Source organism: Ranitomeya variabilis, chromosome 6 (assembly GCF_051348905.1).
Source record: "Ranitomeya variabilis isolate aRanVar5 chromosome 6, aRanVar5.hap1, whole genome shotgun sequence".
NCBI lineage: Eukaryota > Metazoa > Chordata > Amphibia > Anura > Dendrobatidae > Ranitomeya > Ranitomeya variabilis.
Genome location: NC_135237.1, coordinates 383,435,722 through 383,507,810, shown reverse-complemented (window position 1 = coordinate 383,507,810; position 72,089 = coordinate 383,435,722). Strand labels below are relative to the sequence as shown.

The 72,089-nt window shown below is 45.3% G+C and overlaps 1 protein-coding gene across 1 annotated transcript; it reads left to right on the top strand.

The window, feature by feature from the left end:
• The first annotated feature begins 39,988 nt into the window (after positions 1 to 39,988).
• LOC143782550 (cytosolic non-specific dipeptidase-like) lies at positions 39,989 to 57,431 on the top strand. The gene is made up of 11 exons (XM_077270089.1): positions 39,989 to 40,306; positions 41,342 to 41,485; positions 43,692 to 43,854; positions 47,767 to 47,855; positions 49,716 to 49,916; positions 51,325 to 51,409; positions 52,126 to 52,286; positions 52,738 to 52,902; positions 55,658 to 55,799; positions 55,904 to 56,051; positions 57,234 to 57,431. Exons 1-11 carry the CDS (start codon positions 40,247 to 40,249, stop codon positions 57,298 to 57,300), a joined length of 1,425 nt encoding a protein of 474 aa, XP_077126204.1. The 5' UTR covers positions 39,989 to 40,246; the 3' UTR covers positions 57,301 to 57,431.
• The last annotated feature ends 14,658 nt before the right edge of the window (positions 57,432 to 72,089 follow it).

The window sequence follows — 72,089 nt, the reverse complement described above, 5'->3', positions numbered from 1 at the left end:
ATGACCCAGCCTATTTTGACCTTAATCATAAGGATGAATGACCTCGGGGAGATCAAAACATCCAACACTGCGGAGACACCATCACGCGTTTCTCAACGCAGTGATAGGTGGTTTTTCTTTATTGGATGCTGCCCTTCCCGTGGTTGTTCCTTCCCGGTGAAAGACCTGGCTATTCATTGCTTGCGTTGAGAAACACGTGATGGTGTCTCCGCGGCTTTTCTACATGTATTTTGACCTTAATGACCTGGCCAATTTTTTGAAATTCTGACCAGTGTCCCTTTATGAGGTAATAACTCAGGAACGCTTCAACGGATCCTAGCGATTCTGAGATTGTTTTTTCGTGACATATTGGGCTTCATGTCAGTGGTAAATTTAGGTCAATATTTTTTGCATTTATTGTGAAAAAAACGGAAATTTGGAGAAAATTTTGAAAATTTCGCAATTTTCAAATTTTGAATTTTTATTCTGTTAAACCAGAGAGTTATGTGACACAAAATAGTTAATAAATAACATTTCCCACATGTCTTCTTTACATCAGCACAATTTTGGAAATAATTTTTTTTTTTGCTAGGAAGTTATAAGGGTTAAAATTTGACCAGCGATTTCTCATTTTTACAACAAAATTTACAAAACCATTTTTTTTTAGGGACCACTACACATTTGAAGTCAGTTTGAGGGGTCTGTATGGCTGAAAATACCCAAAAGTGACACCATTCTAAAAACTGCACCCCTCAAGGTGCTTAAAACCACATTCAAGAAGTTAATTAACCCTTCAGGTGTTTTACAGCAGCAGAAGCAACATGGAAGGAAAAAATGAACATTTAACTTTTTAGTCACAAAAATGATATTTTAGCAACAATTTTTTTATTTTCCCAAGGGTAAAAGGAGAAAGTGGACCAAGAAAGTTGTTGTCCAATTTGTCCTAAGTACGCTGATACCCCATATGTGGTGGGGAACCACTGTTTGGGCGCACGGCAAGGCTCGTAAGGGAAGGAGCACCATTTGACTTTTTGAATGAAAAATTAGCTCCAATCGTTAGTGGACACCATGTCACGTTTGGAGAGCCCCTGTGTGCCTAAAGATTGGAGCTCCCCCACAAGTGACCCCATTTTGGAAACTAGACCCCCCAAGGAACTTATCTAGATGCATAGTGAGCACTTTCAAACCCCCAGGTGCTTCAAAAATTGATCCTTAAAAATTAAAAAGTACTTTTTTTCACAAAAAATTTCTTTTAGCCTCAAATTTTTCATTTTTACATGGGCAACAGCATAAAATGAATCATAATATTTGTTGAGCAATTGCTCCTGAGTACACTGATACCTCATATGTGGGGGTAAACTACTTTTTGGGTGCACGGCAAGGCTTGGAAGGGAAGAAGCACCATTTGACTTTTTGAATGAAAAATTAGCTCCAATCGTTAGAGGACACCATGTCGCATTTGGAGAGCCCCTGTGTGCCTAAACATTGGAGCTCCCCCACATGTGACCACATTTTGGAAACCAGACCTCACACAGAACTTATCTAGATGTGTGGTGAGCACTTTTTACCCCCAAGTGCTTCACAGAAGTTTATAATGCAGAGCCGTGAAAATAAAAAAACATTTTTTTTCTTAAAAAATTGCTGACTAAAAAATCATTTTTGATTTTCTCAAGGGTAACTGGATAAATTGAACCACAGAAGTTGTTGTCCTGTTTGTCCTGAGTACGTTGGTACCCGATATGTGGGGGTAAACCACTATTTGGGCACACGTCGGGGCTCGGAAGGGAAGTAGTGATGTTTTGAAATGCAGACTTTGATGGAATGGTCTGCGGGCATCACGTTGCGTTTGCAGAGCCCCTGATGTGCCTAAACAGTAGAAACCCCCCCACAAGTGACCCAATTTTAGAAACTAGACCTCCAATGAACTTATCTAGATGTGTGGTGAGCACTTTGAACCCCCAAGTACTTCACAGAAGTTTATAACATAGAGCCATGAAAATAAAAAAACATTTTTTTTCCTCTAAAATGATTTTTTAGTCTGCAATTTTTTATTTTCACAAGGGTAACAGGAGACATTGGACCCCAAAAGTTGTTGCCCTGTTTGTCCTGAGTACGTTGATACCCCATATGCGGGGGGAACCACTATTTGGGCACACGTCGGGGCTCGGAAGGGAAGTAGTGACGTTTTGAAATGCAGACTGATGGAATGGTCTGCGGGCATCATGTTGCGTTTGCAGAGCCCCTGATGTGCCTAAACAGTAGAAACCCCCCACAAGTGACCCCATTTTGGAAACTAGACTGCCCAAGGAACTTATCTAGATGTGTTGTGAGCACTTTTAACTCCCAAGTGCGTCACAGAAGTTTATAACGCAGAGCCGTGAAAATAAAAAATATTTTTTTTTCTCACAAAAAATTTTTTTTAGCCCCCAATTTTTTATTTTCCCAAGGGTAACAGGATAAATTAGACCCCAAAATTTGTTGTGCAATTTTTACAGAGTATGATGATACTCCATATGTTTGGGTAAACCACTGTTTGGACACACATCAGGGGTCGGAAGGGAGGGAGCACCATTTGGCTGGAATCAATAGTGGCGCCATGTCGCGTTTGGAGACCCCTGATGTGCCTAAACAGTGGAAACCCCTCAATTCTAACTCACACACTAACCCCAACACACCCCTAACCCTAATCCCTACCCTAACCATAACCCTAACCACAAGCCTAACCCTATCCCCAACACACTGCTAACCCTAATCTTAACCCTAATTCCAACCCCAACTCTAATTCCAACCCTAACCCTAAGGCTATGTGACCACGTTGCGGATTCGTGTGCGGATTTTTCAGCACCATTTTTGAAAAATCCGCAGGTAAAACGCACTGCATTTTACCTGTGAATTTGCCGTGGATTTCCTGCGTTTTTTGTGCGGTTTTCACCTGCGGTTTTACACCTGCAGATTCCTATTGAGGAGCAGGTGTAAAACACTGCGGAATCTGCACAAAGAATTGACATGCTGCGGAAAATACAATGCTGCGTTTCCGCGTGGTATTTTCCGCACCATGGGCACAGCGGATTTGGTTTTCCATAGGTTTACATGGTACTGTACACCGCATGGAAAACTACTGCATATCCGCAGCCAAATCCACACCATGTGCACATACCCTAATTCCAGCCCTAAGTCTTACCCTAACCCTAGCCCTAACCCTAGTTCTAAACCTAGTTCTAACACTAGCCCTAACCCTAGTTCTAACCCTAGCCCTAATCCTAGTTCTAACCCTAACCCTAGTTCTAACCCTAACCCTAGTGGAAAAATAAAAATAAATATATTTTCTTTATTTTATGATGTTCCCTACCTATGGGGGTGATAAAGGGGGGGCTATTTACTATTTTTTTTATTTTGATCACTGTGGTAGAACCTATCACAGTGATCAAAATGAATGAACGAATCTGCCAGCTGGCAGATTCAACGGGCGCACTGCGCATGCACCCGCCATTTTGGAAGATGGCGGCGCCCATCCTAGATGCCGGACGGACACCGGGAGGGACCTCGGGACTCCGGAGGCACAGGGGGGTGGTGTCGGACAGGGGGGGCGCCGGACAGGACAGAGGGGAGAGGAGGGCGCGGAGGACAGGACGGAGGGGTAGGAAACACTGAGGGCGGCTGCAGATCGCCGCTGTCAGTTGGTGGGGGGGCAGATCGGGATCTCCAGCCATGGCCGATGATATTGCAGCATCGGCCATGGCTGGATTGTAATATTTCACCAAGTTTCATTGGTGAAATATTACAAATTGCCCTGATTGGCTGTTTCACTTTCAACAGCCAATCAGCGCGATCGTAGCCACATGGGGCAGAGCCACCCCCCTGGGCTGAAGTACCACTCCCCCTGTCTCTGCAGATCGTGTGATATTGGATTTAACCCTTTCACCCGATCTGCAGGGATATGATCCCTCCGTGACGCCACATAGGCATCACAGGTCGGATTGGCACCGACTTTCATGACGCCTACGTGGCATCACAGGTCGGGAAGGGGTTAACATTAGGGACGCAGGTGCCTGCGACTGGATGCTTTTTGCCGCGTTTGACGATGCATGCGTTGTTCATTGTCTGCAGCTTGGCGCGGTAAATGCTACATGTTGTAGTCAGAGGCGTGAATTTGCCGCGTAGAAACGTATGCGGTTGTTAGTGGAAGGACTGCGGTGAAAAAACGCATTTCAGTGTATGAGAACAAATGCGTTCGCAAGCACATGCGTTTGTTTGCGTTTGTGAACGCATGCTTTTTTCACAAGTAAATCTGTCTAGACACTAATTAGCCACCCCCACGTACAAACTGATAAAAGGAGGGAGTGGACATTTGCAGATCACTACTCAGCAGACTGGGAACAATAGAACAAGCTCTGAAGCTGTGAGGAATCTACACTTTGAACAATGTGAGTATCAAAGCTAATGTCTGCCTTTTCTTTTTTCTCTCTCTATATGTCCTAATAATTTCTGTCTCTTTTTTCTCGCTGCATGCATCAGAATGTCGTCGTCTTCTTCTGTGGAGCAACATCTTGGGCCTGAACAAGGTGGAAATGAAAGTGAATTGACTACTCACCTCTTCAGATTGGTAAGTATTCTCTGTCACATCTACCCATGTCACAATTTTTTTTCTTTTTCAGAACAGTTCTTCAACTGTGGCCGAGCAGGAGCAGCATGGACATGTTCGTGTGGCAAGGCGGCGTGTAGGTATACCTGATTGTCCTCTGTTTATTGTATCCTGACTGTGCTTTTCTTGCATGTTAATTTCTTCACTTTGCTTATTTCTTTACCTTTTTGGTCTTGACTACTGTTTTTTTCTTGACTAATTATCCTTGCCTGTTTTCTGTCTGTTTTATTTTCCTTATTGTAATCTCTCCAACATTAATGTATTTCTTTGTTTTCTAGATCCAGAACGGGATGAGGACCTCATTGACAATGACATCCTCATCTCTCTGGTCCATGAGCAAGTCCCGTTGTGGGACACCCGGGTTCCGCAGCACTCTGACAAAATGGCGATCCGGCGACTATGGAATAAGGTGACCCAAGCGATGTCGGATGGCTGGGACAACGCGCCGGTTCGGGTCCGCAAGGCATTTCGTAAGTATTGCAATGAGGTGTGATGCAGCAGTTTCTCTCATCACACACAGTTGTGTGATTCCGGCCAAAAGTGCATTGTCTAACCATTTTTTTTTTTTTTTTAAACAGTGCTCAAAGTCAGAATACGTTGGCGTTCGATGAAGGATGACTACAACAAGGACCTTCGTCAAGAGAGCCGGGTTCCCAGTGGTTCTGGAGCAAGGATAAGAAAATATAACCATCACCGCATGCTGGCATTTTTGAGACCGGTGCTTGCCCAGAGAACGTAAGTATTTTTGTGGTGCATTGGACTGTGTTGTATTGCCTAATCTGTATTTTTCTATTCCACAGGAGTTGGCACTTTTACTATTATAAATGTTTTGTACTAATGTTTTGTTTTTTGCTCACAGCACATGGCGCACCACTCTTGACCCTGGTTCTGGAGCGGTCCTTCATCAAACAGCCACAGACCCATCCCAGCCATCTAGCAGCGCAGCAGCAAGTGGGCCTGCAACACAGACTGGAGACCAGGAAGCTGGTCCATCAGGTGTTCCCCTGTCCCAGTCCTGTGCTTCCTTTTGGGGGGGCTCTTCCCGCCAGCGGCAGAGGGTCTCGGACAGGTCACTCATGCCCAAGTTTTTGCACTTGAGCTCAATCTTTCATGATGGACTCAAGGAGATGGGAGACAGACTGGATAGTGGCTTCAACCTTATGAATACACTTATCCACGATGTCACCCGAAGCCTTGACCAAGTGAAAGCCGACCTCCAGACTGGATAGTGGCTTCAACCTTATGAATACACTTATCCACGATGTCACCCGAAGCCTTGACCAAGTGAAAGCCGACCTCCACAGGCCAGCACATCATTTTTTTAATCAAATAGAAAAGGGCATGTTGGAACACCTTACTCCTGATCTCCAGCTCAGTGTCATGCAGGCCTGCAATGCTGCTTACATGCAGGCTATGCAGCAGACTCTGTATTTTCAGCAGCCAGTGGTGGCATTTCCACCTGTGCCAACACTGTCACGCTTAACCTCAATGCCGAGCTCTGCTGCATACCACTGCACGGCCACCACCATTCCAAGTACTGCCGGACACCACTACAGCGCCACCACCATGCCGAGTGCTGTTGGACAACCCACCACCAACCATTATGCCAACTGCTGCTTCTGCTTGGACATCTTCCACTGCCACCAGCATGCAGCAGCAGCACCCAGACCACGACAGGTCGGCCACCATCACCAGGTCCCAGCTGCAGCAGCACCCGGACCCTGGCATGGCTTTCACCATCACCAGGATGCAGCAGCAGCACCCGGACCATGACAGGTCGGCCACCATCACCAGGTCCCAGCTGCAGCAGCACCCGGACCCTGGCATGGCCTTCACCACCACCACCACCAGAATGCAGCAGCAGCCGGACCCTGGCATTGCCTTCACCACCACTATGCAGCAGCAGCAGCCGGACCATGGCATAGCCTTCACCATCACCACCATGCAGCAGCAGCAGCACACGGACCATGACAGGTCGGCCGCCATAACTGGGCCGCAAGAAATTAGCACACTGAGGCTCTCCAGACCGCAGCGCCGATCTCAAAAAGGGAAAAAGAAAAAAAAGCAGACTATCGCCATGCCTCCCCCCTCACCTCCCAATGTGTCTGTGATGTCAGGTTTGTCTCGCCCTTCCAGTGTGTCTCTGCTGTCCCATGCCTCTAGTACCATCCCTGAACTCCCTGACCCCACTAGTTTAATTGCCCCTTCTCCTACAACCCCTGTGACGTCTTCAGCCAGCCAGGCCTCACAGTTACATACACCCCAATTCCGTCACTGTACCCCAAGCCGGCGCAGTTAATGGTTTGTTTTTTTTCATGAATGTTAATGTTTTTTGCCCCCAATACTGTTTGGTTATTTGTGTATGGCAACACACAACGTGCGCCGAATAAACACACTGCACCGTACACTTTGTGTTTTTGCCACCTCACAGCTCCAGGAGTTATTAAGTAGAACACTGCAGCTTTGCTTCTTGTGTTTGGTATGGGGCTATGAGTTGTCAAAAACTAATATTACTTGTATTTTCTCCATAATCTCTTCAGTCTGCTTAATGTATGTGACGCAGACTGAAGAGACAATGGAGGTAATACAAAGCAGATCTATACTCAACAGGTCATGTGCCATAAATAGTGAGTTCATGATGCACAAAACCCATCATCCTGAACTCATTATTTATGACACCTGACCTGTGAGTATAGAATTGCCTTGTAAAACCTCCATTTTCTCTTCAGTCTACGTAATCTAATTCACACAAACTGAAGAGACAATGGAGGTCATACAAAGCATATCTATACTCACCTGGACACGTGTCAGAAATAGTGAATTCATGAGGCTGGGTTTTGTGCATCATGAAGTCATTTCTGACACATGAACTGGTGAGTATAGATCTGCTTTGTATTACACCTCCATCTTTTCCTCATTCTGCGTTCAATAGATAAAATGCAGAAGAGATTCAGGATGTAATGACGTCAACTACTGTGGAGATCAGACTGAAAGAATCCATTGTGTCTTTCTCCTGAGACATCTGGCTTATTTCAAGAAACTTAAGCAAAGTTGACATTTCCTTTTATGGACGCATTCCTTCTTGATAGTGTAACCTTTTACCTACATACTAGAAGCTGTACCTTATCTCTAGTATAGACTGTTTTTGTAAAAGGATGTGAAATATGAGCGCTTGTACGCATGTCTGTAAATGTATAGCTCTTTTCTATATAAAAGGAGGGGTAGAGCCCAGTGAGTCAGACGTGCTCCTGGGCTTCCCCTGTATATGATCACACAACCTTTTGTGCTGCGTGTCATTTCACTCGGATCCCTACCTCTAGTAAGCCAGGGACTGAGAAGGACTTAACATTACTTTGGCGCACCGAACAGGGACCTGAGGTGAGAGTATTTGCTCGAGATTTACCTGCGGATACGGACAACGGAGATCTGGGATAATGGACGGCAAATGAACTGAAAAACCTGGCCAGGTAAGAGACATTATTAGTTCTCTTTTATCTGCCCTGTATTATCCGAAAGATCTCTATGAGCCGTGTCACGCTGGGTTAGTCTAGTAGTGAGTAGATACCTATAAAACTCGGGTTACCATATTGTATAGATTTATGAGTCCTGTCCCTGGCAGTGTGTGAACAGTGTGAAGGTTGTGGTATGTTGTGAAAGAAGAGCAAAAGTGCGTAGAAAAATAAGCCGAAATAGTTGGGGTATAAGCCTTATACACGGAAGTCAGCCTAACTGGGTCATGTGGTTGCGTCCTTCTGGGAGACCTCCGCCCATGCTTGACTCTCAATTAAGTGCTTAACCTCCTTCATTTCTGGATAAGGTTTGATAGAATGAGCCCAGGACGCGGTTTCATGAGCCTGGGACAAGTATGATATCTGAGACTGAGAGTTTTGTGATCTGTTTGGTGTTGCTGATCCTGTTTGCGTGCATTGTAGGAATCAAGTTTATTCTGCACATTAGAAAGAACGGAGCAGATCAGCCCTTCAATATTTTAGCTCCTTAGGAGAGAAGGCAACGAGACGCCACCAACAGAGGAAGTGGTTGTCCAAACGTCACCTAGGGTAGTCATAGCTAATATTGAAAAGAAAAATGGGAAATAAACAGACAAAAACCGTCTTAGGACAAGTGGAAGCAGCAGATATCATACAGGAAAGATGTGGAAAGACAGTCAGAAGTCAGATTAGGAGGGTAAGAGAAAAATTGGGAATTTCAGAAGCACTTATGTTCAGTACAGAATGGGAAAAACTGAGTAAAGAACGAGGTGGAATTATCAAAGACAATGGGTGGGAAGAAATCATACATTGTATGATAGAGGTCTCAAAAACAGCTAAAGAGGAGAATTGGAAGTACGATCCAGACACTTCCAAATGGATCATGGGGAAGGGAAAAAGTTGTGACATAATCCCGCCACCTTACCTAGATCCAAAAGCCCAATCATTTGTACCATCTGGAAGAGCAGAAGGAGGAAAACAATTTCCAGCCTTGTATCCCAATCTTGGTGGGGTAGGAGGATGGGAATGTTCACACTGTGGACAACAAAATCCAGATTGGAGAAATGATTGCCTAGCCTGTGGTACACCTAGATATGGCGCTGTACTTGCCCCTGTTAGGGTAGTACCAAGACCTTTTAGGGAACCTGGTGCTGACGGGGTAATGAACACCAGATATCATCAGACCAGACAATACTTTCCTTGGTCCCCTGCTGAGGGTATGTCCCTCCTGCATAATGCGCCTGATCCCACTCAATATCCTATCCGATTTGCGCAGTATATACAACAAATCATGCAGACTCATGCTGGGGTCTGGGCGGACGGGGAAGAATTATGTAGAATGAAAATGTCCCCCGGACTTTTTCAGGAATTATTGACACACCTACAGCCCAATAGACCAGTGGCAGAAGGGGGTGCCTTACAGACAGAAGCATCAGGTACCCAGTTCACAGAGGCATTAATAATTTTCATGAGAGGAAACAGAGGGAAAGGGGGTCTACAGGTGTGATTATGCAGAAATTTGGGCAAAGTATTGAAGAATATAGTCAAGAACTAGAAAATAGCTTTAGGGATGAAGGATTGGATTTGACTGATGCTTCAGTAAGGAGACTTTTTACAAAACAATTAATAGAGGGGCTAGATCCGAAAATCAGAGAAAAATTTAAATCCTCTACTCCAGATTGGAGAACAATTGAACAACCAAATATTGTGAAACAACGATGTTTAGGAATAGCCATGGATATGAGAGAGAATCGTAAGCCTGTTAGAATAGCACAAGCTAATACAGGAGGAAGAGTGAGACACAATTTTCCTTGCCACTACTGTAAAAAGCCAGGTCATTTCCAAAGAGAGTGCAGGAAGAAGTTGGCAGATATAAAGTCAGGCAAATTTGTTCCCAGAAATAACCCTCCCCAAATGGACAACCAGCAGAAATCTACCATCATAGATGGTTCCATACCAGATTCAGATTGACTCGATGTGTTACAAACTTCCCTACCAGCTAGAAGACCTATGATACAGGTGAATGTGGGGGGGAGAGAGATTCCATTTTTGATAGATACAGGTGCAACTTCCTCAATTTTGAATCAAGATTTTCTTCCGAATCCGGAAGATATTTCAGAACAAACAACTTTTGCTGAGGGTTATGATGGGGTAATTCGAACACTGCCATATACTGTGCCCCTAGAGGTCTCATTAGGACCTAAATGTTTTGCATCCAGATTTTTGTATGCCAGAGGTGCCCCAACATGTCTGTTAGGAACTGATGTACTAAAGAAATTAGAAGCTAACATCAATTTTAGGGAAGATGGCACAGTTATGCTGACTATCCCTGATGATGCAGAATCATTAGAACAATATGTCAGAATTCAGGCTTTTGAGGATTATACTGAAGAAAAAGAGTACACCACAGATCTAGACCTCTCAACGGTCCCAGAAACACTGTGGGCACAGGGTGACACTGATGTGGGATTATTGCATATCTCTCCTGTAAAATTATCTGTGCAACCAGGAACTGTTCTCCCACAGCTCAGACAATACCGTGTGAGTGCCCAGCAGGAATTAGCAATTACAAAACAGATAGAGGGATATAGAGAGAAAGGAGTTTTGGTAGAGATACAATCACCTGCTAACACTCCTCTGTATCCAGTCAAGAAGAGAACTCTTGATAAGGGTTCTATGCCCAAATATCATATGGTACATGATCTAAGAGAAATAAACAAAGTTCTAGATCCAATCACCCCAGTTGTACCCAATCCTCATACGTTACTATCACAGATACCAGCCAGTTCTCAAGTGTTTACTGTAATAGATCTTTCAAATGCATTTTTCTCGGTTCCTTTACACCAAGATAGTTGGCATTTGTTTGCATTTACATTTAAGGGCAAACAGTTGGCGTGGACACGCCTTCCACAGGGAATGATACACTCCCCTACTCTTTATTCAAATGCCCTACAAACAGTTCTTCAAAGGTTTGAACCTGAATCACAGGTAGTAATTTTGCAGTATGTGGATGACCTACTACTTTGCTGCCCAGATCTAGAAACTGCAGAAAGGTCCACTGTGAGTTTACTATGTTTTCTAGAAAAAGAAGGGTGTAAAGTGAATAGACAAAAGCTACAAGTTTGTCAGATCAAAGTGGTCTTTCTAGGTCATTGCATTTCTCAAGGTAAAAAGCATCTTACACCTCAAAGAACTGAAGCAATAAGACAGATGAATGAGCCTAGAAATCATAAACAGCTACGAGCATTTTTAGGAATAGTGTCTCATTGTAGACAATGGATTATACATGCCAGTCAACTAATGCAACCACTGTATGACTGTGTAAAAAGTGAACCTTATTTGTTGACAAAAGAAGGTCAGATTTCGTTCCAACAATTAAAAGATGCCCTTGTTTCAGCTCCAGCGTTAGGGCTACCAGACTACACCAAACCATTTCAGCTTATGGCTGCAGAAGTTGATTCCCATGCTACAGGAGTTCTTACCCAGAAGCATGCAGGGAAACAAAGACCAATTGCATATCTTTCAGCAAGGTTAGATCCCGTAGCTAGAGCAGCGCCAACCTGTGTACGTGTAGTTGTTGCTGTCTCACTATTGTTGGACAAAGCATCAGAAATTGTCCTAGAGTATCCACTCACAGTTCAAACTACGCATGATGTTTATGGGATATTAAACCAGGTCCAACCAAAACACATTTCCATGGCCAGACATTTGCGGCTACAGTGTTCTTTGCTGCTCCCCTCTACTATCACATTTGCAAGGCTTCAGACTCTTAATTTAGCAACACTGCTACCTCTCGAGTCTGAAGGGGGGAATAAGGACACTGATTCACACGCAAATTTTTTCCCTACAGACACACATGATTGTACAGAGCTCATTTTACAAGAAACGGCAGGCTTACCCAATGTATCCGAAACACCACTTCAAAATCCAGATTTAGAGCTGTTTATAGACGGTAGTAGGTTTGCAGATGACACAGGTAACTTTCATACAGGGTATGCAGTTGTGTCAGAATCTGAAACTCTCAAAGCAGAACCACTTCCACCAAAACAGTCTGCACAAGAAGCAGAACTAACAGCATTGATTGAAGCGCTAAAAATAGCTGAGAATCAGACAGCTAATATATACACTGATTCTAGGTATGCACATGGTATTGTGTTTGATTTTGGAGTAATCTGGAGAGCTAGAGGTTACATGACAGCATCAGGACAACCTGTAAAACATGCTTCTTTGATCAAACAGATCTTAGAGGCTGCACAAGAAACAAAAGAAGTAGCAGTAATTAAGGTAGCTGCACATGTGAGACTCGACACTAGGGAATCTAGGGGAAATGATAGGGCTGATAAAGCAGCCAAAGCAGCAGCAGTTAAACCCTTACAGCAGGTTCATACTGTAAACCCCACAGAAAATACTGAAGATAGACTGAGACAAGCACAGGAAGATGCAGGAGAAGAGGAGAGGGATAGATGGAAAAAGGAAGGGGCAGAAGAACAAGCAGGAATTTGGAAGAAAGATGGACTAATATGTCTACCTAGAGCCTGGTACCCGATTGTAGTTGGTGGACTACACCACCCTACTCATGTGTCTGCAAATGCAATGACACTACTGGCAAAGCAAGTCTGGTTGGCTCCAGGTTTTGGCAACTATGCAAGAGACTATTGTGCTGCATGCGCTATATGCCTGGCACATAATCCCGGACAGACAACAAAGACCCCTATGAAGCACCACGTCCGACCTCTCTATCCGTTTCAGCGATTACAAATAGACTTTATCCAGCTGCCAAAAAGTAATGGGTATGAGTATGTGTTGGTATGTGTGGACATGTTCTCGGGGTGGCCAGAGGCCTATCCAGTTCGGAAGGCTTCAGCTAAAAACACTGCTGTAAAGCTAGTTGCCGAACTGATACCCCGTTACGGTCTCCCTGAAGTGATCGAGTCAGATAGGGGTACTCATTTCACTGGAGAAATATTTCAAAATGTACTGAAAATGTTGGGTGTTGAAAGTCAGTTACACACTCCGTACCATCCTCAAAGTTCTGGTAAGGTGGAACGCATGAATGGAACTTTAAAATTAAAAATACAGAAAGCCATGGCTGAAACAGGAAAGCCTTGGACAGAATGCCTTCCACTGGCCCTTTACTCAATACGCAATACCCCAAGGGGTAAGACTAAACTGTCTCCATATGAAATTTTGTTTGGTAGGACTGCCAATTTAGGATGTTATTTTCCACAGCAACTTGTGTTAAATATTGAGTCATTGACTTCTTATGTGCAAAATCTTCAGAAACAATTAACTAAGGTGCATGCACAAGTTTTTGCTTCCCTTCCAGATCCTGACAACATTGAAGGAAGTCACAAGTTGGAACCAGGTGATCAAGTCTATGTAAAAAGACACACCAGAAAGGCTCTAGAACCAAGGTTTGACGGACCCTTCCAAGTCCTGTTGACAACACCTACATCAGTCAAGCTTGAAGGAAAGGCATCATGGATACATGCAAGCCATTGCAAAAAAAGCAGTATAAACTCATGATATTGATGTTAATAGTATTAACCACGACAAAGGCATGGGAAAGACTAAATTCTCTAACCCCTTTGAACAATAGATTCGTACAACATCATAAAAAATTAGTGCATGACTTGTTAAACAATACACAAACCCTGACAGATTGTTGGATCTGTACCCATTCACCGGTATCAGCCACAAGTATACCTTTTCTAGCAGTTCCCGTATCAGCAGAAGAAATATTCGCTTGGCCTAATTGTTCAGACAACCTGGCCAACAACCAAACTGGTAATGCTAGGCTGTGGAATACTACAATCGCCATACCAATTGTGGGATGGGTAGAATTTCCTTGGTGGCAGGGTAATCTCTCAGGGAGTAATACACATCTACAATATTTAGCATTCAAGGGAGGAAAATGGGTACCTAGGAATAAGACTGGATTAACTGATCTAGGACAGGTCCCCACTGAAAATCTACAGCTCAGTTTCAGTACAACCGTCCCTTCCTCTGATGCCTTCAAACCTGTAGTATTGGAAAGATACATACACAATAGAAATTGGGAACATTCTGAGTTGTTCCCTCAAGGTAATGCAAGCGATTGTACAAGCAAACCGGGGAACCTGGTTTGTAATGAATAGTACTATGAGTATGACATTTAAATTAAAGGACGTACAACGACTCAGAGATCAGTATGCACAGATAAATTTTGTGTAATAGATGCAAGAGTATAAATTAATATTACCGTACTAATTTTTGTTTTTATATTTTAGTATACTGCTAAAGAAGAAAATAATTTGCGATAGAAGAATTAATACTAGATTTGATTCTCTTATTGAATACAAGCATGTACATGTGTAATACCAAAAATAAAGGCTTTGTCTTTAGCCCTGTGGTAATAAAAATAAAAGAATATGTCAAAGGGGGGAATTGTGGAGATCAGACTGAAAGAATCCATTGTGTCTTTCTCCTGAGACATCTGGCTTATTTCAAGAAACTTAAGCAAAGTTGACATTTCCTTTTATGGACGCATTCCTTCTTGATAGTGTAACCTTTTACCTACATACTAGAAGCTGTACCTTATCTCTAGTATAGACTGTTTTTGTAAAAGGATGTGAAATATGAGCGCTTGTACGCATGTCTGTAAATGTATAGCTCTTTTCTATATAAAAGGAGGGGTAGAACCCAGTGAGTCAGACGTGCTCCTGGGCTTCCCCTGTATATGATCACACAACCTTTTGTGCTGCGTGTCATTTCACTCGGATCCCTACCTCTAGTAAGCCAGGGACTGAGAAGGACTTAACACTACCATACCACTGACATCATACCATATTTTTTGGACTATAAGACGCACCAGACCATAAGATGCACCTAAATTTGGGGTGAAAATTGCAGAAAAAAAGATTTTTTATAAGATGGGGGTCCGTCTTATTGTCCGAATTTACAGTATCTTACCTGAGGGCTGGCGGTGGCAGAGCAGGGTCACAGGAGGCATGGTGTCGGTAGAGGTGGGGTGATGCGGTACGGCATGCACCTGAGCAGTGTCCCTTGTTGCGTAGGTGGGTGACGCCATGGCCTGGTGTCCATGGGGGGGTTACAGCAGTGGTGTGGCGACAGCAGAGGTGTGGGGATAATGAGCGGTATGGCGTGCGCAGGGTCCCTTCCACAGGTGTTGTCCGCAGCGGCCCGGAATGCAATGTGAGCAGCAGAGCCGGGTTAATCACCAGTTTATCGGCGGCGGCCATCTTCCCGAGGCCGCGGGTGCGCAGATGGAGTGCTCTGCTTCCCGGGGCTTCAGGAAAATGGCTGCGGGAGGCCACGCGCGCGCAGATGGAGATCGCAGCGGCCATTTTCCTGAAGCCGAGATCTAAATCTGCGAACTCAGCTTCAGGAAAATGGCCGCCGCGATCTCCATCTGCCCCCTCGCGGCATACCGCGGCAATTTTCCTGAAGCCCCGGCAAGCAGAGCACTCCATCTGCGCACGCGCTGCCTCAGGAAGATGGCCGCAGCCACCAATAAACCGGTGATCAACCCGGCTCTGCCGCTCACATTGCATTCCGGGCTGCTGCGGATGACCTCACCTGTGGAAGGGACCCTGCGCACGCCATACCGCACCTCTGCCGCCGCACCTCTGCCGCCGCCACCACACCACTGCGGGTAAGCCTGCATTACGACTATTAGATGCACCCCCTATTTTCCCCCCTTTTCTGGGGGGGAAAAGTGCGTCTTGTAGTCCGAAAAATACGGTAAGTGGTTTTTAGAGGATAGACAAAAGAGACGCGGTACAGGTATCAAAACACGTTGTTTATTAATAACAAATCTTAGTAACATTTAAAACATAACTGGTACAGACCCAAACCCAACAGCACATTTTACACAATATTATTTTGCCATGCCACACAATCGTTGGTCCCGCATGTGGGCAACTTCAACAGTTGACTGCAGAGGGTGATGCTGGTAATCTGGCAATGGGTTTGCAACTGGTTCACCCAGTTCAATTTTGGGTCGCTCCTTAGCCATTATGTAATTGTGGAGAACCACACAGGCTTTGACAACCTCATCGACTGTCTCCATTTTTAGATTAATGGCTGTCCCAAGAATGCACTATTTTGAGACAAGAATCCCAAAGGTACACTCAACTGGTCCTCGGGCCCTGGTCAGTCTGTAGTTAAAAATCCTTTTAGTGTGGCTCAAGTCCCGACTTGTATATGGCTTCAGTAGGTTTTCACACATCTGGAAGGCCTCATCCCCAACCATAGCAAATGACATCGGTGGGTCTTGAATGTTGGGGAGAGGTCGTGGCAGGGGAAAATTTAAATTTTTGCCATACAAATGTCGGCCCATATCCGAGTTCTTAAAGGTCTGGGAGTCATTGCCATGGCCAAAAGCTCCAATGTCCACGGCGATAAAGCGACAGTCTGCATCTGCTATTGCCATGAGCACTACAGAAAAATATTTCTTGTAGTTGAAGTACTCCAATCCAGATCTGGTGGGTTTGGTAATCCGTATGTGCTTTCCATCCACTGCTCCCAAACAGTTGGGGAAATTACACACTCTCCAGAATTTGTCGGCAATTTCCATCCACATGTCCGCGGTGGGTAGGGGGATAAATTAATCCTGGAGAACGTTCCACAAAGCCCGGCAGGTGTCAGCAACTATTCAAGACAAGGTGGAAATTCCAAGCCGGAACTGAAAGTGGAGTGATGATAAGCCAGGAATCTGAAAAAAAAAAAAATACAAACAATTCTATTTATGGTGGGGTTTCACTAAACACATAAAGAAAAATACAAATAATACATGGAAGAACAACAATAATTATGACAGGCATTTGTTTAGAATTATTATGTACCTTAGTGTGACCAGGAGACGTTCCTCTGCAGGAATCGCTCTACAGAGCTGGGTGTCCTGTCTCCGGATGGCTCCTTGGACACGACCAAGCAAATCCTGAAAAGTCTCTTGAGACATCCTGGTATATTCCGGGAATTAGTCCGGGTTGGCATTAAGCTCGCCATATATCATGTGGTAGGCTCCACGGCTCTCCAGTTCAATAATGGGGTGTCTCCAATAATGCAGACGCTGTGTTCTTCTCGGTCTTTCTCGATTTCTTTGTTGCTCCCAAGTAAATGCATAGGCAAGAAACAGCTTTGTACTTAAATCCAGGTTGAAATAAAAGCTCTCTGTGCGAAGATCCATCGGGACACAGAATACAGTACCAAACTGTGAAGATTTCAGCAGTCCAAGGGTCTATATAAAGATATCCCATAACACACTCCCACAGTCGTCCCATTGGCAGTGTCTGTTTATCTAGATTTTTCTCCTGTAAAATTTTCCACCATGCGCACAGAAAACGAAAAAGCATGTAAACGTTGCATTTTTTTACTGCATGCATTAGCTTATGCTTCTAAAAAATGCTGCGTTTGCATGCGGTTTATCGTGCGTTTCAGGTTGCGGCATAAACGCTGCAGATTCTACCACAACTGTGAAACTAGCCTTATCATGAGATGTTGTGTTCTTAATGTTGTAGCTGAGCATCCTTAACACCCAGATAGGCAGAGTGGATAATCACATGACCGCAGCCCCATGATATCTTTTTATTTACAAGTACCCTTCAGCTTGCGCATGTGCCAAAAGTATCCATTGACATACCATTGTAGAAGACGGAAATCCTTCTACAAACGAGTGCAGCTTAGTTCACGCATTCTTTGTAAGCATTACTGATGTATCAATGTAGAAGACGGATATCCCTGTATTTACGAATGCGGCCTAGCTAGCGCATGTGCCGCAAGTATTTAACATTTCTTTGCTTACGAATGTGGTTCAGCTTGCGCATGCGGCATAAGTATTTAATGATGTATTAACACACAATATCAGAACGCTTCCCTAATTAGTCCCCACAGGTATTTAAACTCACACACCCCTTGCCTAGACATGCCCCCGAAGAAGCAGGATGAAAAGTGCACGTCGAGGCAGAGGGACCAAAGTGCACCTTTACTTCTAATTTCAAAATAAAAATTGCATATAAATTCAGGTAAAAACTTCAGTCTCCACAGTCTTCTCTTCCTTTGCAATCTAAAACTGGGCTTTACCTTATCGCCCTTATAGAGGCTTATTCACATCTGTAATACACTTGTATTGTGGTGCCAGTTATGTTTTTGGTTTGCTTTTCAGCTACCTTCAGATGCACTTTAATTAGCACCCCACATCTAAGACATATTGTGAATTGATTAGCTTTCCTTTATACAAAGCAGAATTAAAAACAGGACAAATACTACTATCTATAAAATGGAAATATTCACTTTATTTATTTATATATCTTTTCTATGGTTCAGTGCAATATACAGCTCTGGCAAAAATTAAAGAGACCACCACATCAAAACCCTGTTATGGGCAGCCAAATCTCCAGACCTGAACCCCATTGAAAACCTCTGGAATGTAATCAAGGTGATGATGGATAGTCACAAGCCATCAAACAAAGAAGATCTGCTTAAATTTTTGCACCAGAAGAAGTATGAAAGACTGGTGGAAAGCATGCCAAGATGCATGAAAGCTGTGATTAAAAATCATGGTTATTCCACAAAATATTGATTTCTGAACTCTTCCTGAGTTAAAACATTAGTATTGTTGTTTCTAAATGATTATGAACTTATTTTCTTTGCATTATTTGAGGTCTGAAAGTACTGGGTTTTTATTAATTTTGACCATCTCTCCTTTTCAGAAAAAAAATACAAAAGGTATTGCTTGGAAATTTGGAGAATATGTGAGAAGTTTATAGAATAAATTAACAATTTACATTTTATTCAAAAATACCGTATTTTTCACTTTGTAAGACGCACCCCCCCAATTTGGGGGGAAAATGGGGGTGTGTCTTACAATGCGGATATACCTTATCTGTGCCTCATCTCCCGAGATTTCAGTGCCAAGATCTCCATCTGCGCATGCACCGCCTCCCGGCGGCCATTTTCCCGGAGGGAATCCACTGCACATGCACAGGAAAGCATGGATGGAACAGCAGAGCCCCCCACGCAGCATGGGACAGAGCACAGCAGCAGCGGCAAGCACCAGGGGACAGAGCGTGGCAGTAGCGCCCAGCAGCACCAGGGACAGATCGCGGTGACAGCAACACCCGGCAACTCCGGGGACAGATCACAGCGGCAGTATTTGACACTCGCAGCGGTGATCCGCACATCGGAACACCCCCTCATCCCAGCCTGCATCCTGCAGCAACGTTCCACTCCTGCCTCCTCCAGCAGCAACCCTGGGACCACGATTCACTGCAGCCACCACCCCTGGTAAGCGATAAGACGCATGGATTATAAGAAGCACCACCATTTTATTTTATTTTTTTTTAAAAAGTTTTTTCCTATTTTTCTCCTCAAAATTTGGGGTGCGTCTTATAATCCGGAGCATCTTATAAAGCGAAAAATATGGTATATCTACATAGAGAAAAATCAGACAAACTGAACATTTTGCAGTGGTCTCTTAATTTTTGACAGAGCTGTATTTAAGTGATTATAATTTAACTTGTTTCAATCAGTATATTATATTTATTTTTAATTTATTATGCAATTTATACCACAAAGAAAAAACTTTTGATTATAGAAATAGTATTTATGTCCGTATATTATTCCTATGTGTGATCACTGAATGTTAGAATATTTAACTCATAGCAAAATTCCACCTGAAAATAACTTTTTCAGTCCCTCAACCTTTTTATGAATCTTACTTATTTTAACCCCTTTTTGACCTCGGATGGGATAGTACGTCCGAGGTCAGAACCCCTGCTTTGATGCGGGCTCTGGCAGTGGGACATGTCAGATGTTTTGAACAGCCTACATGTGCCCGCAATAGCGGCGGGTGAAATCGCGATTCACCCGCTGCTATTAACTAGTTAAATGCCGCTGTTAAACGCTGACAGCGGCATTTAACCAGCGCTTCCGACCGGAAATGAGCGCATCGCTGACCACGTCACATGATCGGGGGTCAGCGATGCTTCTGTATAGTAACCATAGAGGTCCTTGAGACCTCTATGGTTACTGATCCCCGGTAGCTGTGAGCGCCACCCTGTGGTCGGTGCTCATAGCACACCTGCATTTCTGCTGCATAGCAGCGATCTGATGATCACTATGTAGCAGAGGCGATCGAGTTGTGCCAGCTCCTAGCCTCCTATGGAGGCTATTGAGGCATGGCGAAAGTTAAAAAAAAAGTAACAAAAAAATATGAAAAAAATAAAAAAAATATATAAGCTTAAATCACCCCCCTTTCACCCCATTCAAAATAAATCAATAGAAAAAAAAATCAAACCTACACATATTTCGTATCGCTGGTTCAGAATCGCCCGATCTATCAATTAAAAAAAAGCATTAACCTGATCGCTAAACAGCGTAGCGAGAAAAAAATTTGAAACGCCAGAATTACTTTTTTTGGTCGCTGCGACATTGCATTAAAATGCAATAATGGGCGATCAAAAGAACGTATCTGCACCGAAATGGTATCATTAAAAACGCCAGCTCGGCACGCAAAATATAAAAAAAAAATTATTTCTTTTTTTTAGCAAAGTTTGGAATTTTTTTCACTACTTAGATAAAAAAAATAACCTAGTCATGTTACGTGTCTATGAACTCGTAATGACCTGGAGAATCATAATGGCAGGTCAGTTTTAGCATTTTGTGAACCTAGCAAAAAAGCCAAACAAAAAACAAGTGTGGGACTGCACTTTTTTTGCAATTTCACCGCATTTGGATTTTTTTTCCCGTTTTCTACTACACGACATGCTAAAACCAAAGATGTCGTTCAAAAGTACAACTTGTTTCGCAAAAAATAAGCCCTCACATGGCCATATTGACGGAAAAATAAAAAAGTTATGGCTCTGCGAAGTAGGGGAGTGAAAAACGAACACGGAAAAACGGAAAATCCCAAGGTCATGAAGGGGGTTAATAGTTTTTAATAATATTTCAATAAAGAATATATTTTTTACAGACTTTTTGTGCGGTACTCTTCCTTACCTAAGGTTTACGCATACTGGTATTGAGTGCTGGAATGAATTGATCGCTGTAGTAAACTTGGTTATGTATTCTGTATTGTGTACTGATGGTGGTTCTGATCCTGTGGCAATCAGACTTGGCAATAGATCATTATTAGGTCAGTAGGATGTCAATTCGACATGGACAACACAAAGACCAAAAATACAACCAAACAACACTGTAGAAAACTGTCCGCTGAACTTGTCTGAGTCTCCCATGCAGAGGAGTGCTCTAAGTTTTCTATGAGAGAGCTGCTGTCAGACATCTTTGGTGGCGGAATGTCTCTTACAGAACAAAAGAATTGGCTGTCCGATATTGGACATGCCAAATCCATATCTCCCCCAGCATCATCTGTCACGGGGCCTCACACATATTAGGCAAAGTTCCTATGGTATTTGGTGTGTATGAGATTTATGGAAATCTCATGCCCAAGTCTGCTTTTTACGTTGCAGAAACGGACATACGGTATGACGTTGAAATATGCAACATGTCAATTTCTCTTGCAGGAACTATGCATTTTATCTGCAGATTTTACCCATAGACTTGAATGAGATGAGGTAAATCAACAGATAAAAAACATTTATTTGTTTTTAGTACATTTCCGCAGTGGAAACGCAGCAACGGTGCATGTAATCCACAAATTACTTTTATAATTAAGTTATATCAAAACTAAGTAACATGATTTATCCAAAACAAAGTAGTTTTATTTAAAGCATGACATAGGACATAAAAAAAATGATGAAAACACATAAAAAAATGTAAATAACCAAACAAATAATTTAGCTAATTGGTGCAGAAAATCTGCAAGATCAAAAACTCACCAAATACTCATTGTGGGAACTTAGTCTTAAGGTACCGTCACATTAAGTGACGCTGCAGCGATATCGACAACGATGCCGATCGCTGCAGCGTCGCTGTGTGGTCGCTGGAGAGCTGTCACACAGACCGCTCTCCAGCGACCAACGATGCCGAAGTCCCCGGGTAACCAGGGTAAACATCGGGTTACTAAGCACAGGGCCGCGCTTAGTAACCCGATGTTTACCCTGGTTACCAGCGTAAATGTAAAAAAACCCCAAACACTACATACTTACATTCTGGTGCCTGTCGCGTCCGCTTCCCTGCACTGTGTGAGCGCCGGCCCTAAAGCAGAGCGGTGACGTCACCGCTGTGCTGTGCCTTACGGCCGGCACTGACACATTCAGTGCAGGAAGCTCTGAGCAGCAGCGCGGACACCGGGGGACGTGACAGACATCAGAGGGTGAGTATGTAGTGTTTTTTTTTTACTTTTACAATGGTAACCAGGGTAAATATCGGGTTACTAAGCGCGGCCCTGCGCTTAGTAACCCGATATTTACCCTGGTTACCATTGTAAAACATTGCTGGCATCGTTGCTTTTGCTGTCAAACACGACGATACACGCCGATCTGACGACCAAATAAAGTTCTGGACTTTCAGCAACGACCAGCGATATCACAGCGGGATCCAGATCGCTGCTGCATGTCAAACATAACGATATCGCTATCCAGGACGCTGCAACATCACGGATCGCCGTCGTTATCGTTGCAAAGTCGCTTAGTGTGAAGGTACCTTTAGGCTACATTCACACATCTGGGTGACACTTCTGAGTGCTGTCCAATGTATTTTTCCCTTCGGCAGCGCTGTCTTCCACAGTGTAGAATGGATGTATTCACACATCTGTTAAAACCATGGATCTGAGAGCGAGATCCACGTGACTCAGAGCAGGTCCTATTCTCATCTGATTTGTGGATCAGACTTAGCCACTCAAGTCTACTAGAATGACACCTGAGAAAAAAAATTGGTCCTTTTCTCTCGGATTGTTATTACTGTAGGGGACATGACCACTTAAAGTTCCTTGGGCAGCATGAATGCCAAATACGGCCCTGGATACACTCTGTATAGGGTCATCTATCAATAGTCACCTATGTAATGCACATAGTGCCATCAAATAACTGACTATGTAATATATTCACTTATATTAAATACTTATATATTTATTTATAGGACTCTCAGATTACATTCCCATGATCAGAAAGTAGCAGCGCTTTTGACTGCGCAGATATTCATTGCGTCCAAAGCGCTGTGTTCTAATCGCGCAGGTAAATCCACATGTGTATACTGAATAACGCAGATTTACCGCATCCGATACATATCTATCGTGGAGAGTCTCCGCAACACAAATTGACATGCTGCGGCTCGTAAACCCCCAGGGTGGGTGAGTTTACGCAGAGTCAAATAAAAGCACTGTGGGCATGGGATTTCTATAAATCCCATCCACTATGCTTGTACTGTACAATGCAGTATTTTGAATGCAGCACAGGTACGTTGTGTCCAAAACACTACTATTCCTGATCGTGGGCACGTACCCTCTGAGCATCTAAGAATTCTAGCTCATAAATGGAAGACCCAAGCAGGGGACCCATCTCTCTGACTGGTATAAGTCAAAAAGGCACATACTGTGGTTGAACTAGTAATAAATACAACTTTCTAATATACTCCAGTGAACAAGGGTGTCTTGATGTCCAGATATGAGCACCAGTCCCAGGTTCTGGAAACTCCACTTACAGATTGTTGTGACAAAAGAGAGCATTTCCTATGTCAGTACATCAGTGCGGTCAATGCAATGGTGATGGATGTGAATGGACACAGTAGTAGAAGTGTTACACACACGTAGAAGTAAGGCTCAGTGCACGCTGCATTTAGCAGTAGTTTCTTGTGTTCCATCTAGGGCTCTGATCTGAAAAACAGGCTTCAGATATGGTCTAATAGAGCCATTTATTACAATGAGACAAAGTTCAAATGGACTCTATTTTTATTCCTTTTGCAGTGGTGTCAACTGTACCTACCTTCTTCCATCATTGCTGATTATCACCGATGGCCATTGTATCCTACACTCATAGTTTGACATAATGTTACATAATGTTTTATAAAAGGCTCAGGGATGAGCGGACCAATTGGATGTTCGGCTTTGGCCACCCTTTAGTTCAAAGTTCGGTTCGGGTATCAGAACTTGACCCAAACTTGACCCCGAACCCAAACCCAACGGGGCTCCAATGTTCTGTGCTGAAAATGGTCATAGCAAGGCCTAGGGGGTTCTTTGACCACCTCCTCATTTGGTCAGCATAACAGCTGCATAACCAACTTCAGCACAGCTGGGAGAAAATGACAACAGGGTGTTCTGAGACTCGTCTGTTTGGGGAGAAAATTCCACACTGTGCAGGAGCTGTGGACGGGGATCAAACAACAGATTAATGAGTGGTTGTTGCTGCCGAACCTCAAGTCCAGCTGGTGGTGTGCCATAATGGGCGAAATCTTGTAGCAGCTCTGGGCCTAGGCAGTTTGACACAAATCACTTGCCTGGCACATGTGCTGAAATTTGGTGGTGCAGGGCTTCATGAAAAATTACCCTGAGATGTCAAAGCTGCCGCAGAAAGTGCGGCCCATCTGTGCGCGCCTTTGATGTTCTCACCCTGCTGCTGTTCACCTGTCTAAGCTGCAGAATCACTCCTGCGTCCTGCTCACTGTCCCTTATGCAACGTACCAACAAGGTGGAACTCCATGGCTCGGAGGATGGGTTTCTGGACCAACAGTGGCCAGGTACACAACGGTCTAGCCAGGGGACATTTTTTGAGAACGAGAAGGAGGAACCATACTCACAGCAGCGTGGCAGTCAGTCAGGGCCGGCTCCAGGTTTTTGAGGGCCCCGGGCAAAAGAGTCTCAGTGGGCCCCCCCCCGTCCTTTAACACATACCACGATTCATGATTCCCAGATACAGCAGAGAAATATAGCTATAGTACAATGCCAGATTTCACTTCTTACATGAGTGGTAGCTATTGTAAATTCTGCAGTGTATATATACAGGACAGGAGGAGTGGTACTGTGCAGTGTATATATACAGGAGGAGGGGTACTGTGCAGTGTATATATACAGGAGGAGCGGTACTGTGCAGTGTATATATACAGGAGGAGTGGTACTGTACAGTGTATATATAGAGGGGAGTGGTACTGTGCAGTGTATATATACAGGACAGGAGGAGTGGTACTGTGCGGTGTATATATACAGGGGAGAAATACTGTACAGTGTATATATACAGGGGAGTGGTACTGTGCAGTGTATATATACAGGGGAGAGGTACTGTGTGGTGTATATATACAGGGGAGTGGTACTGTGCGGTGTATGTATACAGGGGAGAGGTACTGTGTGGTGTATATATACAGGGGAGTGGTACTGTGCAGTGTATATATACAGGAGGAGTGGTACTGTACAGTGTATATATACAGGAGGAGGGGTACTGTGCAGTGTATATATACAGGAGGAGCGGTACTGTGCAGTGTATATATACAGGAGAGAGGTACTGTGCAGTGTATATATAGAGGGGAGTGGTACTGTGCAGTGTATATATACAGGACAGGAGGAGTGGTACTGTGCGGTGTATATATACAGGGGAGAAATACTGTACAGTGTATATATACAGGGGAGTGGTACTGTGCAGTGTATATATACAGGGGAGAGGTACTGTGTGGTGTATATATACAGGGGAGTGGTACTGTGCAGTGTATATATACAGGGGAGAGGTACTGTGTGGTGTATATATACAGGGGAGTGGTACTGTGCAGTGTATATACTTCAACAGCCGCCCAGCCCAGGCCCCCAGCACCTGTCCTGTATATATATTATATACACTGTATCTATATAGGCTGTGCTGGGGGCCTTGGCTGGGCGGCTGCTGTAGTATATATATATATATATATATATATATATATATATATATATATATATATATATATATATATATGTCAGCTGCAGCCGCCCAGCCCATGGCCACCCAAGGTCACCCAGACTGTCAGAATATACAGCGATATAGCATGGCACTCACTCAGGCGCCAGTAGGAGCTCCTCCGGAATCTGCCTGTGCCTGATAAGTTCAGCACTGCATGCAGCCAGCGGCGGGAGAGCAGAGCAGGAGAACGTGCTCTCTCCGCCCACAATGTCATGCTGGCTGTGTCCTTAACCCCGATGTGCCTGGCCCTGCACTGACTGAGAAGATGCTTGTGCCAGCGCAAATTGGAATCTATGACTGCGTGAGTGGGCCCCCCCATCTCGCCAGGGCCCCGGGACTTGCCCGGGTGCGCCGGGTGCTGACGCCGGCCCTGCAGTCAGTGCAGCTCATTAACATCACTGGAGCGTGGCTGGGGGGTTAAGAGGACTTAGATGATACACCTCCCACCAAGGACAGCTTGTTGTTGCTTCTGGCAGCCTGGCATACATGAACCAAAACATGCTGCACTGCCTGAGCAACGACTGCCGAGTTGCCCAGATTGTTACAAATGCTGATTACTGGGTAGCAACCCTGCTGGATCCCCACTAAAAGCACAACATGTCTTCCTTAATTCCATCACTGGAGAGTGATCAGAAAATGCTGGAATACAAGGGCACATTGGTAGACACACTACTGATGTACCCCCACAAAGGCTTTTTTTTTTTTTGCAGAGTAACTCCACAAACACTTTTTTGCAGAGTATCCCCACAGAGGGATTTATCAGAGTACTCCCACGGGCACGGGTGCAGAGTGGGAAAAAATGTGGTTTTACGCACAGTACTCCCACAGACAAGGTGGAAAGTAAAAAAAAAGTGGCTTAAAAGGTACACTACCCCCACAGACGCTTATGCAGAGTAAAAAAAATAGTTTTTACGCACAGAACTCCCACAGACATAGGTGCAGAGTAAAAAAAAGTGACGTAAAGGCACACTACTCCCACAGACACTGGTGTAGAGTAAAAAAAAGCTTAAAGGCAAACTATTTCCACACACACGGGTGCAAAGTAGAAAAATATGTGTTTACATACAGTACTCCCACATACACAGGTGCAGAGTACACAGAGGTTTAAAGACAAAGTAGTCCCACAGACACAGGTGCAGGGTACACGAACAGCCTTTTTTGCAGAGTGCTCATACACAGAACCTAGCACTGTCCTTCACTCGAGCTGTGTCCTATCTCTACACTAATTAGAGCACAATGGCGGTGGTACCCATGATCTGGCATTTATACTGACCGGGTTATGTGGTGCACCGGCCAATACTTGACATGGCTGTGATGACTCTGGAAGTGCCCACAGCCTAAAAGCTTGCAGCCTTTCAACCAGTGTTATTCAGCATCAAACCCAAACACTAGAAGCCCAGTACGAAGCCTAATTAACTGTCACTCTACCTTCCACCACATAAAGGATGTCTACAAATTCCAAATTTTACATTTCACAAATTACTATACCAAGTATTGATGGGAAAACCCTTCAAAGCAGAATTCACACTTTTCAATGTGTAATTTTTCAAGAGAGGCAAAAAATGCCAAAATTGTACTGAAATGGTGGTAAAAAAAATGCAACATGACCACAATATGTTAACGCAACCTAACAGACATCTACTGTACATGTTGTCTGTCATTGAAATGAAATTCCATTTACAGACACCAATGAACTGAAAATAAGACAAACAGTTAAACTAAGAAATGAATGAGCCAATAATTATCACATAAAGAAATAGTCAAAGTTGAAATAATCACTGTTGCACATGATATGCACTAAGGAAGTCCATAGGTTAACAGAGCCTGCTTCATCATACACTCAGGAGAATACTCAGCATAATTTACCCATAAATAGCTGAGCTCATCTTTCTTCCCTTTCAAGAAACTAGTGCATTTGTCATTTGAATGTATCAACCAAGATATTATTCATAGTCATTTTCATCATAAAATTGACCGATAGACAATCTTTAGTAATTAGTTATATCATTTAAGTCTTCACAGTTCAATATGACAAAATCTTAACAAAATTATATCAGCGTATCTGAAGACTCCATTAAACGATATATCACAAATGGGCCACCAGAACTCCAGGGTCCGGACGACGTCAGCAGTGCGATATGATTATCTGATCGTACTGCTGACGTTACTCACAGACACTGCAGAGGTACAAACAATATTGGTGGTAAGTACTCCAGTGGAGCTGAAGATTTACTGTAGTAAGGTGTAGGGAGGGGAGATACTTAAGGAACCAGTCTGGGGAGCGAGTAAGGGATGGGTGCGGATACACTGCATGGAGTGGAGGATGTATGAAGAAACAGTATAAGTAAAGCTAGTCACTTCTCACGGCCAAGCCGTGAGTCAGAATGGTCAAAGAGTCCAAGGTCAGAAGCCAGGAGGGTGCATCATAAACAGAAGGAAGAGACAAAAGCATAGTTAGGTAATATTCTGAGGTCAGAGTACCGGGAAGATGACAGATCAGAGCTGAAGGGGTTAAAAAGGCGGATGGTTAGAACGAAGTTCAAGGTCAGGCAACAGATCAAGCATACAGAACTCAAGGCACAAGAGAACAAACTTCACAAGCTGAATGTACGTCTAGCAGAGTTTTGGGAGACACAGCTCAGTTACGTAGCATGGCAATTAACTGGAATAATGAACACTTGGAGACAGCCAAAGCCTCGCAGTCTCAGATTGGATAGTCAAGCTGTCAATCAACACACTGTCAGCTCAGCATGCACCTGTAACAGAAAGTACTTTGATTGACAGTTTGGCCATCCTAACAGCTTCAGCACATCCCTATACCAGATTGGACGGCTGAGCCGTTATTAGCTGCATCCCAGACACACTGAGGGTTGGAACCGTAACAGTACCCCCTCTTCTAGGGGGTCACCAGACCCCCAGGTTTCCCAGGAAATTTTAGTTGGAAGGCCCTAACTAACCGATCAACCTTCACATCTCGAGAAGGGACCCAGGATCTCTCCTCTGATCAGTGTCCTCTCCAGTGGATGAGGTACTGGAGGGAATTACAGACCCTCCAAGAATCCACACATCTAGATAAGTTCCTTGGGGGTCTAGTTTCTAAAATGGGGTCACTTGTGGGGAGTTTCTACTGTTTAGGCACATCAGGGGCTCTGCAAACGCAACGTGACACTGGCAGACCATTCCATCAAAGTCTGCATTTCAAACGTCACTACTTCCCTTCCGAGCCCCGACGTGTGCCCAAATAGTGGTTTACCCCCACATATGGGATACCAGCGTACTCAGGACAAATTGGACAACAACTTTTGGGGTTCAATTTCTTCTGTTACCCTTGAGAAAATAAAAAATTGCTGACTAAAAAATCATTTTTGAGGAAAAAAAAATATTTTCAGGGCTCTGCGTTATTAACTTCTGTGAAGCACTTGGGGGTAAAAAGTGCTCCCCACACATCTGGATAAGTTCCTTGGGAGGTCTAGTTTCCAAAATGGGGTCACTTGTGGGGGAGCTCCAATGTTTAGGCACACAGGGGCTCTCCAAACGCGACATGGTGTTCGCTAACGATTGTAGCAAATTTTTCATTCAAAAAGTCAAATGGCTCTCCTTTCCTTCCGAGCCTTGCTGTGCACCCAAACAGTAGTTTACCCCCACATATGAGGTATCGGTGCACTCAGGAGAAATTACCCAACAAATTTTAGGATTCATTTTATCCTGTTGCCCACGTGAAAATGAAAAAATTGAGGCTAAAAATTTTTTTGTGAAAAAAAGAATTTGTGAAGCACTTGGGGGTTCAAAGTACTCACTATGAATCTAGATAAGTTCCTTGGGGGTCTAATTTCCAAAATGGGGTCACTTTTGGGTGAGCTCCAATCTTTAGGCACACAGGGGCTCTCCAAACGCGACATGGTGTCCGCTAAAGATTTGAGCCAATTTTTCTTTAAAAAAAATCAAATGGCGCTCCTTCCCTTCCGAGCCTTGCCGTGCGTCCAAACAGTGGTTCGCCCCCACATATGGGATATCAGCATACTCAGGACAAATTGGACAACAACTTTCGCTGTCCACTTTCTCCTTTTACCCTTGGGAAAATAAAAAATAGTTGCTAAAAGATCATTTTTGTGACTAAAAAGTTAAATGTTCATTTTCTCCTTTCATGTTGCTTCTGCTGCTGTGGAACACCTGAAGGGTTAATAAACTTCTTGAATGTGGTTTTGAGCACCTTGAGGGGTGCAGTTTTTAGAATGGTGTCACTTTTGGGTATTTTCAGCCATACAGACCCCTCAAACTGACTTCAAATGTGAAGTGGTCCCTATAAAAAAATGGTTTTGTAAATTTTGTTGTAAAAATGAGAAATCGCTGGTCAAATTTTAACCCTTATAACTTCCTAGCAAAAAAATATTTTGTTTCCAAAATTGTGCTGATGTAGACATGTGGGAAATGTTATTTATTAACTATTTTGTGTCACATAACTCTCTGTTTTAACAGAATAAAAATTAAAAATTTGAAAATTGTGAAATTTTTGCCAAATTTCCATTTTTTTTTCACAAATAAATGCAAAAATTATCGACCTAAATTTACCACTAACATGAAGCCCAATATGTCACGAAAAAACAGTCTCAGAATCGCTAGGATCCGTTGAAGCGTTCCTGAGTTATTACCTCATAAAGGGACACTGGTCAGAATTGCAAAAAATGGCCAGGTCATTAAGGTCAAAATAGGCTGGGAAATGAAGGGGTTAATTATAATATTAATCATTGTAGCATGCTCAATCCTAGCAGGGTGTAATGTACTCACTATCAAATGTCTCCTGCGAGGCATACACCAGCCCCAAATGTCACCTGTGATATGTGTACAAACCCTGGTGTCTCCTGTGATGCATTGCACCAACCCCAATTGTCTACTGTGATATATGCACCAGCCATGCGAGAAACTCTCGCCTCAATACCCGGCATTGCTGCCGGCACTGGGGGCCGGAGCGTTCAGCTGAAAAGAAATACATGCAGCCGCACACTCCGGTCTCAAGAGCCGGGTATTGAGGTGCGAGACTCTTGCGAGGTTCTCGCATTGCACAAGCAAGTGTGACCCCGGCCTAATTTTGCATCTGCAGACTGGGTGAAACTCAGGAGCAGCTCTTACCTAGGTAACCTCCTCCTCACCTGGTTACTCTAAAATGCAGTAACTGGTAACCTAGGCAACGAGGTATACACCGCAAAATTTTACCTATTTAACCCTCTCACAACCTATGACATATAGGTACGTCATAGGTCGTGTATCCCCTTTGATGCGGGCTCCGGCGATGAGTCCGCATCTTTTCTGGCACGACAGCTAATTTCATCAGCTGTCAAGTGCCGCTGACAGCCGCAGGTGGAATTGCAGTCCACCTGCGGCTGTTAACATGTTAAATGTCCCTGTAGCTTTCTGACAGCGGTATTTATCATCAGGGCCGTATTTAGAGTTTCTGCTGCCCTAGGCACTTTTAGTGCTGCCTCCCCCATTGGTGAGTATGACACTATCGGCAGTGACTTTGCCATAAATAGCTGATATGAAAGTAGCCTTTTGCAGCAGATCCGGCAGTTTTTCCGCATCTGCCGTGTAACGGATCACTTACAGCAACACTGCGTTCGGCCTCATTCATTCCCTATGGGACTTGCGGACATGTGCGGCACTTGCGGTTTTGTCGCGATCTGGCAAATGCGGTACTTGCAGCAATGGAAAAAAAAACACTGCTAGCAGTGTTTTTTGTATCACCGCAAGTGCAAAACCGCAAGTGCGGCACATGTCCGCAAGTAGCCATCACTACCTGTCCCTGCACCTTGCTAGCTCATCCCTAACCATCCATCTCTGACCTAAAGCTACACTATAAAGCTTTAGAAAAACAATTTATTAACTGACATATTCCTATGATAATGAGGCTCCAGGCTATGGCGTAGACTGGGACGGGCAGTCTCCGGGTCTCCATTCTCTCTGTGCACACCCTCAGTCCAGGCCTCACTGCCTGTGCTGCACTGTGCACAGACCTCCCTCCACCGGACCTGGTAATCACCGCTCGCAGTGGCATACCGGCAGAGGTGTATCTAGGTTTTCTGGCACCAGGGGCAAGAATTCATTTTGGCGCCCCCCCTCCGCCAAGGACATATGTGATTTTCACACTTAGGGCTTGTTTCCATTTGCGAGAAACACGTCCGTGTCTCGCATGTGGAAACCAAGCTCTGGTGCCGGCACTCCAGAGCGGAGCGTGAGGCCGCATAGCAACACATGGAGCCGCACACTCCGCTCTGGAGTGCCGGCGCCAGAGCTTGGTTTCCACATGCGAGACACGGACGTGTTTCTCGCAAATGAAAACAAGCCCTTAGTCTTGTACCCACGAGCTGCTCCCCCTAATGCTCTCAATGTTCAGTGAAAAACAGAGAAGCAGAAGAGAAGCTCGCTGTCACAGGACCATAAGTATGAAAGTGACATATGAGTGAAGTGTCCATGTGACGACTACTGGAACCTGCAGAGCTGAATCCTGACATCGCAGCTTCTGAATTCTCACAACTAATGCACTGCACACTTTTAGGATTCACCCTTGCCAGTGGACAGTCATGTCAGCACAAGTATTTGATTTGTATACTTCTGACCACATTCTGACTAGACGTGCCCAGCCTCACTCAGTTCATTTTCATTGACAGAGGCCACGTAAGTCTAGTCAGCATGTGACCGCATTAATGTAAATCGCCGGCACCAGAGAATCCTGACAGCGTGCAGTGCGCACTGTGAGAATTCAGAAGTCTGCAGTCACAAAGAATGACTGCAGACTCATTACAAACCTGGACATTCCCTTTAATGCTCCTAACATAAATAAAAACATGAGAGTTAGTTAGTATCACAAATAACATTTACATCCAGGTACCTTATAGATGACGTCGCCTCTGGAGCCGTATTCTTTTCTTCATCTTGTCCAGATCCCATGATGAGTTTTCTCATCCATAGCCATCTCTGCAGACTTACATCTTCTCCGCTCTTTTACAGAAAATCTCCACATGATGCCCTTAAAGATACAAGTGTCATTATAATGCTCCTGAATAAAAAATTGGCCCTCACTATATTGTCTGCACAAAATATGACCCCCACACTGTCCCTCTTATGGTACATGCTCTTAACACTGACCTCTCCTTTCCATACCGGCCCCCCTCTTCACATTGTCCTCTCACACTGTGTCCCCCTATAGGGCTCAGTATTTATACTGTACTCTCTCATCACACTCCCCCTCCTTGGTATACTGTCCCCTCCTGGCTGTGCCCTTACACTGTCCCTCCATGCTATGCCCCCACTACTCAGTTTCTATTCTGTGCCCTCTCACTCTTCTGCCCCCATACTGTCTCCTCACACTATTCCCCTCCCTCATACTGTCTCCTCTCACATCCCTCCAGTTCACCATCCTGTCTCCTCATATATTTACCCCCTCACTTTCTATACTGCCTGCTCACCTAACTCCCCATACTTTGTCTGCACACATCCCATCACCCTCACTTCCCGAACTCTGTCCACATCCATTTTTTGAGTCCACATCTGAGTGCGGTCGGCTGTGCTGAGTGCGGGCGGCTGTGCGTGGCTGTGGTGAGTGCGGGCGGCTGTGCGTGGCGGTGGTGAGTGCAGGCGGCTGTGCGTGGCTGTGGTGAGTGCGGGCGGCTGTGCGCGGCTGTGCTGAGTGCGGGCGGCTGTGCGCGGCTGTGCTGAGTGCGGGCGGCTGTGCGTGGCTGTGCTGAGTGCGGGCGGCTGTGCTGAGTGCGGGCGGCTGTGCTGAGTGCGGGCGGCTGTGCTGAGTGCGGGCGGCTGTGTGTGGCGGTGGTGAGTGCGGGCAGCTGTGCTGAGTGCGGGCGGCTGTGCTGAGTGCGGGCGGCTGTGCTGAGTGCGGGCGGCTGTGCGTGGTGGTGGTGAGTGCGGGCGGCTGTGCGTGGCGATGGTGAGTGCGGGCGGCTGTGTGTGGCGGTGGTGAGTGCGGGCGGCTGTGCTGAGTGCGGGTGGCTGTGCGTGGCGGTGGTGAGTGCGGGCGGCTGTGCGTGGCGGTGGTGAGTGCGGGCGGCTGTGCGTGGCGGTGGTGAGTGCGGGCGGCTGTGCGTGGCGGTAGTGAGTGCGGGCGGCTGTGCGTGGCGGTGGTGAGTGCGGGCGGCTGTGCGTGGTGGTGCTGAGAGTGCGGGCGGCTGTGCTGGGGGCCTGAGCAGGCGGGGACACCGGCGCGCTGTGGGGGTCAGGTGCCGGAGTCGCCGCTAGCTCAGGCCCCTGGCACTTGCTATATTTACCTGTCCGCCGTTCCACCGCTCCGTCTTCCGGGTCCTCTGGCTGTGACTGTTCAGTCAGAGGGCGGCGCACATTAAGCACGTCATCGCGCCCTCTGAACTGAACGTCACAGGCGTCCGCGCTTTCCGGCGCCATTTTTCTGAAGACACGCAGTGTGTCTTCAAGAAAATGGCGCCGGAAAGCGCGGACTGCGCAGGCGCCGATTCCGGGAGCAGGGGGACATTCATGGCCCGGAATCGCGTCGGTGGAACGGGACAGGTAAGTATTGCATACTCACCCTCCTGTCTCGTCCCTGCTTCTCCGTTGGAGATCGCGGTGTGCGTTCAGCGCTTACGCATACCGCGATCTCCTGGGAGCGTCACTCTGTGGGGTCCAGACTGCGCCGGCGCTTGCGCAGTCTATAAAGGCTTCGGACAGAGTGACGCTCCCAGCGTTATATTATAGATGTATATACACTATGTTCCAAATTATTATGCAAATTACATTTTTATCAGATTTTCCTAAATGGTCGGTGCAAATGACAGTCAGTCTAATAAAAGTCATCACCTGTTAGATTACCGTATATACTCGAGTATAAGCCGACCCGAGTATAAGCCGACCCACCTAATTTTGCCACAAAAAACTGGGAAAACTTATTGACTCGAGTATAAGCCTAGGGGGGAAAATGCAGCAGCTACCGGTAAATGTCAAAAGTAATAATAGATACCAATAAAAGTAAAATTAATTGAGACATCAGTAGGTTAAGTGTCTTTGAATATCCATATTGAATCAGGAGCCCCATATAATGCTCCATACTGTTCATTATGGCCCCATAAGATGTTCCATATTAAAATATGCCCCATATAATCCTGCATAAAGGTTAATAAAGGCCCCATAAGATGCTCCATAGACACATTTGCCCAATATAATGCTGCACAAATGCTGATTATGGCCCCATAAGATGCTCTATAAAGATATTTGCCCCTTATAGTGCTGCACAAACGTTATGGCCCTATAAGATGCTCCATACAGACACTTGCCCCATATGCCGTAGTGCCCTACAAACGTTAATTATGGCCCCATACAGACACTTGCCCCATATAGTGCTGCACAAACATTATGCCCCTATATAGTGCTGCAGAAACGTTATGGCCCCATATAGTGCTGCAGAAACGTTATGGCCCCATATAGTGCTGCAGAAACGTTATGGCCCCATATAGTGCTGCAGGAATGTTATGGCCCCATATAGTGCTGCAGGAACGTTATGGCCCCATATAGTGCTGCAGGAACGTTATGGCCCCCATATAGTGCTGCAGGAATGTTATGGCCCCATATAGTTCTGCAGGAATGTTATGGCCCCATATAGTGCTGCAGGAATGTTATGGCCCCATATAGTGCTGCAGGAATGTTATGGCCCCATATAGTGCTGCAGGAATGTTATGGCCCCATATAGTGCTGCAGGAATGTTATGGCCCCATATAGTGCTGCAGGAATGTTATGGCCCCATATAGTACTGCAGGAATGTTATGGCCCCATATAGTGCTGCAGGAACGTTATGGCCCCCATATAGTGCTGCAGGAATGTTATGGCCCCCATATAGTGCTGCAGGAATGTTATGGCCCCATATAGTGCCGCAGGAATGTTATGGCCCCATATAGTGCCGCAGGAATGTTATGGCCACATATAGTGCTGCAGGAATGTTATGGCCCCATATTGTGCTCCAGGAATGTTATGGCCCCATATAGTGCTGCAGGAATGTTATGGCCCCATATAGTGCTGCAGGAATGTTATGGCCCCATATAGTGCTGCAGGAATGTTATGGCCCCATATAGTGCTGCAGGAATGTTATGGCCCCATATAGTGCTGCAGGAATGTTATGGCCCCATATAGTGCTGCAGGAATGTTATGGCCCCATATAGTGCCGCAGGAATGTTATGGCCCCATATAGTGCTGCAGGAATGTTATGGCCCCATATAGTGCCGCAGGAATGTTATGGCCCCATATAGTGCTGCAGGAACGTTATGGCCCCATATAGTGCTGCAGGAACGTTATGGCCCCATAGATGCTCCATACAGACACTTGCCCCATTTGCTGCGATAAAAAAAATAAATCACATACTCACCTCTCCGTCGCTCAGGCCCCCGGCACTTTCAATAGTCACCTCTCCTCGTTCCGGGCGCTGATCTGTCTCTAGCACTGACGTTCAGCAGAGGGCGCACACTGACCACGTCACCGCGCCCTCTGACCTCAGCGTCACTGCTGGAGACAGATTGGCGCCCGGAACGAGGAGCAGGTGACTATCGCGCAACGCTGCGCTCCCCTCCCCGTATACTCACCTGGTCCTGCCGCTGTGTAGATCCTGCTTCCCCGACGCCGCAGCGCTTCATCCTGTACTCAGCGGTCACATGGTACCGCTGATTACAGTAATGAATATGCGGCTCCACCCCTATGGGAGGTGGAGCCGAATATTCATTTACTGTAATGAGCGGGACCATGTGACCGCTGAGTACAGGAAGACGCATGGACATGCGTTGTGTTGCGTTTTGTGACACATGCGTCTTTTTGGGCGCACGCGTCAGGGCGCAGAGGACCCAGCAAGTTGCATTTTTTTGCGTCCAAAATCATGCAAAAAAAGGACGCATGCGTCACAAAACAATGCGTTTTGCATGCGTTGTGTGTTGCGTCGCTGATGCGTCGCCGACGCAACACACAACGCAAATGTGAACGTAGCCTTAAAACTCAAAATGCACTGTTCCAAATTATTATGCACAGTAGAATTTTTATACATTTGATATGTTTTAAAGAACTGAAAATGCTCATTTGTGGAATTTGCGGCATTAGGAGGTCACATTCACTGAACAAAAAAGCTATTTAACGCCAAAACATCCCAACAGGCCAAGTTACATGTTAACATGGGACCCTTCTTTGATGTCACCTTCACAATTCTTGCATCCATTGAACTTGTGAGTTTTTGGAGAGTTTCTGCTTGTATTTCTTTGCATGAAGTCAGAATAGCCTCCCAGAGCTGCTGTTTGGATGTGAACTGCCTCCCACCCTCATAGATCTTTTGCTTGATGATCCTCTAAAGGTTCTCTATAGGGTTGAGGTCAGGGGAAGATGGTGGCCACACCATGAGTTTATCTCCTTTTATGCCCATAGCAGCCAATGATTCAGAGGTATTCTTTGCAGCATGAGATGGGGCATTGTCAGCATGAAGATGATTTTGCTCCTGAAGGCACGTTTCTGCTTTTTAGACCATAGAAGAAAGTTGTCAGTCAGAAACTCTATATACTTTGCAGAGGTCATTTTCACACCTTCAGGAACCTTAAAGGGCCTTACCAGCTGTTTCCCATGATTCTGGCCCAAAACATGACTCCTCCACCTCCTTGCTGACATTGCAGCCTTGTTGGGTCATGGTGGCCATCCACCAACCATCCACTGCTCCATCCATCTGGACCATCCAGGGTTGCTCAACACTTATCAGTAAACAAGACTGTTTGGAAATTAGTCTTCATGTATGTGTGGGCCCAATACAACCATTTCTGCTTGTGAACACTGTTTAAGGGTGGACGAATAGTAGGTTTATGCACCACAGCAAGCCTTTGAAGGAGTCTACACCTTGAGGTTCGAGGGACTCCAGAGGCACCAGCAGCTTCAAATATCTGTTTGCTGCTTTGTAATGGCTTTTTAGCAGCTGCTCTCTTAATCCGATGAACTTGCCTGGCAGAAATCTTCCTCATTATGCCTTTATCAGCACAAACACATTTGTGCTCAGATACAGCCACAAATCTCTTAACAGTACGATGATCACGCTCATGTTTTTGGAACATTTCGAATGTTTTCATCCCTTGACCAAGGCATTCCACTATTTGATGCTTTTCTGCAGCAGAGAGATCCTTTTTCTTTCCCATGTTACTTGAACACTGTGACCTGCTTAATAATGTGGAACATCATTTTTAAGTAGTTTTCCTTTAATTAGAATCACCTGGAAAACCAATTATCACATGTGTTTAAGATTGATTTCAGTGATCCATTGAGCCCTGAGACACAATACCATACACGAGTTTATTTGAAAAACAAAACAATTAAATCTTTATGACACTTAAATCCAATTTGCATAATAATTTGGAACACAGTGTATACCTATTCTATGTGTATATATCTACTCTAGTCTAACCTGTCAGTGTGATTTTACTGTACACCGCGCTGAATTGCCGGCTTTTCAAAGGACACCGGTGCGTAAAAATCGGACAGAACTCGCATGGTGCGAGTGCTGTACGATTTTTTTCTCGCACCCATTGACTTGCATTGGCGAGTCTCGTCCGAGAATCGCAGCAATACGCAGCATGCTGCGATTTTTTTCTCAGTCCAATTTCGGCTGAGAAAAAAATTGCAAATGAAAAGACACCTATTGAATAACATTGGCCTGAATGCAATCCGATTTTTTTATCGGATTGCACTCGTCCATTTTCCTCGCAAGTGGAAATGAGCCCTAAAAGTTAAAATCTTCCTCCATTCACCTCATTCAAAATTACGTTCAGTATTAGGCCTCTTTCACACTTGCATCGTTTGGCCTTCGTCGTAATCCGTCATTTTGGGAAAAAACGCATCCTGCAAATGTGCCCGCAGGATGCGTTTTTTTCCCATAGACTTGTATTGCCGACGGATCGCGAAGTATGGCCACACGTCGCGTCCGTCGTGCACTGGATGAGTCGTGTTTTGGTGGACCGTCGTCACGAAAAAACGTTTAAGGGAACGTTTTTTCATACGTCGGGTCCGCCATTTCCTACCGCGCATGCGCGGCCGGAACTCCGCCCCCTCCTCGGGACTTTACAATGGGCAGCGGATGCGTTGAAATACTGCATCCGCTGCCCACACTGAGCCGAATTTTCACAACGTGCGTCGGTACGTCACACCGACGCTTAGCGACGGGCCCGTACCGACGCAAGTGTGAAAGAGGCCTTAGGCAGCGCTTTAGATGCAGCACCTGTCCGCTACGTCCACAGCGCTGCCGGCTTTTGAACGCAGGTGAATCCGCACGTATATGTTCACTGACCCGTGCGGAATCACCGCGTCCAATACATTGTATGGGTGATATTTACCTTGTGGAGACGGAGCATCTCTGCAGGATAAATTGACATGCTGCAGTCTAGAAAGATGCGCTGAATGTCCGTCTCTGCGGGTGAGCCGCGGGCGTCTCTGAACGTATAGTGGACATGGGATTTCTTGAAACCCATCCACTAGGCTGTAACAGCTGGATGCTGCAGAGGTAAACGGCGTCCAACCTGCAGCGTTTACTGACCGTGGTAACATATCCTTACAAGGCAACTGCAACCCTAAATAAAATTGGAGTAAATGCCCCATGTTCCATCTGTGCAGACGGTAAGACCAGGTGCACGCGATCCGGAAGAGGTAGCAACACATGTTCGCTATTGCCATCTATTGAGCGCAGGTGATTCCGCATGTGGTCACTGAACCGGGCGGATTCACTGTGTCCAAGCTGTGCTCCCAGTAAACGCTGCATACCTCCACATCATCCAGATGTTACAGCATAGTGGATGGGACTTCAAGACATCCCACCTCCACTATGTGTCCACAGACGCCCGCAGTCGCAGAGACGGACATGTGGCACTTCTTTCCAGACTGCAGCATGTCGATCTTCCAGAGACGTTCAGTCTCCACAAGATAAAATTCACCTGTACAATGTATTGGACGCAGTGAATCTGCACGGTTCAGTGATCACACGCAATCACCTGTGTCAAATATATGGCACAGAGCCGTCATGTGCTGCTTCCAATTTACTGACTGACGGTGTGCGGCCGGTGCCGCCTCCATACACACTGGGCACGGTGCAACACAGTAGCCGGACACCACGGTGCGCAAGCGGCGAGTCCTGCGATTCCACCTCTGACCACACGGACGCCGCGTCACCACCACGTCCAGGCCCGTCAGCTGACCGCACAGCGTCACGTGAGGTGTGTGCCGGTTGTGGGCGGGGCAGCTCGTGTGAGATATAGGCAGTGTGCCGCCGCCGCTCCGGTCCATAGCGCCCGTCTCCTCCCGCTGCCGGCATGTCTGTCCTCCCGCCTCTGTTCCAGTACATTGACAGTCACCAGGAAGTCTACGTGAAGGTAATGCCCCACTATGGGGGAGGGGAGTGAGCTGCTGTACCCCGCCATACTGTGCACTGCTGCAGCACCTCTTCCCTGCTGCTGTGTCCCGGGCTCATGTACCCCAGAGATGCACTATGTCCCCCAGCTGCCATAACCCCCTGTATGGGGCCTGGTGCTGGGGCTGCCGGACTTTTCAAGGTGTCCGGAGTGTGTAAGATCTCTGCTTGCTGAAGGAAAACTCCCTGTAACTCCTCTTTATACGGCTCATTAAAGGGATTTTTTCTTTAACTTTTTTTTTCTTTTGCAAATCCTTTGCTGGGATAAGTAATAAAATGAGCCGTTACCCCTCACCCCACCGCCTCCTTGTGTCCTTCCATCGTCACCAGCACTGCAGCCAATCACTTTGCTCAGTGGTGAACGGTGAAAGTCTCCAAGGCCAGTGATTGGCTGCAGTGCTGTGGACATGTCACCCATTAATCTCGCAAGCTACCACTACGCAGCAGAGGCGACGCCGCGTTGGTCACAGGAGGTGCAAGTACTGGCTGATTTTATTTTCTCAATGCACTGGCTTGGCGCTGTGTGCCGCGGCGGCTGTCGTCTGGCTTGGCGCTGTGTGCCGCGGCGGCTGTCGTCTGGCTTGGCGCTGTGTGCCGCGGCGGCTGTCGTCTGGCTTGGCGCTGTGTGCCGCGGCGGCTGTCGTCTGGCTTGGCGCTGTGTGCCGCGGCGGCTGTCGTCTGGCTTGGCGCTGTGTGCCGCGGCGGCTGTCGTCTGGCTTGGCGCTGTGTGCCGCGGCGGCTGTCGTCTGGCTTGGCGCTGTGTGCCGCGGCGGCTGTCGTCTGGCTTGGCGCTGTGTGCCGCGGCGGCTGTCGTCTGGCTTGGCGCTGTGTGCCGCGGCGGCTGTCGTCTGGCTTGGCGCTGTGTGCCGCGGCGGCTGTCGTCTGGCTTTTCTCTATACGAGAGCCCATTATTACACTTTATTCACCGTCCGCTCAGCGTCAGGCCTCCAAGTACACTGTATAGATGAAGGAGCGTTTTTGACTTTGTGCCTTTCAGAGACTGGCAGAATGGGTGGCAATCCAAAGTGTGTCAGCCTGGCCGGAGAAGAGGGGAGAAATCAAGAAAATGATGGAAGTGGCTGTCAAGGAGATTGAACGTTTGGGTGGCTCTGCAGAGCTGGTGGACATTGGGAAGCAGAAGGTGAGGACATGGTCATTTCTGGTGGGTTATGGCTGGAGACCTTTTCAGTTCATATATTTAGGATCCTTAGGGCTTGTGAAGACGGACATGTAATCTCTCATCGGAGAGAATCTAGATCAATCGCTGATCAATGTCAGCATGGGGTGAGCTGATTCTCTCAGGTGAGAAGATAAAGAGCAAAATTTCTCCATTGTGTCAGTGCGGAAATCTGACAGCCTCCCCCCCAGTAAGCAAGAAGACACATGGATTGTAAGAAGCACCTCCATTTTTTTTGCTTTTTTTCTCCTCAAAATTTGGGGTGCGTCTTGTAAACCGCATAATGCGGTATATCAATATGTGCTCCAGGCCATCTCTTTGGTGTTGAGTTTAGTATTCGCAGATCAGTCTGTAGAGGTGCCGATACCTTCTATCTCTCCTGTCTGCTTATCCAGCATAGCTGTAATCTCAGCGCCCCACAGGCCTTTGTGCAGATCGATGCAAATTTCCGTACAGATGATAAATACGCCGCCTGCTCTGTTTACCTTATCCGTGTAACTCCCTGGAAACTTGCCATACACATTCACTGGGTATAATAGACTTGTTTTACTGCTAGTTTTGCAATTGTCCTTCTATAAACTGACTGTTCCTGTCATTGGAAGCAATTACTTACCATCAGCATGTAAAAGCGGGTCACTGCAGTCTGTTGGGTGCAGTCATCTTAAGATGCCAGGGAGACGCCCGCATCCCAAAATGTAGCGTGACAGCGCATCGTCACCACTTCTGTGTGCAGTGAAAACATAAGTATAATTCTACTGTACATTGTTGGAATCGTAGTAGTTTACTTATGGCTCTAATTATGTAGTGCCTTGTGTCTATACCAGACCCCTGGGATATAGCTCTACCGACTGAGCTTTTTACATACGGAAGCATGATGAACTCCGGGCGATAGTTGTGATGCCTTAAGAGGTTTGGGCATGGTGCCAGTCTTATTACTGGCTTTGTCTTGCCTCAGCATTTCTACTAGTTTCTCCTTGACTGATGTGAGTGAGAAGATGGACTTAATTTTAATGACACTATTATGTCAATAAGTAGGCAACGGACTACCTCCCCTTTCTGTAAAATCGGGTCCTCCAGCCCCGGAGGTATATGGTATCCCCTATCCTTTATTAAACTCGGCCATAGATAAAAATCTTAGAATTGGCCAACAATCTTAGGTGGGATCTGCTGAGATCTGGCCAAATGGACAGGTATGGGTTTTTACTTGGGATAAGTGTGGTCGGCGCTCTCGCCTTAAGGCCCCGTCTCACATAGCGAGGTCGCTAGCGAGATCGCTGCTGAGTCACAAGTTTTGTGACGCAACAGCGACCTCAGTAGCGATCTCGCTATGTGTGACACGTACCAGCGACCAGGCCCCTGCTGCGAGATCGCTGGTCGTGTCGGAATGGCCTGGACCTTTTTTTGGTCGTTGAGGTCCCGCTGACATCGCTGAATCGGTGTGTGTGACACGGATTCAGCGATGTCTTCGCTGGTAACCAGGGTAAACATCGGGTTACTAAGCGCAGGGCCGCACTTAGTAACCCGATGTTTACCCTGGTTACCATCGTAAATGTAAAAAAAAAAAAAACGTACATACTCACCTTTCGGTGTCCGTCAGGTCCCTTGCCGTCTGCTTCCTGCACTGACTGACTGCCGGCCGTACAGTGAGAGCAGAGCGCAGCGGTGACGTCACCGCTGTGCTGTGCTTTCACTTTACGGCCGGCAGTCAGTCAGTGCGGGAAGCAGACGGCAAGGGACCTGACGGACACCGAAAGGTGAGTATGTACTGATTGTTTTTTTTGGTAACCAGGGTAAACATCGGGTTACTAAGCGCGGCCCTGCGCTTAGTAACCCGATGTTTACCCTGGTTACCAGCGAACCTCGGCATCGTTGGTCGCTGGAGAGCGGTCTGTGTGACAGCTCCCCAGCGACCACACAACGACTTACCAACGATCACGGCCAGGTCGTATCGCTGGTCGTGATCGTTGGTAAATCGTTTTGAGAGACGGTACCTTTACCTTTTTATAGATGTAACATATCGGTTCTGCAGAGACGGAGGTTCCTAGGAATAGAGAAGGGAGCTGTTTGCTGTGTGATTGTCCAGAGCCATGATTACAACTGAAAGTATCACCTAAATGTAGCCGATCTATTAAAATGTATCTCTTATTTTTTTACGCAATGTTTGTCCTAGCTCCCAGATGGCTCGGAAATTCCTCTGCCTCCCATTGTTTTGGGCAACCTGGGTTCAGATCCTGGCAAGAAGACTGTATGTGTGTACGGACACCTGGATGTCCAGCCAGCAGCTCTGGAAGATGGGTGGGACAGCGAGCCCTTTGTCTTGGAAGAAAGAGACGGTGAGCACCACAGTTCTTACTGTTTTCCTGACATGGTCCTTTAAAAATGCTGATCAGGAGAATGATTGTGCAACTGCAAAATAACAGGAAGCTCCAAAGTTTCATTTCTTTTAGGGTATTTTGTCTTCACAGAAACAGCTAGTCCTACTACCTTTTGCCGACATAGTGTTGTAATGAGGTTGGGGGAACCATGACAAATAACCGACTGGGGGAAGCCTAAATCGCTGGGACGGCATATCGAACTTCCGCTGACTCCTGTGTTTTCATATAGTCACATTTTGCAGTTCTGTCTTTTTTGGTGTCTGGTCTCTACTTATTATTTGTATGTTTATGTTGCCAGCAAACTTTTTATGACTCTAGTTAGACCCATTGTCAAAATAAAAGGATCCACACACAGCTCAGCACATGGCTTTACCTCTTCCTAACCTCTAACATCATTTTGCCTTTTTCACACACTACATCGGTGGTCGCAGCATATTACGTGGTTGAAATTGTTGTTGTATTGTGACCTTTCCAAACAAGGAATCATGGTCCATGCGGCTCATACATATTTATTCTCTTATCAAGAATGGGGACATATTAGAGAATAAATATGAGCTGCATGGACCATGATGATTCCTTGGTTGGTAATGTCAGAATATGATTTGATACTAACTTGACTAGTTGGCTGAAGATAAGACAGTAGTTATTTAGTTGATCCTCGCTATTGATTTCTTTTTTTTAATCCTGTTAATGAACTAGTAATGAGATCTGTTTGCAGGATGAGATATAATATGAGGCTGGTGCGTTCTTCTCTGTTCATTACAGTCCATACTTGGACTGTGAAACGCAGATGTGCGAAACGGGTCTTCAGCTAACTTTTGATAGGTTATCTTACAATCAACCTTGAGGAGACCACCGAGCCCCCCTAACCTTCCGGCTCCAGCTTGCTAAGGGAACAGACCAATCCTGCAATGCTGAAGATTGACAGTGAAGATTGGCACCATGGGTGGACCTCTGGGGTGATGGTGTACTCTAGCATAGGCTGCTTTTCTTCTGCAGCATCAGAAGAGCGCACTGCCACTGATCTGACCAGCTTCAGAGCAGCGCTTGTAAGCTCCACACTCTTTGCCTAGGAGAGCTTTCCTTCTGAAGAATGGGGAGGAATTTTAGTAGGTAAATTACAATTGCATTATATTTTGTTTTATGAGTGTTTAACAATTTTAATCATTTAGTATGCTGCGAATACGGATTTGAAAAAACATAAGGCTTGTGTGCACATGGTCAGGAATATTGGTGTTTTGGACGCAGCGTATTTTAGCTGCGTTCCATATTACAAACAGAGGATGGGATTTATAGAAATCCCATGCCCACTGTGCATCTTTTTAACACAGTGTGGTTTTCGAGATGCAGCATGTCCATTTCTGTAGCAGAGACGCTCAGTCTCCTCTGTGTGTTTTCCCCAATAGACTGCCATTAGATGCGCTAAATCCACATAGTTTCGAAAGACAGGTGGTAATGTAGAGCGCAGCGTTTTGGACCCGGCGAAAATATGCTGCGTCCAAAATGCTACTATTCCTGATTGTGGGTGCGCAGCCTTAATAACAGAAAAAACATGATTTTTTATTTATTTTTTTTTCTCTACACTGACATCTAAAGAAAAACCTGAAGCCTCCTGCATTTTTGGTTGGAAAAACATGGGGGAGCATAAAGGCGTAAAAAGCCACAAAATATAGCTTTTATTTTTTTCTGCTTGTGTGTTTTATATTTTTCAGCAGGGAAAAATGCAACCTCCCTTCCTCATTCAAGGTTGAGTTCACATGTGGGGCATATATATTGCAGGACTTTCTGCGATAGTCACGTCTGAATGTGATTTACAGAAAATCGTTTGCTTGCTCCAAAAACAAGGGGATGGGATTAGGGGATTTTGATTCACAGACATGTCTACAAGAATATTATCACATGGAAAAACCTTTCCACCACTCTGACTTTTTTTTTTTTTTTTCTCAAGTCAAGTGATGGTATTAAGGTTCACTTCTGGCAGAGGAATATCTTAACTGCTATTAAAATTGTTCAGTTTTCATCCACTTGAGTGCCAAGATTCCTTGCTGAATATCTAGGGGCAAGAATTCAGTTTGGCACCCCCTTTCAAAGTACATCTCCAATTTATACACTTGGTCACGTGCTGACAAGCTGCTCTTCCTAATTGTCTCAATGTCCAGTGAAAAACGGGAAAAAATGTCTGTCACTTGCCTGTATGTATGAACATGACATATGAGTGTAGCGGCCATGTGATGCTTGATGGAACCAGCAAGCAGAGCTGAAGCCTGACAGTGAGTACATTACACGCTGTTAGGATGGGCATGCTCCAGGGCTTAATTTTAATTAAAGGGTTTGTCCAGATTGGAGATCAGCCTGCAGTTACTCTGTGACTGTAGGTTTCTGATTTTTTCACCGCCACATCCAGTCTCTGCAGACTTCTATCTTCTCCAATCTTCTGCAGCACATCCCACAAGATACTCTTTAAAAATAGCAGTGTATTTTATAATGCTCCTGAATAAAAATATCTGCCCTCTGATGAGCCCCTGAATAAACTGCCCCTCACTATATTCCCTACACAAAATATGAGACACACATCTTATCTCTTATGGTACATGCCTTTCACATTGACCTCTCCTTTCCACACTGGGCCCCCCTCATCACACTGTCCTCTCACTATGTCCTCCCTATAGGGCCCATTCTCTATACTGGGCCCCGTTGCCATATCTCTCCCCCCCCCCCCCCATCGCACACTGTCCCCTCCTGGCTGTGCCCCCACCCCCATTCACATACTGTGTCTGTACCAATCCTTCCCCTCAATACGGTTTCCTCGTGCTTGTCTCCATCACCTCCCTTGCTCCTAATACTGTATCCTCAAATCTCTCCCGCTTCCCAAACAGTGCCCTCAAATCCTCACCCCACCCCCTGTTTCACGAACTCTTTGGTGGGGCAAGTACTCCCGTATAGCTGAAGACCCCAGTATTGTTTGCACGCCGGCAAGTGAAGTCCGTACTGTGATCACATGACCTGACCTGATCATGCTACTAACGTCGCTCTGACCCATCTGAAAGCCGTGAGTACAACTCACTGGGAGCCGGCACACTTGTCTCAGCCGGCTGTCAGCTTTACAGTTGACTCCCAGTCTGGGAGGTGGCAAAATGCATCCTCCTGGTGACACTTTGGACCACTTCCTTAGGTGAACCGATGACACCCCCTCCCTGCTGGCTGCTCCAGGGGCACACCCTATCCCCCCTAGATACATCTCTGGTTTTGATCCATCTCTCTTGGGCTAGTTTTGCTGTTCAGGTATGGACTGTAATGCATGGACCGGGTGATGAGACCTGCGGTCATTTGTAATATTTTGCGGTGTCAGGCCAGGAAACAGATGTGACATGTACATTGGGGCTCATTTACATGACTGTATTTTTGGTCTGAGTCCTGTCCATGGGAAAACAGAGAGCGCTCGGACCAATGTTATTCAATGGGGCAGTGCAAATGAGCGTGTTTTTTGTTTGTTTTTTTTTGTTTTTCTCTTTTTCCCCTTCTGTAAAAGAAAATTGCACTGACCTGAAGCAAGTTCTGTAAGTATCTATGTATGTCAGCAGAATGGCTGTGCACGCTCCTTTCCTGTCTGACGCTTATTATATGGATGGGGTCACTGGTACACTTTGCACTCGGCACTGACTGAAGGGCTGGCGATTGTCTGCGAGGACACGGTGAGCTTTGGATTATTCTGCACCTTTGCACTTTGTAGCGTGCTGACGATCCTAATTGCACATCTTTAAGATAATATACTGGCTGAAGTGGTATATTACACTGTCATTATTGATGCAGATCAATGGGACTTTCAGTGACTGACTACATTATCTGAATCTTGGACTTGTTTTTGTCTAGGTAAACTGTATGGGAGAGGTTCTACAGATGACAAAGGTCCTGTGCTTGCATGGTTAAATTGCATCGAGGCCTATCAGCAAACAAAGCAGGTAAAACAGTAACTGCTCTGGAGTTGATTAAACCCTATCGGCTGTTATTGCCCAACTGTAGATATAGATTTTCTTATATGGCAAACTGCACTGTGAAATAAGTTCTGTTGCCGTAGTCGGTCTCTTCGAACTGTTGCATCATTATAGTGCATCCGATCATCCTGGATTGTGTACACCGTGGTGCTTGGTCAGTAGGAACATAGTCGGTGCCCATGGCGGACCAGTGTGCACAGGCACCAGTCTCATCTATGGGTGCTGTATGGCAACATACAGGTCAGACGTGCCATGCTGTAACATGACTATAAGGCTATCTTCCTCCGCTGTGTTTTGGCGGTGAGTATTTTTGCTGTGTTAAAAGCGCAGCATCTTACAGCTCCCGCCAGGTGGATGGATTTATGGAAAGCTCCTGTCCACTGCTTTTGTTCTACTCAGCATGAATTGTCCTGCGGTGCGTGTTTCAAATTTGCAACATGTCAAGCATGTGCGTTTTTCTATGTTTCTGCAGCGGAAATGCATATAATCTGCAGCTATGGCTACGTTCACATTAGCGTTGTGCGGCGCAGCGTCGGGCGCAGCCGCGGCGACACATGCGTCATGTGCCCCTATATTTAACATGGGGGGCGCATGGACATGCGTTGTCTTGCGTTTTATGACGCATGCGTCATTTTGGTGCAACTGTCAGGGCGCAGAGGACGCTGCATGATGCAGTTTTTTCTGCGCCAAAAATCATGCAAAAAATGAACGCATGCGTCACAAAACGCTGCGTTGTGCATGCGTTTTGCATGCGTTGCGTCGCCGACGCTGCGCCGCACAACGCAAATGTGAACGTAGCCGAAGTATGTCAATAAAATTTTGCCAAGACCAAATACCAGGAAGTATCTAAAACAAAGCTGCTTTGATTAAAGCATGACACCTCAAAAAGACAACGCAATGTAAAAAGCTATAATGCATGTTAAAAATAAAAAATAAAAAAAAGCACACAAGCCACAAAACCGCAAGTAACCTAACTTAAATAGGTGCAGAAAATCTGCAACATCAAAAACACTCCCAAAGCTCATTGTGGGAACGTGGAATTATTGGCAACACGTGCAAATGACATCCAAGAAATAAGGGCTCCTGAGTTCTGCCCTGTACTTTGCTTAGTGTTGGACTTCCAATATTATCATACTGTTGATCCATCTCATGGATAGGTCATCAGCGAAGTCCAGACAACCCCTTGAAACACACGTGTCCACATATGCATACACATAAGGTGATCAATACATGCTTGGGGTATAGTAATTGCTTTTTTGTAAACTACCGTACATTTGATCGTTTGTCACTTGTGCAATACTTGTGTGTTATCATATTAGTGGTCTCCTATAAAGCTCTGCCATAGGAGTACAAATATGAGGCTTTACTCACATTGGAGGGGTGGGTGATGGGGTAGCTGTGGAGGCTGTGGCATCTAAGGTATTAAAGTGCCATGGTTGGCTCTAGCTTTTTCTTTCAGTAATCTGCTGTTATTGTGGTGGTGACTGCAATGTATAGTTCACATTTTGCCCTTAAGTGGTGGATTATTCACTAAATGTCACTGCTAAATCCGAGCGTCTGTATGCACTAGGGTATATGGACAGTGGATTATTCTGATGACACAGCCCCTACTTACTCCCTTTCTGTAGGACTGTAGAGCTACGTTAGATCTTTGCTGTCTGCCAGTAGCACTTGTCCTCGTAAACACACCTACCAGCCCTTGTCATAGGCATATACCTATTCTACCATAATGATAACCGGTGGTGGAGGCTTCTGTTCGTTCAATCACTATAACCAATTATTGCATAGAAATGATCTGAAAACCTGAATATATGTATTCTTCCAAAGGAAGTTCCTGTCAACCTCAAGTTCTGCTTTGAAGGAATGGAGGAGTCTGGATCAGAGGGCCTGGATGACTTGATCTTTGCCCGTAAAGATACATTTTTCAAGGATGTGGATTACGTCTGCATTTCTGATAACTACTGGCTAGGAAAGAATAAGCCATGTATCACATATGGGCTACGTGGCATCTGCTATTTTTTTCTTGAGGTATGTAGTGGCATTAGCCTCTCTGCTTATAAAGATGCCCTGTAATCCTCAGAGGCTGACAGGCAAGGTACAAGTAAGAACGTGTCATCTGCTAGTAAATTAGGTTAGCACGAATGTCTATTGTCTTATTTACTTATGTATATTATCTCTTCCCATTTTGTAACTTCTGTGAGGAGTGGTGACAAGATTTACGCAACTGTATAATGTATATGTGATGCCTCAGAATTAGCTGTTGTGCGGGTTAGATGCTGAGTACATCTGCAGCGTCCAGCTGTTGCAGCATAGTGGATGGTATTTCAAGAAATGGCATCAATGATATGCTGATAATGCATTTCAAGAAATCCATCCCACTGTATGCACCAACGCCCACGGCTTACCTGCGGAGATGGACGTGCAGCTCGTCTTTCCAGACTGCAGCATGTCAATTTATCTTGCGGAGACTCTCCGCCTCCACAAGATAAATCTCACCCATACAATGTATAGGACTCGGTGATTCTGTGCGGTTCAATGAACCAATGCAGAATCACCTGCGTTCTAAAGCCGGCAGCACTATAGACGCATCAGACATGTGCTGTGTCTAAAGCGCTGGTAATTACTGACTGTGTGCAGATATCTGTATGGGTGAGATTAATCTTGTGGAAAGACGTGCCGCATGTCCGTCTCTGCAGGTGAGCCGCCGGTGTCAGTGCATGCATTGTGGTCATGACATTTCTTGAAATCCCATCCACTATGCTATAACATCTGGATGCTGCGGGTTGGATGCTGCGGATGTACACAGCGTCCAACTTGCAGCATTTATTGCCCATGTGCACCTACACATATGCTATCCGATACGTTCTTGTCATATGGCGGAACTTGGCCAACTACTGGTCCAGAGGCTCAGTACTTGGAAGAGTGCTAGTCCTTTTTGTCTTGCCAGTCAGTGGGATCCTAGAAGTCGTCATTTATGGCATCAGTGATATGCTGATGATGCATTGGGCACGGTCAGTCTATATTTTATTTTGTGGTTTCCTACTATTTTAAGTGCAGACTGTACTCACCATGGTGGTGAGGGAGAGCATACTACATAGACCATGTTAGCTAGATGCTAGGCATAAATTAAGACCTGTTATTCCAACTTGTCTGTGTGAAAATGTAGCTGTGAAAAATAAAAGCTGTATAACAAATCCTAATGGTATCCAACAGAATCCGAACAAGGGGAGACTACAAAATGTACTAACTATGGCTGATGTTACGGCACTTTTATCATAATGGCCTGATCAACTGTGACCCATTAGACCTGTCATTTCTCATGGATTCTATAAAAATGTGAATATGATGTGAAGTTTAGGGAGTGGAAAACTGGAGTCATGGTTTTTGTTCTAGCCGCTCAGAAGGTATTGTGTTTTTTGTTTCTTTTCCCTTGTAGGTTCAATGCTGTGACAAAGATCTTCACTCCGGGGTATACGGAGGTTCTGTCCATGAAGCAATGACTGATCTTGTTTTTCTACTGGGTAGGCCTTTAATAATTTGTTACCGAAGAGCTTTACAAAGATCTTTACAGTCTTCTGATAGTGTACAACCATATGCTAAAGCATAAAAAGATTCCCACCCCTTTGGCTGGGTTCACATTACGTTTACAGCAGCCCATTCAACCCATACGGTAACGGGCTGCTGTAGACGCAAGTGCCGGTATGGCAGCACGCTAGCGCGGATGGAGCATCTGCTAGCTCTATCTGCGCTAGCAGTGACGGACCCGGAAACGCTGCAGCCCACGTCTCAGGGTCCGTCACTCAATGACGGCACATCCCTAGCGCACACCCATTGTGGGCGTGCGCTAGCGATGCGTCCGACATAGGAAGTAATGGCGGCCGTAACGGACTACGTTACACCGTGTTTATGCCGCGGTGTAACGTAGTCCGTCTAACGGACGCCCATAACGCAATGTGAACCCAGCCATTTCTGGCATGCTTCTTGTAGGTCAGAGGTAACCACCATACCACAACCATACATGGTGGATTTATAATATGTGCTGGTCTCTAAGGGTTTCTATGGAAAAGGAAAGACAAAAATTGATTTGCACCAAAAGGAATTAACAACCCTAGTAAATGTAACCCTTTATGTTCATGACCTGTATGCCTTCTGCTTTGAAAAACATGCTTATGGAATATGTAGGCATGTCCCATGCCAGGTCCCTTTTTATTTTTATTTTTTTTCCCCCCCCCCCAAGGCAGTTTAATAGACAAGAAGGGAAAAATTCTTATCCCTGGAATATATGAAGCTGTGGAACCTGTCTCGAATGATGAGAAAGCAATTTACGACGCTATTGACTTTGATCTTGAGGAATTTGCTAAAGATGTTGGTACTCGTAAACTGCTACATGCATCAAAGGTACTGGGCTTTATCAAAATGTAGAAGACAATGTCTTCATATATATTCTTAATAGTTTTTTTTCATTTTCTTTTTATTTTTACAGCAGAAAGTTGCTCATTGCACTTATCATTTATTTGTATTAAACTGGAAGTGAAGAAAAGGGGAAAAAAATTATAGCTCTAGCTCATACCATACTATAGTATGGCTTGCTGTATGAAAAACCTGTATACTGCTGCCAAATGAAGCAACAAGATGTCTGTACTGTTGACTGTTTTTGCCATTGATGTCCTGCTTTCTATTCTCATCATTATACTGCAATTGGGATAAATATTGGCTGCTCTAACGTTTATGGCAAAAATGTGATGTGAAACTAATACAGGGTGCTTGCTCCTGATCTGTAGCGGCCTTATCTTCTGCTCCATGTAAAAGGTTGACCAGTACAGACACGTGTGGATTGTCTCTTTCACAGGAACAGATATTGATGCACAGGTGGCGATTCCCATCACTCTCACTCCATGGTATTGAGGGAGCCTTCTCTGCAAGTGGAGCCAAAACGGTCATACCTAGAAAAGTCATCGGCAAATTCTCCATAAGACTTGTGCCTCATATGACTCCAGATAATGTGAAGAAACAGGTAGGAAACGTCTGTATTATTAATTCACATGTGCGAGCAAAGGTAAAAATGGAACTTTGTACTTGTGTTATAGCCTATAAAAGGGGTTATATAATTTTTATATTTGAAGAAAACGTGTCTGGGTGATCAATGAGTGGAACAGGCTGTCAAGAGAGGTAGTGAGTTCTCCTTCAATGGAAGTCTTCAGACAGAGGCTGGAACAAAACTCTGAGATGGTTTAGTGACTCCTGCACTGAGCAGGGGGTTGGACATAACACGAGGTCCCATCAAACTCTAACATTCTATGATTCTATTTTTTTTTCCAATTCTACCAATTCACCCCTATTAAAAACTATTCATGGCTACAAAAATAATTATGTTTTATCAGGATAGTGCACTTAATCTGCTTGTCTTTTGGTTCTGTGTATGTTACTGGTATCAGGTGGCAGGACATATGCAGTCAATCTTTCATCTTTGGTCACCATATGTGCAAGCAGCTTTAAAAGTATAAACGTTCGCACAGGTACGAGGCTCTATTCTAGTGCCATAAAGTTAGTGGTAGGATATACAGAGGCGGCTGGGGAATGTAACTTTACTGTTGCATATAACTAGGACAATCGATGGCTGAGCATGTGTGGTCAATCAATAACCCTAGTTGTACGCAGCAGTTAAACTAGATTCCACCATTCCCGCGCACTCAGTAGATACGATCTGTTGCTTTTTGCTGTGCTAAAATAATCCTCCTGTTAGGGTGAATAAAGACTGGCTGCACATCTGCTATATATTTTATATGATCTGCCCTCTTTCTATTGGACTCTGTGCTCCGCATATGGAGTTCTTGTGTCCTGGGTTTACAAGTCTAAGTATGTTCCTTTTTGCTCATTATTTTTTTTATATATGCTCAAGAAGGATGTCTCAAGTTATCACCTATCCTATTTATGGTATAACACTGATTCCATAGGATAGGTGATAACTTAAAGTAATACAGGAATGTAACAACTCATTAAAAAGTTTGTGCATAATGCCAGCAGTAGATGTTCCATTAGCAGAGGCTCTAACAGGATATACAGGTCCTTCTCAAAAAATTAGCATATAGTGTTAAATTTCATTATTTACCATAATGTAATGATTACAATTAAACTTTCATATATTATAGATTCATTATCCACCAACTGAAATTTGTCAGGTCTTTTATTGTTTGAATACTGATGATTTTGGCCTACAACTCCTGATAACCCAAAAAACCTGTCTCAATAAATTAGCATATTTCACCCGTCCAATCAAATAAAAGTGTTTTTTAATAACAAACAAAAAAACCATCAAATAATAATGTTCAGTTATGCACTCAATACTTTGTCGGGAATCCTTTGGCAGAAATGACTGCTTCAATGCGGCGTGGCATGGAGGCAATCAGCCTGTGACACTGCTGAGATGTTATGGAGGCCCAGGATGCTTCAATAGCGGCCTTAAGCTCATCCAGAGTGTTGGGTCTTGCGTCTCTCAACTTTCTCTTCACAATATCCCACAGATTCTCTATGGGGTTCAGGTCAGGAGAGTTGGCAGGCCAATTGAGCACAGTAATACCATGGTCAGTAAACCATTTACCAGTGGTTTTGGCACTGTGAGCAGGTGCCAGGTCGTGCTGAAAAATGAAATCTTCATCTCCATAAAGCATTTCAGCCGATGGAAGCATGAAGTGCTCCAAAATCTCCTGATAGCTAGCTGCATTGACCCTGCCCTTGATGAAACACAGTGGACCAACACCAGCAGCTGACATGGCACCCCACACCATCACTGACTGTGGGTACTTGACACTGGACTTCAGGCATTTTGGCATTTCCTTCTCCCCAGTCTTCCTCCAGACTCTGGCACCTTGATTTCCGAATGACATGCAAAATTTGCTTTCATCAGAAAAATGTACTTGGGACCACTTAGCAACAGTCCAGTGCTGCTTCTCTGTAGCCCAGGTCAGGCGCTTCTGCCGCTGTTTATGGTTCAAAAGTGGCTTTACCTGGGGAATGCGGCACCTGTAGCCCATTTCCTGCACACGCCTTTCCACACCAGACTCAGTCCACTGCTTCCTCAGGTTCCCCAAGGTCTGGAATTGGTCCTTCTCCACAATCTTCCTCAGGGTCCGGTCACCTCTTCTCGTTGTACAGCGTTTTCTGCCACATTGTTTCCTTCCAACAGACTTACCATTGAGGTGCCTTGATACAGCACTCTGGGAACAGCCTATTTGTTGAGAAATTTCTTTCTGGGTCTTACCCTCTTGCTTGAGGGTGTCAATGATGGCCTTCTTGACATCTGTCAGGTCGCTAGTCTTACCCATGATGGGGGTTTTGAGTAATGAACCAGGCAGGGAGTTTTTAAAAGCCTCAGGTATCTTTTGCATGTGTTTAGAGTTAATTAGTTGATTCAGAAGATTAGGGTAATAGGTCATTTAGAGAACCTTTTCTTGATATGCTAATTTATTGAGACAGGTTTTTTGGGTTATCAGGAGTTGTAGGCCAAAATCATCAGTATTAAAACAATAAAAGACCTGACAAATTTCAGTTGGTGGATAATGAATCTATAATATATGAAAGTTTAATTGTAATCATTACATTATGGTAAATAATGAAATTTAACACTATATGCTAATTTTTTGAGAAGGACCTGTATGTAAAGAAAAATTCTCCTTAAAAGTGTTTTTTAAAAATAAGGTGGGGGGATATGGATGAGTAATGTCTTGTTTTACATGAATCGAATTATCATCTTCCTTCCGTTTATTGCTTAGGTGGAAGATTACTTAAGCAAGCAGTTTGAATCGTTGGGTAGTCCAAACAAGTTTAAAGTGACAATGGGCCATGGAGGAAAACCTTGGGTGTCAGACTTCAACCACCCTCACTACCTAGCTGGAAGGAAAGCCATGAAAGCTGGTACGCCATGATGGAATGTGATCTAACTGAATAAGAACGGGCCTTGGTGTGGATCAAGCATTTTATATAGATTGTACTCCCAACTCATTGTAATCTCTCTACAGTGTTTAATGTCGAACCTGACCTGACTCGAGAAGGTGGAAGCATTCCCGTAACTTTAACTTTCCAAGAAGCAACTGGAAAGAATGTTATGTTGTTGCCTGTCGGAGCAGCAGATGATGGCGCACATTCCCAAAATGAAAAACTTAACAGGTGAGGACCGTTTTCTGGGTCAGATTATGAAAATGCACTTTCCTCTTTCATTCCTTGTGTTTTAAGTTTTTTCACATTTAGACAACTTATAGTTATATAGTAACACTTGTCTCCATAGATTTTTATTTTTATTTTTTTCCCCCCAAAAAAGGCAATGTAATCCTTATCAAAAAGCACTTTATATATTTTACCTGCTCATTTAGTCATAGGGGTGTGGTTTATTTTATTCAGTCACGGCCTATACAATTTGAGTGATGTTCCCGGGGTTGTTCTCACTCAAATCCGCTTTGAACAAACCAGCGCTTGTGCGGTATATTGTAATGCCGCACTTGCGAGGTGTCGATCAGGGAGCCGGGCATGCTCCGTGATGAGTGGGCTGCCCGCACTGGTTGGGAGCCCTAGGACACCACTATGGTATTGCTGTATATAATATAAACGATCAAACGGCTCGGTCACAGGTTCACGTTCCCTAAAGGACGTAAAGTGAAAAGCAAAAGTATGGAGGGGGGGGGGGGGGAGTTTTTTAAAAGTAAAAAAATTCTAATACAATACTGGCACAAGAGCATTGATCCGACCCATAGTATCTATTCCAAAAATGTTATTTAAAAAGAAAAAAATGTAGGTTGCCACACAGTAAACAAGCTTTCACACATTCACTCCATTGATGGAAAACTATGGGATTTGGAAAATGTCGGCATAAACCAAATGTTGTTTATTTTTATTTTTTTCAAAGTTCAGTTATTGTTTTATAAGCCACTAAAATAGTTAAAGTGCTTGGTTTCTCTGTAATCTTATTGACCCAGAGAATCAGTTTGTCAGGTAATTTTTACTGCACAGTTAACATATAACCAAAAAAAAACAACTGTTGGAATTGCGTTCTTGTTTTTCTTCCCCATTTCACTGGACTAAGAAAAAAAACAAAAACAAATTCCATTACTCTGTATGGTGAAATAAATGGGGTCATTCAAAACTACAACTAGTCCTGCAAAAAATAATCCATCTTATGTCTATGGAAAAATAAATAAGTTATGGCTATTTAAAAAAGGGGAAGAGAAAAATGAAAATTGGTAACGTCACTTACAGGTCACGCAGTAGGTTGTTTCTCTTGAAAGCAGCTTAAGGACAAAGGACACTAAGCTGTCCAATATATGAACAAATCTAACTTTATTCATTTTACTCCAGGTACAACTATATTCAAGGTGTTAAACTTCTGGGAGCCTACCTGTATGAAGTATCGAAGTTGGACTAATTCTACAGTCAGATCCTCATTTAACAGAAGAAAAGTACACACTCATGTAACTTTAAAATACGACCTAGACGCTTAAATTGTGTATTCTGAAAATAATCAAACATTCCAAAAAATAACAATTTTTAAGTTAACCAAGTCTCCTTGCAGTTCTTTGTCAGTAGACATGCCACTTTAGTGTAAATGCCTTTGGCTATGGTTTATTTGCAATGGATAAGGCAATGGCAGGACACTGAAAATGCTTTGTGAAGACAAGGATCAGAATACAAAAAAAACTGGGATGTACCTCGTAGGAAGCTGCATAAAATAATGCCTTGAGATCTGTCATGCGATGTCTTATTACAGAGATATGTCTTTTTCTTATATGTGAATTAGCTGTTACAGGTTCTGGCCAGACCCTGTTCTGCATGAGAATCTGCCTCGAGAGATTATTTTAAATAAATGGAGTTGGTAGTGAGACATGTAACTAACACAGAACAGGGGAACTGAAATGTCTGATAACAAACATGTTCGCAGCTACAGCTCCCACAGCTCTGCTGTACTGTAACCCTGTCTGCCTGTGAGATGGAAGCTGAGAGAAACTTGCAGATGTCAAGTATAATCACACACAGCGCTGCAGTGAGATGAGGAGAGAGCGGCCATTGCACATCACACTGGTAACAACCCCCTATCCCCTTCCCTTATATATAAAACTAGATGGTGGCCCGATTCTAACACATCGGGTATTCTAGAATATGTATGTAGTTTATTTATGAAGATTTAAGAATAATGCAATGAATACACAGGATTTTCCAGGTAAAATATATACATCATCAGTGCAGCGGGGTTTAAATCCCAAGCCAATATCGCTGATTGGTCGCGGCCGGCATCAATCAGCTAAGCGTGGTTCAAATCCTGCGCCAATTCGCAGCCGAACTGCGCCTGTTGCTGATTGGTCGCGGGCAGCTGGCGAGACCAATCAGCGACATGGGATTTCCGTTACAGACAAACAGACAGAATTAGACGATTATATAGTAGACTAGATTGTGGCCCGATTCTAATGCATCAGGTATTCTAGAATATGCATGTCCCCGTAGTATATAGACAATGTTGATTCCAGAATTCGCGGCAGACTGTGCCCGTCGCTGATTGGTCGAGGCGAATTCGCAGCAGACTGCCCGTCGCTGATTGGTCGAGGCAACCTTTATGACATCATCGTCGCCATGATGTGCCCGTCGCTGATTGGTCGAGGCCTGGCGGCCTCGACCAATCAGACGCGGGATTTCCAGGACAGACAGACAGAAAAACCCTTAGACAATTATATATATAGACTAGATGGTAGCCCGATTCTAACGCATCGGGTATTCTAGAATATGTATGTAGTTTATTTATGAAGATTTTAGAATAATACATTGAATACACAGGATTCAGCCGGACTGCGCCTGCCGCTGATTGTTCGCAGCCGGCCACGTAGTATATAGCACAGCCACGTAGTATATAACAGCCCACGGAGTGTATAGCACGGCCCACGGAGTGTATAGCACGGCCCACGGAGTGTATAGCGCGGCCCACGGAGTGTATAGCGCGGCCCACGGAGTGTATAGCGCGGCCCACGGAGTGTATAGCGCGGCCCACGGAGTGTATAGCGCGGCCCACGGAGTGTATAGCGCGGCCCACGGAGTGTATAGCGCGGCCCACGGAGTGTATAGCGCGGCCCACGGAGTGTATAGCGCGGCCCACGGAGTGTATAGCGCGGCCCACGGAGTGTATAGCGCGGCCCACGGAGTGTATAGCGCGGCCCACGGAGTGTATAGCCCACGGAGTGTATAGCCCACGGAGTGTATAGCCCACGGAGTGTATAGCCCACGGAGTGTATAGCCCACGGAGTGTATAGCCCACGGAGTGTATAGCCCACGGAGTGTATAGCCCACGGAGTACATTGCACTGTGGGCATATCCCTGTTAAAAAAAAAAAAAAAAAAAGAATATAAAAAATAGTTATATACTCACCCTCCATCGGCCCCCACTGGATCTAGGCGAAGTGGTTACCGACGCTCCTCGCGCGCTCCGGTCTCAAGAGTGCATTGCGGTCTCGCGAGATGATGACGTAGTGGTCTCGCGAGACCGCTACGTCATCTTTTTGCGAGATCGCAATGCATGGAGAGGTCACCGGAGCGTCGCGAGGAGCGAGAAAGGCCTGTTCTGGATCCGAGGGGCCGATGGACGGTGAGTATATAACGATTTTTTATTTTTTAAATTATTTTTAACATTAGGTCTTTTTACTATTGATGCTGCATAGACAGCATCAATAGTAAAAAGTTGGTCACACAGGGTTAATAGCATTAATGGATTGCGTTACACCGCGGCATAACGCGGTCTGTTAGCGCTGCCATTAACTCTGTGTGAGTGCTGACTGGAGGGGAGTATGGAGCGGGCACTGACTGCGGGGAGTAAGGAGCGGCCATTTTGCCGCCAGACTGTGCCCGTCGCTGATTGGTCGTGGCTGTTTTGCCGCTACCAATCAGCGACTTGGGTTTTCCGTGACAGACAGACAGAAAGACGGAAGTGACCCTTAGACAATTATATAGTAGATACCCGATGCGTTAGAATCAGGCCACCATGTAGTATATATTAACATTGGGGCTTACATTTATGTTTTAACCCATTGGACACACTGCCATTGTTTTTCTCCTGTCTTTCTTTAAGAGTCAAAACTTTTAGTCATCTATCGCTGTATGACAGCTTGTTTTCTACAGGATGACTTAGTTTTCAAAGACACCATTTATTTTACCATATGATAAACTTAAAAACGGGGAATATTTTTATTCTCTCCCTTACACACTCCTCCATGTTCTCTCCCTCACACACTGTCCTCTGTTGTCCTCTCCCTCACACACTGTCCTCCATGTTTTTCTCGCCCTCACAGACTGTCCTCCATGTTATTCTCTCCCTCACACTGTCCTCCATGTTATTCTCTCCATGACACTGTCCCCCATGTTATTCTCTCCATCACACTGTCCCCCATGTTATTCTCTCCCTCACACTGTCCTTCATGTTATTCTCGCCCTCACACACTGTCCTTCATGTTATTCTCGCCCTCACACACTGTCCTTCATGTTATTCTCGCCCTCACACACTGTCCTTCATGTTATTCTCCCCCTCACACACTGTCCTTCATGTTATTCTCCCCCTCACACACTGTCCTTCATGTTATTCTCGCCCTCACACACTGTCCTTCATGTTATTCTCGCCCTCACACACTGTCCTCCATGTTATTCTCTCCCTCACACAATGTCCTCCATGTTATTCTCTCCCTCACACACTGTCCTCCATGTTATTCTCTCCCTCACAGACTGTCCATGTTATTCTCTCCCTCACACACTGTCCTCCATGTTATTCTCTCCCTCAGACTGTCCCCCATGTTATTCTCCCCCTCACAGACTGTCCATGTTATTCTCGCCCTCACAGACTGTCCTTCATTTTATTCTCGTTCTAGTATATGTATGTAGTTTATTTATGAACGCTGATTGGTCGCGCCCGGCCGGCCTCGACCTCTGGCCTATAGTCCTGAACCTCTCATTGCCCTATAAGAAAAAAGTCTCTCTGGGATAAAACATCAGATCGCAGATATCAAGGTATCACTTAATTCAGCTTCCTATGGTCTATATGCCCATATAGATGACTTAGGAGGGAAGATCCTACAGACATATTCCCTTTTAAAATATTACTGTGAGCAACTTGGAGCTTCCAAATTCTTGAAGTCCACTTATCTGTGACAAACTGAAGACTGTACTTCCTAAATGAGAACAAGGAGCCAATCATCCAGGATACAGTAAAATAGTGCTGCATCCTGGTGGTGAGATTAGTAAAACCCTTAGCATGAGGTGGAGAGGGGGGTGGGGGCACTTTTAAGCCCTTGCAGGTTTCCTGCCCCTAGAGGATGAGAAGACTACTTCTTTGTGATTCTGTCATGATGGACTCCTGGAAATGCAATTACCAGTAGAACGAATTATTTTTTTGTGGTAAAAGTAACTTTTTTTTTTTTTTCCTGTCACCGATGACAGCACCAATGAGAGAGGGGATCCGTTCTTAAATGACAGGGAACCTTCAAGATAAAAAGGATGGCTCCTCTCTCCACATCAGTAGTTTCCTGTCCTTGATGGGGGAGCCTTTACCTGCATTGTGGCAGCATCGCAGAAGAGCGAAGACAAAGTTTCCGGGCCTGGGCTTGTCGGTTGCGGCAGAGCACCGTTTCTTCTAAAGCCAATGCCAGAGATACTGGAAGCGCCATGGGAGGGCCCAATGGGGTCTCAGCCGTCAGTCGTGCAGGAACTTGCAGCGCCATCACCGCATGGTTAGCTGGCAGCCCTGCGTCCCGGCTTGGTCACAGAGCAAGGCCGGCAACAGGTTAGGAAGATCAGGCAGGACAGGGCAAGGGTAGGACTCATAGCCCCCTTTTGGCCCAAGAGGCCTTGGTTCTTTTGGCTGAAGAGCATGTCAGTCACGGAACCATGAGTTATTCCAGAGATCCCGGACCTTCTAGCTCAAGGGCCCGTCGTGTTCCATCCTCAGGCAACTGGGCTGCACTTAACAGCCTGGAACTTGAGAGGTCAGTGCTAGAGGGTAAGGGGTTCTCTACCAACCTGGTTTATACCTTACTTGATAGTAGAAAGACGGTCACTACAAAAATGTACGGTAGGACCTGAAAGAAATTCTTATCGTCCACAGGGTGCTCTCTGGAAGGGAAGGTTCCCCTAAAAGAAATGGAGTTCATTCAGAAGGGGCAGGAACAGGGCCTGGCAGTTAGTATCTTGAAGGTTCAGGTATCAACCTTACGGGATCTATATAATTACAACCTCGCGGGTAATCGGTGGGTGGTCAGATTTATTAAGGCCTGCGCTAGATCCAGACCAGTCCCGGTGGCCAGGGTCTCTCCATGGGACTTGAACTTGGTTTTGAATGCTTTAACTGTACCCCCCTTTGAGCCTTTAACTGAGGGGTCCATAAAACTAGTTGCACTAAAGGCTATACTCCTAGTAGCCCTTATATCAGCGTGGAGAATAAGCGAGATACAGGCCCTATCAGCAGATCCTCCCTTTACCATGTTAATGGATGATAGGTAGGATCAGGCTTTAAAAATATTCTATCTGCCCAAAGTAGTATCTAGGTTCCATAGGTCACAGAAGAGATCTCTACCTTCCTTCTGTCCTAACCCGAAGAATAATAGGGAAAAGAAATTCCACACCCTACATGTCTGAGGATACCTCCTTCACTATTTACTGGCAACAAAGCCTTGGAGTAAGGATAGGGCTCTGTTAATCTCCTTCCAGGGTTCTAGGAAGGGGATGGGAGCCTCGAAGAGTACTCTAACCAGATCGGTTAGAGAAGCTATCAGGTTGGCCTATGTAGGCGCATGAAGACCGGTCCCTGACAACCTGAGGGCCCACTTGAGAGCGATGGCAATGTCTTGGGCTGAAAGGGCAGACGTGTCCATAAAACAGCAGAGTCAAAACAAAAGAAAGTCAAAACTGCACCCTTTTATATATAGATTGAAGGTCTCAGCGGACACAAAGGCGCATGTCCAAAACCAGGGAGCCCATCCCGGACAGTACCAAGACCACAAAAAACAAAAAGACAGCGCCACAATAGGTGATGAAAAATAGGAGCTTACATTTATTCTGCCTCCTGTAGCGACGTTTTTTCACCACCCGTTGTGGTGCTCTTTTTGTTTTTTGTGTCCATAAAACAGATCTGTAAGGCAGCTACGTGGTCATCCCCTTCCACCTTACAGCCACTTTAGACTGGATCTTTCTAACTCTTCTGATCTCACGTTTGGGGAAAGGGTTCTACAGGCTGTGGTCCCTCCCTAATAGAGTAATTTTCTGTAATTCTCTCGTTGGTGCTGTCATGGGTGACAGGAAAACACGTTTATTACTTATCGGTAATGTGTTTTTATGGAACCCATGACAGCACCGTTATATTCCCTCACGTTACAAAGCCATCACCTTCTGGTTGGTAGGTTATTGTATGTCGTTTTCTACTTAAGGTGGGGTTAAGGATAATTGGAATAATCAGTATAGTTTGTATAAATGTGTATACACTAAGGCCGGCCTCACACTAGCGAGTTTTACGGACGTAAGAGCGCAGAAATTACGTCCGTAAAACTCGCAAAATAAACGGCACAATTATTCTCAATGGGGCTGCTCCTATTAGCCGTATATTACGGTTCAGTATTATACGGCTTTCTACGGCCGTACAAAATCGCAGCATGCTGCGTTTGTCAGCGTATTGCGCAAAAAAATCGCTAATGAAAGTCTATGGGGGCGATAAAAATACGGATTCCACACGGACCTGCAGTGTGACTTGCGAGAAATACGCAGCGCTGTTAGTGAAAAGTCGGTAATTCAATTGCCGGCTTTTCATTTCTCCTGCACAAACCCGACAGGATATGAGACATGGTTTACATACAGTAAACCATCTCATATCCCCTTTTTTTTTGCATATTCCACACTACTAATGTTAGTAGTGTGTATGTGCAAAATTTCAGCGCTGTAGCTGCTGAAATAAAGGGTTAAATGGCGGAAAAAATTGGCGTGGGCTCCCGCGCAATTTTCTCCGCCAGAATGGTAAAGCCAGTGACTGAGGGCAGATATTAATAGCCAGGAGAGCGTCCATGGTTATTGGCCCCCCCGTGGCTACAAACATCTGCCCCCAGCCACCCCAGAAAAGGCACATCTGGAAGATGCGCCTATTCTGGCACTTGGCCACTCTCTTCCCACTCCCTGTAGCGGTGGGATATGGGGTAATGAAGGGTTAATGCCACCTTGCTATTGTAAGGTGACATTAAGCCAGATTAATAATGGAGAGGCGTCAATTATGACACCTATCCATTATTAATCCAATTGTTGGAAAGGGTTAAAAAACACACACACACATGATTTAAAAGTAGTTTAATGAAATAAACACAGCGGTTATTGTAATAATTTATTGTTCTCTCAATCCATCAGGAACACCCTCGCTTGGAAAAATAATAAACGCACAAGATACATACCTTCTGATGTCAGATCACGTCCCACGAAGTAATCCATCTGAAGGGGTTAACTAATATTACAGGCACGAGCTGCGATAAACCACTCGCTCGTACCTGTAATCCCCGGGTGCTGAAAGGAAAGCAGGATCTGTACTTACATTGAGTCGCGGTGAGGCGCCCTCTGGTGGATGTTCTCATGAACTGCAGCCTGGGAACTTTTTCCCACGCTCCAGGTCATATGAGGACATCCACCAGGGGGCGCATCACCGCGACTGAAGGAAATGTAGGTCAATGACCTACATTTCATTCATTCGCCGGGGATTACAAGCACGGAGCACCGCTGCATTTAGCAGGGCTCCTGCCTGTAATATTAGTTAACCCCTTCAGATGGATTACTTCGTGGGACGAGACGGTTCACCAGAAGGTATGTATCTTGTGCGTTTATTATTTTTCCAAGCGAGGGTGTTCCTGATGGATTGAGAGAACAATAAATTATTACAACAACCGCTGTGTTTATTTCATTAAACTACTTTTAAATCATGTGTGTGTTTAACCCTTTCCTACAATTGGATTAATAATGGATAGGTGACATAGACGCCTCTCCATTATTAATCTGGCTTAATGTCACCTTACAATAGCAAGGTGGCATTAACCCTTCATTACCCCATATCCCACCGCTACAGGGAGTGGGAAGAGAGTGGCCAAGTGCCAGAATAGGCGCATCTTCCAGATGTGCCTTTTCTGGGGTGGCTGGGGGCAGATGTTTGTAGCCACGGGGAGGCCAATAACCATGGACCCTCTCCTGGCTATTAATATCTGCCCTCAGTCACTGGCTTTACCATTCTGGCGGAGAAAATTGCGCGGGAGCCCACGCCAATTTTTTCCGCCATTTAACCCTTTATTTCAGCAGCTACAGCGCTGAAATTTTGCACATACACACTACTAACATTAGTAGTGTGGAATATGCAAAAAAAAAGGGGATATGAGATGGTTTACTGTATGAAAACCATGTCTCATATCCTGTCGGGTTTGTGCAGGAGAAATGAAAAGCCGGCAATTGAATTACCGGCTGTTCACAGATATCGCGCTGAATGAAATATAAATACTGACTATATATATATATGTGTCTCAATGATAGATATATATATATATATATATATATATATATATATATATATATACACACATATACACACACACTCACCGGCCACTTTATTAGGTACACCATGCTAGTAACGGGTTGGACCCCCTTTTGCCTTCAGAACTGCCTCAATTCTTCGTGGCATAGATTCAACAAGGTGCTGGAAGCATTCCTCAGAGATTTTGGTCCATATTGACATGATGGCATCACACAGTTGCCGCAGATTTGTCGGCTGCACATCCCAAAGATGCTCCATACAAGGCAGGATGGCTCCATGCTTTCATGTTGTTTACGCCAAATTCTGACCCTACCATCCGAATGTCGCAGCAGAAATCGAGACTCATCAGACCAAGCAACGTTTTTCCAATCTTCTACTGTCCAATTTCGATGAGCTTGTACAAATTGTAGCCTCAGTTTCCTGTTCTTAGCTGAAAGGAGTGGTACCCGGTGTGGTCTTCTGCTGCTGTAGCCCAACTGCCTCAAAGTTCGACGCACTGTGCGTTCAGAGATGCTCTTAGGCCTACCTTGGTTGTAACGGGTGGCGATTTGAGTCACTGTTGCCTTTCTATCAGCTCGAACCAGTCTGCCCATTCTCCTCTGACCTCTGGCATCAACAAGGCATTTCCGCCCACAGAACTGCCGCTCACTGAATTTTTTTTCTTTTTCGGACCATTCTTTGTAAACCCTAGAGATGGTTGTGCGTGAAAATCCCGGTAGATCAGCAGTTTCTGAAATACTCAGACCAGCCCTTCTGGCACCAACAACCATGCCACGTTCAAAGGCACTCAAATCACCTTTCTTCCCCATACTGATGCTCGGTTTGAACTGCAGGAGATTGTCTTGACCATGTCTACATGCCTAAATGCACTGAGTTGCCGCCATGTGATTGGCTGATTAGAAATTAAGTGTTAACAAGAAGTTGGACAGGTGTACCTAATAAAGTGGCCAGTGAGTGTATGTATGTGTATATATATATATATATATATATATATATATATATATATATATATATATATATATATACTGTATATATGTTTTCCCTAACATTTGAGCACATAAATCCATTAGATGTCGGTTTTGCAAGCCTGCAATCTCGCAGTACGGATGCCATACGGATTACATACGGAGGATGCCATGCGCAAAATACGCTGACACACCCTGACTACGGATCACTATTTTGGGAACATTTCTCCGTATTACGGCCGTAGTACGGACATATAATACGTGGCGTATTGTCTTACGCCAAGTGTGAGGCCGGCCTAACTCTGAGTTTCTCCCATGCTCTGTAATTCACTGATGCGGAGAGAGGAGCCGTTTTATTTTGAATGTTCCATGTCCTTGAAGGGCGGATCCCCTCTCTAGTTGGATGCGGTCATGGGTTCCGTAAAAACACATGACCGGTAAGTAATATACATGTTTTCCAGGACGTCCCCCTGACAGCACGCTGGAGGACGTCGTCCTCCTCCTTGCAGGGACAGGAAACACAACACGAGAGGTTAAAAGGTCCCACTCCACCCCCTTTCCCTCAGTGTTTTTTCCTGTCCCTGCATGGAGGGACACACGAGAGTGGAGCAGGGCGGAGCAGCGCAGAAACTTACCAGTCCGGAGGGCCCGGGGGATCGTGCGGCTGTGCCAATATCTTTCCCCCGCGACGATGGCCCAAGGTAGAAACTCCCCGGTAGGGAGTCCCTCTGCCTAGAGACCAGTCGAGCAGACGAGCTCCTGGGTGAGAGCCGCTTCCTTCCGGTGGGAGGCTCTCGGCTCGGGCGCCAGGCCAGCAAGAGGTGCCACATGTCAGAAGATCCGGCGGCGGTTTGCGTTCCACGAGGTGGAACGCGGAAGTAGGTTCATACAGCACTTCCGGTGGCGTCTCAAGGTAAGGTGACGTCACATCCGGGGGGAGGCGATGCATTCGGCGTGCGTTCCACTGGGTGGAACGCGGAAGTATCCATACATAAACCCGGAGGTACTGCAATAGTGTGCCCTGCATTCCTCTGTATGAAGGAGGATAAGGCGCAAGATTTGATTTCCGGGCCAGCCAGCATATTGAACTGCATCTGATGCCGGAGACTAAGGGTGAGCGCAGCAGAAGAGCAGAAGCTGCTATATCCTTTATTTTGATTAAGAGATTACACACTTACCCTGTGTATTCCTCAACAGAAGATATGGAGGTCAGAAGTGAGGAGGGACGCAGGGCGCAGAATGACGTTTTTTTTTGCACATACACTGAGCAGTGCCTATTCTTATGTTTAAGGATAAGGAGGCCACCCAAAATCCCCTCCCTCTGACAAAGAAGACGGGAAAAGCATCTTCAAAGTCTAAGAGGTGTTCTGTATGTAATACGAAGCTTCCAGAGACATATAATAAAGCTCTCTGCAGCTCGTGTATCTCTAAGATTGTCAGAGAGGAACAACCTTCTTTACTATCGGAAATGAGGAGCCTAATCCGAGAGGAGGTCCAGAACTCCTTGGCCTCAATGTCTCAAAGCGGTCGGTCCAGTCCAGGCCCGGCACGTAAGAGACCCAGAAGTGATGCAGCTCAAGAAGATCGGTACGATTCTTCAGAAGAAGAATTGGAGTTTAGAGGTTCAGATCAAGAAGGAGTAGAATTGCCTAAGGAAGAGCAAGAGCAAGGAAGAAAGTATTATTTTCCAGTGGAAGACACGGAGCAGCTGGTTCAAGCTGTAAGAGAGACTATGCAGATAAAGGAAGAACCACGGCTGAAATCTAGACAAGACCAGATGTTTGGAGGTCTCACACATCAGGAAAAGACGTTTTTCCCTGTGAGCGAACACATTCGTCGGATGATAGCCCAAGAATGGAAAGATGCGGAACGTAGGTTGGTGATGTCGCGTGAGTTTAAAGGTCGTCTACCGTTTAACCCTGAAGAAATCAAGACTTGGGAAGAGATTCCGAAAGTAGAGGTGCCCATAGCCAAGGTTACAAAGAAGACTTCCATCCCTTTTGAAGATTCCTCAAGTCTCAGGGACGCAATGGATCGGAAGGCAGATATCCTATTACGTCGAGCTTGGGAAACCTCAGCAGCTCTGATTAAGACTAACATCGCAGCTACGTCAGTAGCAAGATCCATGTTCCTGTGGATGGAACAATTAGAAGAACATTTGATTAACAAGACCCCGCGGGCAGATATAATTGCCTCCCTGCCTATTATAAAGTCAGCTACGGCTTTCATGGCAGATACTTCGGCTGAGTCCGTTAGATTTGCAGCCAGAAATAGCTCTTTGTCAAATGCGACCCGTAGGGCTATTTGGCTTAGATCTTGGTCGGGGGATAACGCATCTAAAAATAAATTATGCGCCATTCCATTTACGGGGTCCAACATTTTTGGTCAGGCTCTGGATGACATTTTAGAATCTGCATCGGATACTAAAAAAGGATTCCCTGAGGATAAACCCAGGAAGTTTCAGCCTTTTCGGAAAAGGCCCTTTCCTCCCCCCCCCCCTTCCCCCCCGCAAGCAGCCTGAGTATAGAGAACAATGGAAACCCAGCAGGGGGTCCTTCAGGGGTTCCTTCACTCAGAACAGGAAGGGAAGGAGTTCCCTTTTTGCGTCAAGCTATAGACAAAGAAGGCAATGACGCCATAGGGATAGGCGGGAGATTAAGTCTGTTTCTAGATTCTTAGTCTGATCTCAGACAACAGATATGTCCTCGGTATAATTGCAGACGGTTACAAAATAGAACTAATATCCCGCGTACCGCAGAGGTGTATCGCACCAAACGTTGTAACCACAAACACAGTACCCCTATGTACTCAGACCTGCAAAAGCTATTCAGCTCCCAGGTCATAGTTCGGGTTCCCTCCCCAGAAATAGGTTCAGGTCACTATTCGTCTCTTTTTTCAATCCCAAAATTGTCAGGAGAATCCCGAACGATAATAAATTTAAAACCTCTAAATATGTACGTAAAGTACAAAAGATTCAGGATGGAGTCTATAAAATCAACTATCCATCTGATAAACAGAGACTCGGTGATGTGCACTCTCGAACTGAAGAGTGCATATTATCAGGTTCCAATACATCCCTCATCTCAGGGCCTGCTGAGGTTCTCGGTGAAATTTCCGGACCAAACCTGCCACTTCCAATTTCAATGCCTTCCCTTTGGCCTAGCATCGGCTCCAAGGATTTTCACGAAGTTGGTAGCAGAGGTGGTGGCTTACCTAAGAAACCAAGGCATAACTATAGTTCCATACTTAGACGATTTTCTCGTGGTGGCAAGAACAGAAGATATTCTGCTAAAACACAGAGATCGAGTCATAACGGTTTTGGAGCACCTAGGATGGGTAGTAAACCGGGAAAAGTCACATCTAAGGCCCGAATCCCGGAAAATATTTCTGGGAGTACTCTTGGACTCTACAGCCAGACAATCCTTTTTGCCAGAAGTCAAGCGGCTTTCAATGAAGAAGATGGTGTTAGAATTCCTAAAGGGTCCAGTTACAGTAAGATCTGCCATGAAAATGTTGGGGAAGATGACAGCTTGCATCCCTTGTGTCAGGTGGGCTCAGGCACACTCAAGGCCACTACAGGAACAAGTTCTCAAATTATGGGACCTTCGTCGTTCATCCCTGGACAAAAGGCTTCGTCTATCAATAGACGTAAGAAGATCACTACAATGGTGGACTCGAGACTACAACCTAAAAGTAGGTGTTCCATGGATCGCAACCCCCTGCGTGGTTATCACCACGGACGCAAGTCAGTGGGGATGGGGAGCACACCTGGAAGGGAAGTTCTTTCAGGGCGAGTGGCCAAGAAAAATCAGTCGGATGTCATCAAACTACAGAGAATTGTACGCAGTCTGGGAGGCCCTCAGAAGAAATCGTTCCCGCCTAAGAAACACACGTAAAAATCCTATCGGACAATGTGACAGCAGTATCCTTTTTGAGACACCAGGGAGGTTCCAGACACAAGGCTCTTCAAGATCTAGCTCAAAGGATTTTTGCTTGGTCAGAAAACACGATCCTGTCAATAACAGCAGTACATCTAGAGGGATCTCAAAACATTCTGGCCGATTACCTAAGCAGAAGAAAGGTGTCTCCAACAGAATGGGAATTAAATCAGGACATTTTTCAAATACTATGCCACCGTTGGGGAACTCCTGGCATAGACTTGTTCGCTACAAGGAAAAATTCGAAGGTGCCAAGATTTTATTCCCTCAACCCTTCAGACATCCCGGAAGCAGTCGACGCACTGAGTCAGAGGTGGGACGAACCTCTATCTTATGCGTTCCCTCAAATAGCACTTATCCCAGTAGTGCTCAGGAAGATTCAAGAGGATCAAGCAACAGTGATAACAATAGTGCCATACTGGCCAAAAAGAAGCTGGTTCCCATTGTTAGGAGCCATGATGTTGGAAAACCCTATCAGACTCCCGTTATGGAAGGACATCATTTATCAGGGACCGGTGTTACACCAAGATCCAGGGAGATTACATCTATCAGCATGGATCCTGAGAGGGACATGTTAAAGGCCAGAGGTCTGTCGGACAAAGTAATTTCAACCATCCAGGCTAGTAGAAAGCCTGTGACTGCGGCCATCTATCACAAGATTTGGAAGAAGTTTTGTACAGAAAGTGGCAGGTCGGCCGGGATACCGGGAGCCTTGGATGTTCCTAGAGTTTTGAATTTTCTACTGTCTGGCTTCGACATGGGGCTTAGGCCAAGTACTCTTAAAGTTCAGATTTCGGCGCTCAGTACTTTCCTGGATTATCCATTGGCTTCTCACCCGTGGATAATTAGATTCGTGAAGGCCATCCAGAGATTACGTCCTACCTTGAGGCAGCTAGTTCCTTCTTGGGACTTAAATTTAGTTCTTAGGGCTCTATGTAAAGATCCCTATACTCTTAGAGAAGACATGCCTATTTCAATACGTACCTGGAAAACGGCCTTCTTGGTAGCCATTACAACAGCTAAGCGCGTAGGCGAGATTCAGGCCCTTTCAATTAAAGATCCTTACCTTCAGGTCCTGGAAGACCATATAATTCTAAAATTAGATCCAGCTTTTGTCCCCAAAGTAGCCTCGTTAAAAAATCGAGACCAGGAAATAATTCTACCTTCCTTTTGTGACAACCCTTCTAATGAAAAGGAACAGGCGTTACACTCCCTGGATGTCAGACAGGCGGTTTTAGACTATCTGGAAGCCACTAGTTCCTGGAGGAAGGATTCTAATCTGTTTATTTTATTCGGAGGTAAAAATAGAGGTAAAAAAGCTTCCAAGACCTCAATTGCTAGATGGATCACGTCTATAATCTCAAAAGCCTACACATCAGAAGGGATAGATTGTCCAGTAGGGATTAAAGCGCACTCTACTAGGGCGGTTTCGGCTTCATGGGCCGAGCGGGCGGGGGCATCCCTAGATCAGATTTGCAAGGCCGCTACTTGGGCCAGAGTAAATACTTTTTGTAAGCATTATAAATTGGATGTGTTGGCTGCACATCAAACATCTTTTGGGAGAAAAGTTCTCCAGGCAGTTGTCCCACCCTAAAGGAGGTTTCTTTGGTATTCTCCAGCGTGCTGTCAGGGGGACGTCCTGGAAAATGGGTATTATACCTACCGATAATTCGGTTTCCAGGAGTCCATCCTGACAGCACCGTTATTTCCCCCCCATGTATTCTATTTTCATATGCTGTATA

Excerpts from the sequence above, each read along its gene's own strand:
- LOC143782550 (XM_077270089.1), top strand. The coding sequence starts at position 40,247 with ATGTCTGTCCTCCCGCCTCTGTTCCAGTACATTGACAGTCACCAGGAA. Across the intron at positions 41,486-43,691 it reads TGGACATTGGGAAGCAGAAG|CTCCCAGATGGCTCGGAAAT; the intron begins GTGAGGACATGG and ends TGTTTGTCCTAG. Across the intron at positions 51,410-52,125 it reads TGATCTTGTTTTTCTACTGG|GCAGTTTAATAGACAAGAAG; the intron begins GTAGGCCTTTAA and ends CCCCCCCCCAAG.